The sequence below is a fragment of the Molothrus aeneus genome, unplaced genomic scaffold (genome assembly GCF_037042795.1).
Source record: "Molothrus aeneus isolate 106 unplaced genomic scaffold, BPBGC_Maene_1.0 scaffold_35, whole genome shotgun sequence".
Classification (NCBI taxonomy): Eukaryota; Metazoa; Chordata; class Aves; order Passeriformes; family Icteridae; genus Molothrus; species Molothrus aeneus.
The window spans coordinates 122,088-191,906 of record NW_027099016.1 but is presented as its reverse complement, the minus strand read 5'-3'; the positions used below and the strand labels follow the sequence as shown (position 1 = coordinate 191,906).

Genomic DNA, 69,819 nt, shown 5'->3' with positions numbered 1-69,819 from the left:
ACCTTGGATGGAATAAACTGCATTTTGAAGAGCTGCCTGGAGTCCCACATCTCTCATTTAGGCTCTTACAGAAAGAGACTTAACATCACCTACTACCTGATCTGCCACTAGAAGATCCATACTGGGGAACAGCCTTACAAGTGTCCCTAGTGTGGGAAGAGGTTTCAGAATGGCTCAAATCTCATCAGGCATGATGCACAGGGGATGCACACAGAGTAGAGGCCCTTCTGCTGTACCAGCTGTAGGAAGAGCTTCAACTATAGCTCCAATCTCATCACCCACCAAGACAGTCACGGCTGGGTGAAACCCTATGAGTGTTGGGAGTATGGGAGGAGCTTCTGCAGCTCTGCCTTGGCCTCACACTGCACCCATCAATAAAGGAAGCCCTTGTGAGTGCCCCAGCGGGGAGGAGGGGGGAAGAGCAGGGAAGAGCTTTGGTTATTGGTCCAACTTCTTCACCCGCTGGAGGACACACACTGGATGATCCACAGTGACCCACACTGTGCAGAGACCTGATGATCCATCCATATGCAGAGCTGGGATGCATTCAAGAAGCAGCTGTTTTTTGAGGCCTGTGATGAACAGGGATAATTTGAGGAATGGGATGTTCCCCAAGTGACCACCAGAGACCCCCAACTCTAATGTAAATGAGTTCCAAGTGATTTAAATATGTAAATGAATTTGAGGGAAATGTTTAGCATATATGTATGAGTTTGGGAAATGTATTAATATATATTAGCTATATCAATACAAACAAATGTTAGAGGTAGCTGAGTGTGTGTGATAGGGGAGTCATACCTGCACACACCTAGCACCGAAATAAATCTGCTTTCTAATAGTGAAATTACAGAGTTAAAGACTTTAGTTCCTGTTTCCATGACATTTTCTTGTTATCCAGCCCCACGCCCGCACACAATTTCCAGCTCCAAACAGGTGCTGGCACTCCCTGCCTCACACAGCACTGGGAGCTCCAGTCCTTGAGGGGGTATCCTTATTCCACGGAAGAATCTCAACATCCCTCTCCCCCTGTGAACTGGATACGTCAGGAGACTCTGCAGTTAAAATGTGGGATGGGGCTGTTACAGTCTGAAGGCCTGCACTGTCACTCTGTGCCAGCTCAGCAGCTTTGGATAAGTTATCACTTGGTTGTTCCTTTATCCCGGTATTTTAACAGATCTCCTGTATCTTATCTCACTGTCATTTAATGCCAAAAACAGTGGAAACCTACTTCTTCATTTACTGCTGGCATGTTTGCAAACAGGGCATTGTTCGAGTTGTTTGACCCCATTCAGGCAGAGCATTCGGGTACAGGACTCCCATGGGATGTCCCTGCCCACTGTCCCACCCCCAATTTTCCTCATTCTCCCATTCATTTCCCATCTTCAATCCCCATCTCCCCCTACAGCTTAGGTTCAGGGTGGTCCCAACCCCACCCCGCCCCCCCCCCCCCCCACCCCCGCTTGGTTTGGGGCTGCCACCTACCTCCACTAAATTTGGGGGTTTGATGTGGCCCTTTCACTGACTTCTGTGGATTCCATATCCCTCCCACTCTGTTTATGGGTCCCAGACCAAACTTTCCACCTCTTTCCCATTGCCCTCAGATCCCCAGCCCACCATCCCCTGCTCTGGGTGTGGGGAGGTCCTACCCACCCTTTTCCCGTCCTGTCCTCATTGCTTCCCATCGTCACCCTCCCTGCTTCCCCCCCTTCTGTCACAGACATCTTTTATGAAAAATCCTTTCCTTAGGATTTTTCCTCCTGAGAAGCTGAGAGGCCTCAAGAACAAAATGTAACCAATGGTTATCTGCTGCTGTGGAATGCAACAGGTGGATCTTTGATTGGCCTATGTTAGTTGTTTCTAATTAATGGCCAATCACAGTGAGCTGGCTCGGACAGAGAGTCCGAGCCACAAGCCTTTGTCATCATTCTTTCTTTTTCTATTCTTAGCTAGCCTTCTGATGAAATCTTTTCTTCTATTCTTTTAATATAGTTTTAATGTAATATATATCATAAAATAATAAATCAAGCCTTCTGAAACACGGAGTCAGATCTTCATCTCTTCCCTCATCCTAAGATCCCTGTGAACACCGTCACACCCTTCCACCCCCATCCCCTTTCCCTGAGCGCTCCACGCCTGCAGCCGGGGGTTCTCCCAGCGCCACCAGTGTCCCCAGCAGGGCCCCAGCTGTCCCCAGTAGGGCCCCAGCTGTCCCCAGCTGTCCAATCCCCAGTGCTGGGCGGTGCCGCCAGCCTCAAGCACAGCCGCCTGTGCAGCGGGGGAGGTCCCAAAGCAGCCCCGGGAGCACCAGACCGGACCCGCGCGGAGCATTGGCCATGCCCGGGCCTGCAGGGACAGCGCGGATGGGCCCGGCCTGGGTGCCCTCACCTCCCCCCTCCCCAAATTCCCCTGGCAGGGGGCGCTGGGGCCGAGGGGGGCTGCAGGTGGGCAGCACTGGGCGCTGCGGGTCTGCCCGACACGGGGCAGTTATCGTGGGCTGAGCGCTGCCGCAGGGCCGGGGCTGCAGCAAGGGGACACACTCTGCTCCAGGGGCGTGCCCTGCAATCGGGGGACCCCCACAAGCCGGTTATAACCCCTCGGCCACCGGAGGAATCATGGGGTCACACCAACCTCCCAAAATGAAGGCAAGGGGCCTCCACAAGCCATTTATAACCCTGAAAATTGGCAGAAAACAGCAAGATCCTCTCCGAAATGGCATCACCTCATCCTCCCATAATGAGGGCATCATTGCAGCCTCCAAGAATAGCGGGGAGTCACCTCAACCCCTGAAAATAAGCAGTATATTCCCAAAAGCCGTCCATAATACTTCAAAACTAGCAGAAAGCAACATAGTCCTCCCCAAAATGGACTCCCTTTTCCAAGTGGAGGAGCTGTGGACCCCCTTTTCCAAGTGCCAGAGCCACATCTCCCCCCCCCCCCCCCCGCCTCCCACCACCCCCCAGGATTCTGGGTACCCCAAAAACTTGCTCAGGAAGGGGGGTGCCCAAAAAATCCTCTCAGGAATGGGGAATATCTCAAAATCTCTTCACGAATGGCAGATACTCCAAAACCTCCACAGATTTGGGGGATACCCTGAAACACCCTTGGCGACATGGTCCCCCCATCCTTAACATCCCCTATCTTTTGCTATCTTATTCCAGATCCCTTCTCACCCCTCCCCAAATTCATTCCAGCCCCTAACCTGCATCCCACCACTCCCAATCCCAATCCCAATCCCACTCCTCCTGGACATGAAGATCCCCTTTCCAAACCCTATTTCCTCTATCCCATCCCACCCCTCCCAAACCCCATTCCTCTCTTCCAAACTCCATCCCACTTCTCCCAGTCTACATCCCACTCCACCCCAAACCTCATCCCAACCCTCCCAATTCACATCCCACCTCTCCCAATCCCCATCACACCCCTCCTGGGGGTACTGGGGGTGCTGTGGGATCACATGATTTTTGGGGTGGAATTGAGCCATTTTGAGGTGGAATCATGCCCTTAGGGGGTGAGACTGAGCTATTTAAGGTTGGGATTTAGCCATTATCAGCAGGATTGAGTAATTTTTATGTAACAGATTGATCCCTCTTGGATTTGGACGGCAAAACAATGGAGAAAACTCTCCCACATTTCTCCAAATATCCCCTAGAACCCCAAAATTTCAGTAAAATGTTGGCAGTTCAGAGGTTTTATTCAATTTTTTTACCCCAGCCTTGGGTGTTTTTAAGGGATAAACATGAATCAAAAGAAAATCAAGGCCAAAATAAAAAGATTTACATGTCAGCATCGTGTGAGTGTCCATGGAGTTGGCTTGGGTGGGTGGAAGAGCCTTTTTAAAAGGGGTCTCTACCCCATTGTGTTCAAAATTTTGGTCTTTGCCCCAGTCCACCACCATTTGACTGTGCAAGACACCCATGGGCCAGAGAGAATTAGAATCATGGAATTATTTAGGTTGGAAATGGCCCTAAAGATCATCCAGTGTTGCTTGATAACAGAGGAAGAAATTATCGGATGGAGCAGATGAGATTTTTGGGGTCTAAAGTCAACAAATCCACTCTTCCCAATGAATTTCCAACATCAGTCTGTGTCCCAATGGATGTTCTTGCCCCTCTGTTCATCCAGGTGCCTATGGGGAACCAGAAGGATGTGGAGACCACAAGCCAGATGTCTTCCAATGTGGATCACCAGGAACATGGGTCACTCCCATGCTCTGCCCAGCATGGATCCTCCAATGCTCTTCCCGCAGTTGGAGCGCTTGTAGAGCTTCTCTTACCAGTGGGTCCGTTGGTGTGAGGTCAAAGCAGAACTCTGGGTGAAGCTCTTCCCACACTTCAAGCACCTGTAGGGCCTCTCCCCAGTGTGGATGCGCCAGTGCTTGACCAGGTCAGAGCTACGGATGAAACCCTTCCTACAATCAGAGCAGCGGAAGGGCCTCTTCCCTGCGTGCATCCGCTGATGCATGAGGAGATCGGAGCTGGTCTGAAACCTCTTCCCACACTCATGGCACTCGTAGGGCCGTTCCCCAGTGTGGACACGCTGGTGGATGACAAGGCTGAAGCTGCGGTTGAAGCTCTTCCCACACTCCAAGCAGTTATATGGCCGTTCCCCAGTGTGCAGCCGGCGGTGGCTGATGAGGTGGGAGCTCTGGATAAAGCCCTTCCCACATTCCAAGCAAATGTGTGGCCGTTCCCCAGTGTGGAAGCGCTGGTGGTATGTGAGGCTGGACCTCTTGCTGAAGTTCTTTCCACATTCCAAGCACTTGTAGGGGCGTTCCCCTGTGTGAAGGCGCTGGTGGACCACCAGGTCAGAGCTCTGGCTGAAGTTCTTCCCACATTCCCCACATGTGTAGGGACGTTCCCCAGTGTGGACCTTCTGGTGGCGGATCAGGTGGGAGCTCCAGCTGAAGCTCTTCCCACAGTCCAAGCACTTGTAGGGCTTCTCCCTGTCAGGAAGCTGCTCATGGATCACCAGCTCTGAGCTCTGGCTGAAGCTCTGGCTGCCTTCCCGGCACAGGATGGGTCTTTCCTCCTCAGAGCTCCCTGGGCTGGGTTTGAAGCTGCGCCTCATGGAGGATCTCGGGGGCTTTTCCTCCTTGGTGACTTCCTGTGCTGTGGAGCTGCTTAAAACAGCCTCTTCCCCAAGGTTCTGACATGGGGATTTGTCTTCCCTGGTCTCTGTGTGCAGGTCATTCCCTGGGGGAGGAGGGAAGAAGGAGAGGAAGGGAAAGGAGAGGAAGGAAGAAGGAATGAGCAAGCCAAAGGAACAAGGAGAGGAGGGATCGGGGAGAGATAGGAAGGAAGAAAGAGCAGGAACAGGGAGAGGAAGGAAGTTGGGAAGGAAGAAGAAGGAAGAAGGGGAGGAATGAAAAAGAAGGAGGAAGGAGAAGAAGGAACAAAGAAGGGGAAGAAGGAGAAAGGAGAGGAAGAAATGAGGAAAAGGAAGTAAGAGGAAGGAGCATGAAGAAAAAGGAGGAAGAAGAGACAGGAAAGAGAAGGAACAAGGAAAAGAAGGAAGAAGAAGGAACAAGAAGAGGAAAGAAAAACCAGAAGAAAAGGGAGGGAGAAACAAAGAGAAGGGAGAAGGAAGACGGAGAGGAAGGAGATCTGCCTCTGTGCTAGAAGGAAGGGGAAAGACATCCCCCCAAATTCCTACCCAGCAGGACAGCTGGGGTTGTCCTGCAGCCAGGGGCAATGCTGGGCTGGGAGATGAGGCAAAAGAGAGAGGGAAAGGGGCAATGATTTCCTCCTCACCTGCCTGGGTGTCCCAGAGCATCTTCCTCTTCCTCGCAGTCTCCTCCTCCATCTGGCCAAAGTTAGGGAATGATAAATCCTGGTTTTGGCAGAAAAAACAAGATGTGAGTGTGCTGGATTGGAGATTCCTCCTGCCCAAGTCCATCTCTAGAAGTCACTGGGCATCTTGTCTCTATAAAAGTCCCAAAATACTAAGACACAGCCCCCCAAACCCCAAGATTCAGCCAAAACCCACTCCGGAATAGAAAATTCAGCCCGAAAAACTACAAATGGCCAAGATTTAGCCCAAAAAACAATAAAACCACCAAGATCCACTCCCAAAAACTTCAAAATATCAAGATTCTGCCAGAGAAAAATCTCCCAGGAGGTCCCCCTCTCTGGTCTCTCCACTTTGGTGTTTCAATGGTCCCCCTTCTCCAGGCTGCTGGGGTTCCTCCGTGTATTGGGGTCCTTATTCTAGGATGCCAAGGGTCCCGAGAATCCCAGAGGTCTCCCCACTTTGAGGCTCTGGTGCTCGCTCTTCTCTGGGCTGCTGGGGGTCCAGTGGGTCGTGTCCCCGTTCCCCCTCCCCCTCCGCCGTGGTCCCCCTGCTTAGGGATACCAAGGATTTTGGAAGTCCTGTGCGTGTTTTCTCCTCTCGCTATCTGCTTCAAAATGCTGGGCGTTCCAGAATTCCCTCCCACCCTGGGTTTCCCACTTTGGCGTTCCTTGGGGGAGCCCTCTCCAACCTATCCCCCTCCCCTGGCTGCCGGCAGTCCCCCGCTCCGAGTCCTCCGTTTCCGGCTCCCGAGGGTATTCCCTCTCCAGGCTTCTCCCTCTCCGTGCTCGACCCCTCTTCAGGCGGCTGAGGATCCCCCAGCTCCAGTACGGCCTCTCTCCGGGGCTCACCCCCACCCCTCGGCTCTTTCGAAGGGTCCCCAAAACCGGAGTCCCATCCCCCAGCCAGCACCGGGCGATGGCCACGAGGGCGGGCTGACAATGGAGGCGGCGGGCCCCGAGCAGAAACCCGCCCCGCGGCTCTGGGAACCCGGCATCCCCCGGCCCCGCCACCGGGACCGCTCCAAAAAAACCCCACCTTCCGGACACCCTCCACGATCCTCTCCGGGAGCATTTCCGGCTCAGCTTTGGATTCCCGGAAGATCCCAAGATCACCCTCCCAGAAAAACTCTACCAGGAACCCCGCGAGCTCCCCTTCCCCGTCACCTGTGGGATGCGGAGGGGAGAACAGAGGCTGGATGCTCCCCGGGCGGGGGTGCTGCAGTTACAACGGGCTGCGAGCTTGTGGCTCCTCCTTTTCCTGCCCCTCTTCCCTTCCTCTTTCCCGCCTCCTCCTCCTCCTCCGTCTCCTTCTCCGGCTACTTCTTTTTCTGCTGAATCCTTGCTGTTCCTCGTCGTCCTTTACGCGTCCTCCCCCTGCTTCTCCTTGTTCATCCCTTCTTCTCCTCTTCTTCCTCCTCTTCCAGGCACCCTACCTGTGTGTATAGACTGGGAAAACAGAGTCTGGAGAGCAGCTGCGGCAAGGGGCCTGGCGATCCTGGTCGATGCCCATGCAGATCCGAGTCAGCAGTGGCCTGGAATCCAGGAGGGGCAATCCGTGTGCTGGGTGCATCAGGCCCAGCATCGCCGGCCGGACCAGGGACTGCACTCACAGACAAAACATACTGGTGGGGATAGGAATTGAATTAATTACCTGTCAAAATAACAGCAGGATAATGAAAAGTAAAATGGATTATATAAACACCTTCCCTGACCCCCTCCTCCCTCCTTCCCGGGCTCTCCTCCCTCCACCAGCACAGGGAGATGGGAATGGGTGTCACAGTCAGTTCATCGTATCTTGTTCCTCCTCCTGCTGCTCTGGGACAGAAGTTGGGAGTCCTTCCCCAACCCCAGTGTGTGTCCCCATAGGTCCTTCCAGCAAAGCTGTTCCAGCGTGGGCTCCTCTGCCCAGGGATCCATGGGGCCCTGCATGGAGGCTGCTCCAGCACGGGCTTCCCACGGGCTCACATCCTTCTTTTCGGGCATCCCCCTGTTCCAGCATAGGCTCCTCCAGGGGCTGCAGGCAGCTCCGGCACCTGGAGCAGCTCCCGCCCCACCTTCTGCACTGCCCTGGGTGTCTGCAGAGCTGTTCCTTTCACATGTTCCCACTCTGCTCTTCTCTGCACCTGAGGGAGTGCGCAAGAACTTTTTCCTTCTTGAATCCATTATCCCTGGGGTGTCACTGCCATCTCTGTTTGACCCAATCTTGGCAGTGGTGTGTCTGTCCTGGAACCAGCTGGTGTTGGTTCTCTTGGACACAGGGAAGCTTCTGGCAGCTTCTCACAAAAGCCACCCCTGTAGCCCCCCTGCCACCAAAACTTGGCCGCACAAGCCCAATACAGGCACTAATGAAAGAACCCTGGAAGGCCCTTGCTATCTCTTTGGGAACTATTGGTCAGGTCACCCCTCAAGTCATAGGTCCCACCTGGCCTGCCCCATTTGTCCTGCAGGACAGAAAGAAAAGAGAGAAGAGAAAAGCAGGAGGTAGGCAAGAAGGAGGTAGAGAAAAAAACAGAAAATGGGATCCTGGGAACAAAAGAGGGATGGGGAGATGCACCAGCATGGCAAGAGAGAAAGAGACATGGAGAGGGGTATCTGTGGTTACTGCAGGCTCTGCTTTTTGCACTGATGGGTGGCACCAAGTTCTGCTGGTGGGCTCCTGAAGTGAATGTCAGTGCCTTTCCTTGGGAAGTACAACACTGGGCCCATTGTTGCTGTGCAGATGACAGCTGCCCAGGGGAGGGAAAGACCAGCAACAGCTTTCTGTCCCATCTTTTGTGTGAGAGCAATTCCCAGGCTTACTCAATTGTGGGAGGTGGGCTCAGGAGGAGATAAGAGCAATCTCAATAACCCACCATCAAAATTAGGAGCCCAGCTCCGTTGTCACCTCAGAGCTGGGGCAGTTCTCGTGCACAGGAGACACTCCAGGAATGCCCCTCATTCCCCCCGCTGCCTCCTGCTCACCTTGTGCAGGTAGAGGAGGGATGATGAACCCAAGCATTAATCCCCCCACCTCTGTTGCCATCTGACTGCAGCTGCACCCTGAGCACCCCAGGGAACTGTTGGTAGAGGTAAGAGAGGATGTCATGAGACCCCCCTTCACATCATCTCATTTCCTCTTTTCCACCCTTCTCCTATGCCTTTTCCATAGTACCTCCAAGCCCCCTGAACTCCATTTGAGGTCTCAGCCCCCTCCCATTCCCCACACCATGGATCTGAGCTCCCGTAAGAGCTCCTTACCCACACCTGGACGTGCTCCCAGTACCACCAGTACCATGTACAGCCCCAGCTCCCAGGAAATGGAAAGCAAAGAGGTGATTGGTGACAGTCAACATAGTTTGCAAAGGGGAAATCATGCCTGACAAATTTGGTGACCTTCTATGGCCAATCTATAGCATTGGTGGATGGGGCAGAAAAGCTGATATTTTCTGTCTAAACTTATGCAAAGCATTTGACACTGTCCCGCACAACAGCGTCTCCAAAGTGGAGGGACATGTATTTGATGAATGGAGCACTTAATTGATAAAGAACTGTCTGGATGGCTGCATGCAAAGTGTTGTAGTCAATGGCTCATTGACCATGTGGAGAGTAGTGACAAGTGGAGTCCATACTGGGGCCAATACTATTCATCATCTATGTTGGTGATGTGGACAGAGAGATTGAGGCACCTGCAATTTGTTTGCTGTGTGGTGCAGCACACACTGGAGGGAAGGGATGGGCCATTCAGAGGGCCCTTGACAGACTTGAGAGGTGGGGCCGATGAAAACCTCATGAAGTTCAACAAAGTGAAGTGCGAGGCCCTACACCAGAGTCAGGGCAATCCCAAACACACCAACAGGCTGCATGGAGAAATGATCAAGAGTGGCCCTGTGGAGAAAGACTTTGTGATGATGGTAGATGCAAAAGTCAGCAGGTCCTGGCAGTGAGCACTCCCAGCCCAGAAACCAATGGAGTCTTGGGCTGCATCCAAAGGACAGTGGCCAGCAGATCGAGAGAGGTGACTTTGCCCCTCTACTCTGCCCTTGTGAGACCCCACCTGGAATCCTGAGCACAGGTCTGGTGTCCCCAACATGAGAAGGACTTAGAACTGTCAGAGAAAGTGAAGAGGACATCATGAAGTTGGTGGTAAGAGGACTGGAACATCTTCTCTATGGAGACAGGGTGAGAGAGCTGGGGCTGTTGAGCTTAGAGAAGGCGAGGTTGTGTGGAGACCTCAGAGCGCCTTTGCTGGTTCTGGCTGGGGTGGCTCAGTTTCCTTTGCATGGGTGGTGGTGGAGCTGTGTTTGGGGTTGTGCTGAATACAAGGCTGAGAACACAGACATGGGTTTGTCCTTGCTGAGCTTGGCCAGAGCCAAGGCCTTTTCTGCCTCTCGTATGGTCACAGTGGAGGTGGAGTGGGAGTACAGGGGAAGTTGGGAGAGGTCACAGCCAAGACAGGTGACCCCATCTGACCCAAGGGATATTCCAGAGCTTATGGCATCATGCTCAGGATAGAAAGTTGGGGGAAGGGGGAGGAAGGGGTGGATGTTTGCAGCGGTGGCATTTATCTTCCCAAGTCACCATTCCATGGGATGGGGCTGTGCTATCCTGGAGGTGCTGAGCACCTGCCTGCCCTTGGGAAGCAGTGAATTCATTATTTGTTTTGATTTGCTTGTGTGATGGTTTTTGCTTTCTGTATTAAACTGTCTTAATCTCACCTGACAAGTTTTCCAGCTTTTAGCCTTCCAATTCTCTCCCCAGTCCTGTTGGGGAAAGCGTGAGCAAGCAACTGTGAGGGGTTTGGAAGCTGGACGGGGTTAAATCACAACAATGTCCAAGGTGTTTTTTTACTGAGAAATACTACAAATGTTAAGCAATAGATGGCAAATATCTGTTTGGGATGGACTTCAGAGATCATTCCTTCAGAATAAGAAAGAAATGGGAAGTGAAGAGCAGTATCAGCCATCACCTTCCAGGCATGTGGAGAACCCAGTCTACATATTTTGGCAAGTAACACCCTTATAAAGGCCCATGATTTGCAGAACTCTAAGCAGTACAATGCTTTAGTGCATTTGCATAAATGTATCATTTCTCCTTCCTGAGATCAAACTCCTATAGCTGGAGATGAGAAGGAATTTTCCTTCATAATCTGCATCTCACTCACTCCCACGGGTGAGCACCATGATATAGCCGGAAGCTTGTAATCAGAAAATATTTAAAAATAACAGGGTGACATGGATAGCTGAAACACAGTGGCCTGTGAAATTCATGAATCCCTCCTGTTCATGAATCAGTAGAAACAGTGATCCTGTATTCCTTTGTTTCCCTCCATCCTATGGACTAATTGGGATATAGAACTGTTAAATAGGGCTTTAATCCAGACAGGAGAATTTATAAGATATTTATTATTGTATACAATGGATCAGATAAACTGATAATGCAGCCAGCATGTCAGGGTGGAGAAGAAAAAGATGAGTACTCAGAAGTTAAGTGCTCCAGCAATGCTCAGGTGATAACCAGTATTTTAATGATCATCTGAGAAGATTTTGAGTAGCCCAAGGGAGATGAAACCTCCCACTGTACTGTGATCAGGATCAAAAAAACCCTTCTCAATAAACAGCTCCATCATTTCCAGTTGAAAAAAACAAGGGGTGAGATTTGTACAGTGTGACATCTAATGAAGGCACATTTACAACACATGCCAAAGATTAAGTTTCTCTAGAAGTGACTGTCTTGTAAGAGAGAACCCAGTTACAACAACTGGCAGGAGATGTCATTATGTCTTAATGGGGGGAAGCTCACTCAATAGTGGAGTGAGCTCAGCTTCAGTTCTGTATTTAGAGGGCTTTTCTTTTTCTTTTTAAAATTTATATTAAACTGCCTTGGCTATTCTCCAGCCAGGCCATTCATCAGACAGCTTGAATGTAAGGATGGGGCTCAGGTTTCTGTGGTACCACATCAACCAGAAATTGCTTTTATGTGATTTTGGTATCAATGAATAAACAGGTCATTTAAAGTGTTACTAATTTTAAAAACAAACCCTTTTGTCTTCACAAAAGATACATGAGAAAGGACACTGTTGGTGTCAAGCAGTGTAGGGCTTAACACTGGAAAACTACAACTTCCTCTGCATTGTCCATGTATTAAGGAAACTTCAAGGTCTGAGAAATGGGTCTTCCTCATTCTAAGACTCTCTGGCCATCATACGCCCACTTCCAGAGACTTTCACTGCTGGGACCAGAGCCCCTTCACAGTGGTGGCTGAAGTGCCCTGACAGGACCTGCAGGACCCTCCCATAACCCCCACTCTCTCAGTCAGACCAGGTTTCCTCACTGGTTCCACCCCAGGTTTCCCATGGCAGTCTCAGATGTTTCATTCCATAAAGCAGTTGGTTCACAGTGCAGTAACCCAGAAACAGCCCCAGCTGGTGCCTCCCAGGAGGGACTCCCAACAAAGGAACACCTTGGCTTTATCCTCTCACAGTCCAAGTGTGCCCCAGTCTCAAGTCTCAGCTCTTGCTCCTGCAGTATCTCTCAATGTCCCTCCCTGGGTTGCATCACAGGCCCCTGAGCCCTTTCTTGTGCCAAGTCAACAGTTCACGGCCTCTTGTCTCTCTGGACTCCCCCCAGAGTTCAACCTGCAGCTCCACTGCAGCTGCCCCTGAGCCACCTGCACCAGGTGTGTTCACAACCCTGTAGGGTTTCCTGGTGCCCAGGGACATTGTGACACTGCAGGGCATCACGGAAACAAGGGAACTGTATTGGGTTTTCATGGCCAGCTTTTGGTAGTGGGGGCAGGGGGCTACAGGAGTGGCTAATGTGAGAAGCTGCCAGAATCTTCTCCCACATCTAGTAGAGACAATGCCAGCCAGCTCCAGGATGGATCTACTGCTGGCCAAGGATGACCCCATCAGAGATGGTAATGATAATATATTTAAGAAGGAAAAAAAACCCAAACCTTCTTGTACAAATGGAATTGGGTGCAGAGAAGAGCAGAATGAGAGTATGTGAGAGGAACAGCTCTACAGACACCAAGGTCAGCGGAGAAGGAGGGTCAGGAGCTGCTCCAGGTGCTAGAACAGAGATTCCTTTGAGACTGGATGCCCAAAAGAGGGCTGTGAACCTGTGGGAGATCCATACTGGAGCAGGTGGATGCTTTAAAAAGAATGTGATGACTTGGGAAGACTGTGCTGGAGCAGACACCCTGCAAGGACCTGCAAATCTTCAGAGAGAAGAGCCCACAGTGGGACAGCTTTGCTGGAAGGACTTGCGGCTCTAGGGGGGACCCATGCTGGGGCAGAGGAAGGACTCAGACTTCTTTCCCTAAACAGCAGTAGGAACAAGGTGTGATGAACTGACCATGACCCCCATTCCCATCTCCCTGCACTGCTGGAGGAAGGAGGGAGAGCCCAGGAAGGAGGGTGGGATAGGGAGGTGGTGTTTTTAGGATTTATGTTATTTCTCATTATCCTGCTCTGATTTGGTTTGTAATAAAATCAGTTTGAAGTTCCAGGCTGTTTTGACCATAACTGTGGTCGGTGAGGGATCTCTTCTGGTCCTTATCTCAACTCCTGGGCCTTTCTTTTTATTTTCTCTCCTGTGTCCAGACGTGGAGAGCAAGGACAGAGTAGTTTTGGTGGCACCCAGCATCCAGCCAGGGTCAATCCACCACCAAATCCTACATGGTCCAGGACTGCAGGAAAAGCTTTGGAAGAAGCTTCAAACTTCCCATACTGGGGAGACCCTCTGGATGCCAAAACTATGGGAAGGGCTTCACTGTGAGCCCAAAATTCCTGGAACACCTCTAGGACCCATCTGGAGGAGGTCTCTGCAAGTCCTCTGGCTCCAGGAAGAGGCACAAGGAGTCAAGGTCCTGCCAGAACTACCATCTGAAGAAGAAGGTGGTGACAAGCTTTAAGCCCAGGGCCCCAGGAGCACCTGAGGCTTTCGAGCTAGACTCTGCTGAGCCCCAGGAAGGGGCTTACACAGCCTCTCATCCTGCCTCCAAAATCCCTTGGGATCCCCCAGCCATCTCTGCATTCCCCCCTCCAAGATCTCGACTCCTGAGATGAGCACAGAGGAGTGGAAGTCTCCGACTAGGGAGGCCATAAACCCCAAAATTTTATCTCCATTCACCAATTTTCTGTTTTCCTCTGCTTTTCCTATTTCCGTGTTCTGCCACGGCGGGTGGGAGCAGCCAAGAGCCCAGCACTGCCTATCCAGACCTGCCCCAGCTCCATCCCTGCTCCTCCTGCGGAACAGAAGGGGTTTTACGGGGAAGGGTAGGCGCTGGTTGTGGGAGGAGGAGGAGAAGGAATGGAGGAGGAAGGATGAAGAAGGATCAGGATAAGGAAGGGAGGTAAGAGGAGAAGGAGGTGGGAGTATAGAGGACGAGGAGGAGGAGAAGAAGCGGAGGTAGGAGGAGCAGGAAGCGGAAAAGAATGAAGTTCACGGGGCCACTGCTCAGCGTATGCTCCCCTCGGGAGCATTACCTCCACACTTACATCCCGCAGGTGACTGGGGACGCGGAGCTCGCCCCAAATATCTTGGGGGGAGGGGGATGTGTGTTCCTGGGACCATTTTTTTTTTGGAGGGGGGGAGATATTTCAAGTTCATCCCAAATATCTTGGGGTGGGTCTCTTGTTTTTTTCGTGGGATGAGGGACTATTTCGTCCTTGCAGAATTCCAAAGCTGAACCGCAAAAGCCCCCTGGGGGGATTCTGCGGAGTCTCCAGGAAGTTTTATTTTAGGAGGACGGTCCCCGTGGCGCCTGCCGGCGGTGGGAGGGGATCACCCCGCCTGCTGCGGCTGCGCCTTTCCGGCTCCGGCCCCGCCGCCTTCGCTGCCAGCCTAGACCCGGGTGGCGCGGCCGATGGCGGGCGGCGGGGGAGGTGTGACAGACACTGGTTCTGGGGACTCTCCCGGGAGAGCCGGGTGGGGTGTGGGAGCACTGGGGCCCCCAGGATGGGGACAGTGGAGACGGGCCATACCGAAGCTTGAGGACCCGTAGCAGCCTGGAAGTGGAGGAAGAATAGAGAGGAGGGGGCCCGGTGAGGAGGGATCTTGGAAAGGGGGGAGTCTCGGGGCCCGCCGGGACCCTGAAGTAGGGAGCCTGGAGAGGGGAAACCCCTGGAAGTCTAGAGGGGAGGGAGGAGCCTGAAAGGGGAGATCGCCTTGTAGCCCTGAGAGAGAAGGAAGGAGCCTGGAGAGATGGGGAGCCCTTGGATCCCCGGGAATGCTGAAAAGGGAACCCTGGAGATAGGGGACCCCCAGGGGCTTAGAGAGTGGGGACCCTGGAGAGGGGTGGTTATGACCAGCCTCTGAAGATTTATAGTGGTGTCTGTCTGTCTGTCTGTCTATCTATCTATCTATCTATCTATCTATCTATCTATCTATCTATCTATCTATCATCTATCTATCTATATCTTTTATGCACATTTTTTTGAGAACTCCCCAATTTGGATGCAATGGAAAGGAGGTGGGCAACCATTTTGGTTATTATTATCTACAGAAATGCAGCAATAAAAAAGCATAAAAATAACATGAAAGAAAACATATAAGGAAAAGAAAGAAAGAGAAAAAAAGGATAAGAGTAGAAAGGTGTAACCATCTGTAGATCCAGACATGGGACTTGATTGTTGCAATTTTGATGTCAGTTGGTTGAAATGATGGTCACTGTCTTGATTTGTTGAGGCTGGGTGACACCCATGAAACACAGACTTAACTGGATTAATATACGCTTGGGGTTATGCAGGAAGGTCCATGTCCTTCCCCTGCCCTGGAAGGGGGAGTTTGCATGGTCTCTTACAACACTGTGGATTTATTGCAACACTGGATCATATGCAGTCCTCTGGTGGAAGGCTCCAGAAATGAGTCTGGGGCACTTCAGAGATCTTTGATGGTTTATGACATCTGTTAAGACATGACAGCTGACTCTCAGTAATTGTAGTTGAGCTAATTATGCCCCATCAGAAGGGATGAAAACCTTCAGCTCTCTGTCTGAATGTCCCAGTACATCTGAATGTCCCAGTATATCCCTCAGGGAGGTGGGGAGTTTTTACAACTGAGCCAGTTATGCTAAGGATGAAATTGCCCTGCTCAAAAGCACTGTCCCACCTTGTTGGATCAGCTGCCTATAGGATTTTTCCCTTATTTGGCTCAAAGCCCAGCTTCTTGCTAAACCAAGGTTGATTTGTTGTGGTCATCCTCTGGTGCTCACACCCTCTGCACCTGGGCTGTTCCCTTGCACATAATCAGCAAAGCCCCCGTGCTTTTATAAATGGCCAATTGTTCGAGCCATTAATCCAGAACATTCCAGTCTCTCACAGTGAGACCTTCAGAACCACTAACAGAGGAGGAACCCCTGGGACCCCCAGCAGCCCAGAGAGCAGGGAGCCCTGGGATTCTGAAATGGTGAGCCTTTAGAGGGGGGGACCCCCAGCAGCCTGGAGAGGCAGGGGGAGCATGGAAAGAGGGGGAGCCCCAGGACCCCTGTCATCATCCACTGGTAGGAGAGTGATGTTTGTTATAAATTCCCATCAAGCTAAAGAAAGACCCAGACACATCTTATGTTTTGTTGTTCCCAACACTTCCATGAATTCTCTGCTCCCACCACAAACTCGTCCAAGGCACTGGCTTCCAAGTGTGTGGAGCAGCACAGCTCCACAATGTCCCCAATCCCACCACAGTTTATGTGGAGAATGGGAGAGGTGTGCTTTGCCCAGGCACAGCCAGGGAAGGAAGCAAAGAATATTTCCAGTGCTTCAGTCCTGTGTTGGTGCTGCCATGTGGATGGGCCGGAGCTGGGCAGAGAAAAAACAGAAAGAGAGGTGAGAGAGGAGAATAAAGAGAGGCAGGGAAAACAGAGAAAAAAGAGTGAGGGGGCCTGATCTGCTCCCTTTTCCAGTTCACCTAGTGCAGCCTCTTGTGTAAACCAGACTTTTGATGGGTTTTGTTCCTGTGGGCACAGCTGTTCTTCTCCAGTGGGTGAGACAGGGAGGCTGAGCACAAGTCTTGGGGCAGAGCAAGAAGTTCCTAGAATCACAGTGTAGGCTGAGTTGGAAGGGACCCATCAGGATCACCAAGTCTAACTCCAGGACTTGCACAGAACACTCCAACAATCCCATCATAGGCTGACAGCATTGTCCAAATGCTCCTTGAGCTGAGACAGGTTTGGCGCTGTGACCACTTCCCTGGCCAGCTTGTTCCAGTGCCTGACCAACTGAGGTAAAAACCTTTTCCTGATACCTCACCTAAACCTCCCTGACTCAGCTCCAGCTGTTTCCTTGAGACCTGCCACTGATCACAAGAGTGGAGAGGCTGGTACCTGCTCCTGTGCTGCCCCTTGGGAGGATGTTGAAGAGCTCAATGAGGTCTCCCCTCAGTCTCCTCCAGGTGGACAGATAAAGTGACCTCAGTTGCTCCTCATAAAGCTTCCTCTCCAGACCTTTCCCATCCTTGTGGCTCCTTTGGATGCTCTCCAGTGGCTAAATGTCTTTTTTGTGTTTTCATGCCCAAAACTGCCCCCAGGACTGAAGGTGAGGCTGCCCCAATGCAAAGCAGAGGACAATCCCCTCCTTAGCCAGGCTGGCGATGCTGGGCCTGATGACCCCAGGACATGGATGGCCCTTCTGGCTGCCAGGCACTGCTGATTTAGATCCAACTGGACATTGACCAGGACCCCCAGGTCCCTTCTCACAGCTGCTCTCCAGCATCTCATTCCCCAGTCCATACACACAACCAGGGGCACCCCATCTCAGGTGCAGAATCCTGCACTCGCCCTTGTTAAACTTCACATGGTTGGTGATTGCCTACATCTCTGATTTGTCAAGGCTTTTTGCAGGGCCTCTCTGCTCTTGCAGAAGCTGATAGCTCCTCCCAATTTAGTGTTGTTGGCAAACTTTCTTAGTATTCATTGAGTCCTGCCTCCAAGTCATTTATGAAGATGTTGAAGAGAACTGGGCTGATGATGGATCCCTGTGGAACCCCACTAGTGACTGGTGCCAGCCTGATTTCATCTGTCACTGTCGCCCTTTGTGCTCAACACAGTTATTCAGCTGTTTCAGTAACACAACAGTAACACAGTTATTCAGCTGTTTCACAGTTACTCACAGTTTGTTCAGAATGGTCCTGGGAGGGACAGTATCAAAACCTTTGCTGAAGTCCAAAAAACATTCCATCTCCTGGCTTTCCTGGATCAACCACATGGGTTGCCCTGTCTTAGAAGAAAATCAGGTTCAACAAGCAGGACTTTCCCCTGTGCTGGCTGTGACCAATAACTGGTGTCTTCCAGGTATTTTTTAATACCTTCCAGAGTAATCTTTTCTGTTGCATCATTGGATACTGAAGTGACTCTGACAGGCCTGTAGTTTCCAGAGTCCTCCTCCTCGCCCTTCTTGAAAACTGGGACAGCATTTGCCAGTTTCCAGTCAGTTGGGACCTCTCGGGTATCCCAGGAATACTCAAAAATCATCAAGAGAGGCTTTGCAATGACATCAGCAGCTCTGAATACTCTTGTATGAATCCCATCAGACCCCATAGATTTGCAGGGATCCAGCTGGATCAGCAGATCTCATGCAAGTTCAGGGTCAACTTGGAGTTGATCATTCTTATCTCCTGCACTGAGATTCCCTTGGTCTGTCATCTGTGTTGAAGACAGTGGCAGAGTGTATTAAAACACATCTGCCTTGTGCATGTCCCTGTTTGTGAGGTGACCATCCTAATGCTGGAATGGGACAATGTTATTTCTACCCTTTGTTTTCCCATTAATATATTTGAAAGAACTTTTTATTGTTCCCCACATTTCTGGCAGCTTCAATTCCAGCTGAGCTTTGGCCACACAGATTTTCTCCCTACAGTGTTGAGCAGCATCTCTGTATTCTTCCTATGTTACCTGACCTTTCTTCCACTGGGTACACACCTTCCTTTTTTCCTTATATCCAAGGGGAAATCCCTGTTCAGCCATGCCAGTCTTCTACCCTGCCTGCTTGACTGCCAGCATTTAGGAATTGCTGCTTCTGTGCCCTTAGAAGATGATGCAGTGATGGGCTCCAGCACCTGCAGAAACATTTTTCCAGGGTACTTATTTGTTTCCTGAACAGCCTGAGGTCTGCTCTCATGGCCAGAGTTGAAGTTTTGCTGGCACTTTACCTCCTGTCAAGAGAGATTTAAACTTGATTGCTTGGTGGTCTCTGTGGCTAAGATGGCTACCAATCTCCATTTTGCTCATGAGATCTCTCTGTTGAGAAGCAGCAGATCTCGGAGAGCATCTTTCCTTGGAAGTGTCCCTTAGTTCCTCAAAGAATAACTCTTCACTATCCTGGGCCTGGCTGGGTGGTCTATAGTAGACTCCCACAGTGGCATCTGCATTATTTGTTTGCCCCTTTATTCTCACCCACTCTCAACTGTGCCGTTGCCAGCTGTGAGCTCCAGACATTCCAGCCCTTCCATTACATCTAATGCCACCCCACACCTCTCCTGCCCTGGATACCCTTCTGAAAGAGCCTTTAATCATCCCATGGGGCACTCCTATAAACAGAGTTGTCTCATCCCACCAGGTTTCACTTATGCCAGTGATGTCAAATCTCTGGCAGTGGGCCAGAGCTTCCAGCACTTCTTGTTTGTTAGTCATGCTGTGTATGCATTAGTGTAGAAACATTTCAGGTGTGGTACATTGTAGCAGGATTGAGGGATTCTATCAGTGCTCCTTTCCTCAAGCTTTGGCACTCCATCCCATTGCTCGTCACTGGTGAGCCTGATTTTGTCCCTTTCCCTCTTAAAGGTAAATCCCATCAGGTGTCAGTAGGCCAGGTGTTGAATAGATCATCCCATAGTCAAATAACCCAATTTTTTCCAATTGCATCAGCCTTGGACACATGTGATTATGTGATGGATCTTTTTATTCCTGTCAATATTATTCCCTGTTACCAGAAGGACCAAGGAAATCACTACCTGTGCTCCTGATCCTGTGCCCAATTGTCTCAAGGGTTTGAAATATCTTTCGATTTCCCTCGGACTTCTCTTTATTACTTTGTTACTGCCAGCCTGAAAAACCAATAGCAGATAGTAATCAGAGGGCCTTAATAGGCTGGAGAGTTTTCCAGTAATGTCCCTTACCCAAGCCCCTGGGAGACTGCAGACTTCCCTGTGAGTTGGGTCCTGTCTGCAAATCAGGCCCTCCATTCTCTTCAGAAGGGAGAATAGTCTCCTATTAAACTTCCTTCTTTTTCTCCTGACAGAGGAGATTGTGATGCCGGGTACAGGTGGTGTTGCTTTAGGAGGCTCCTCTATCCCAGAAGCACCTTCACCCATCTTATCAGTTGTCTGGCCGCTGAGTTCCCGGGCCTCTTACTTGTTGTAGAAGGTACCTGTCCTATTTGTCAGGTTTTCAGAAGGAACCTCCCTCCTGGTAGCTGAAATTACTCTCTTCCAGCCTTCATCTTCAACAGAGCCTTAACCTTACAGGGTTCGGAGTCTCCACAACAACAAAGGTTCAAGTTTCTGAGAATCTGGAAACTGGAATGTCTCTGAAAATAACTGGTCAAAGTTGGGATTCTTGTGTTTAGTGTCTGTTTAGGATTTGAGTGTTTTGTACTCATTTTTTCTATGCTGTGTGGATCTTCAGGGCCATGCTGAGGATCCTGTCTGAGCAGGGACAGCACAAAGCCATGTGCTTCCCTTGCCTGTCTGGTCTCCCTGCTATCAGCACTTTCATGTTTGTTTACCTGAAGCCCCCCTTCACCTCCTCCCCACTGTTACATGTGGTGGTGTTGGTTCTGTACTCAATGATGCCTCCAGCACTGAACCCCCTCATCTACAGCCTGAGGAACCAAGAGCTGACGAAACTTAGGAGTGGATGCATTTGAGCAGCCACAGCCTGCCTGTTGTCCTCTGTCAGTGACTCCCAGTGCACGTCATGACAGATAAGTCTGTCTTTCCTTATTTACATATTACATATTTTTCTTCTCCACTTGTGATGTTGTTGTCTTTTAAAAAAGTGTCATTACTCATCCTTTCCTCCTTCAGCATCCACTAAGCTTGTGTGACCCAGAGACTTTGTGTAAATAGGGAGACTCACATTGTATTTAAATGAAATAAATTAACCTACAGCATTTTTTTTTAGTCTTGAGATCCATCCTCAGCAGAGCAGGAATGAATGGGAAGTGCGAACAATTTTCTGGCTGCACCAGCCTTGGAACGCGCCCTGGGCCTGGAGCAGGAGCAGCTCTTGAGGGCCTCAAGGCCGCGGCTCTTGTGCTGCCCTGTGCAGATGGGATGGCAGCAGGGGCTGCAGAGCTCTCAGCACCTCAGGCCGAGGGGAGCAGGGCAGCCAGGCAGCCTCCTTTGGCCTTGGCCAGGCACCTTCCCCCATGGCTGGGGCTGAGTCCTGTGGCAGCTGCAGCTGCTGCTGTGCCCTTGGCAGGGGCTGAGGCCGTGGGGCCGGTGCCCAGAGCAGCCTGGCCTGAGCAGAGCTGTGGGGCCAGAGCCGGCTGGGCTGGGCTGGGCTCAGAGAGGCCCTTGGTGCTGCCCAGAGCTCAGGGCAGCTGGCAGAGCTTGCAGGGAGCTGGGCCGGGCTCAGAGAGCCTGGCCCAGAAACCATCAGTGTCCATCTCAGCCTGGCTGAGCGTGCAGGGGCAGGACTCAGGCCAGGCCTTGTGGGGCAGGGCCAGCGCCTGTGCAAGGCATTGCAAACAGGCAAGTGGCCCAGAGAGGAGGCTTCTCTGTGCCCTTGGTGGCATGGACAGAGCAGGGAGGGGGCCCAGGACATTTGTCAGTGCCAGCCTCTGTGCCCAGCCCTTGGCAGCCCTGGCTGCTGAGCCCAGCTTTGGCCTGGGCTGAGTTTGGCTGTGGCCCAGCTCCATCCTCCTGCGGGGCTCAGGGCCTGTTCCCGGCCATGGCCAGCCCTGGCTGCCTCTCTGCTGGCCCAGAGGCCGGCAGAGCCCGGGGCAGGGCTGTCTGTGCAGCCCCACAGGTGCCACGTGCTCTGCAGGAGCTGGCAGAGGCTGCCCAGCAGGGAGGCCATGGGGCACAGAGCCTCAAGGCTGCTGTGGGCACCACGGCACAGGGACCATTCCCAGCCGCAATGCTCCTGGCCTGGGCTGGGCCTGCACAAGGGCTCTGGGGACAGGGGAAGGCAGCAGGGCTGCGATGTCACAGGACAGGTTACAAATGGGAACCATGAAGACACTAGATAACAGCAAGGCCAGCAACAGACAGGGAATTTCTCTGCATTGTTTGTGCTGTGCAGGACTGCTTCAGAACAGGGAGGGGAATTTAATACCAGCAAACACTGATACTGATGTTGAGGAATAAAATGGCTTCTTTGCCTGAGTCTTTGCTGGAAAGGTCTCTCAGATCTCTGCATTCAGTGAAGGGCTTCAAAGAGGAGGAAAGCAACTATTGTCAGGAACCTTACTGAGGGGGGGAAGGAGTTAAAAGCAGATGTGGCAAGGAAGAAAAAAATAAGAAAAAGTAGTATTTTCGCTCAAAGATGACTTTGCAGCTGAAAGATGCTAATATTCGGTGGGAGAAATTTCACATACTGTGATTGCTTTGAGTTGTTTTCTGTCTGCTTTGAGAAGTGGAATTTCTGCAGAAGATAACAAGATGTTGTAAAAAAGTCCTAAAATGCATTTTTCACAGGCCTTAGGCCTCCTAGTGAGAGGGAAGACAGATAAGAAGCTCAAAGATTGCAAAAGCACAGCCTTGTCAAGGAATGTGCCTTTGATGGGCCCTGTGGTATGTTATGGCAGGGGAACAGGCTTGGCATGTGTTCTTTTTGCCCCTGTTAAGATGGAATAAGCTTAGGACTGTATGTGTTCCCTTTTCTTAGCGTGGCAATAGAATAAATCTACTCTTTACACTTCAGCTGTGGATTTTGGCTGTCTTAGTTACCTGCATACATTCAGTTCACACACTCATGAAATTCATGAAAGAAGGACAAATGCCAGTATCAGCCCCTGCAGTGGCACTGGCTGGAGCTGCCTGGCTGGGAGTATCCCTGTGGGAAAGGACTTGGTGGACTGGGAGGCAGCCATATGCCCTGGCAGCAAGGAAGGCCAGGAGCACCCTGGACTGTGTGACCAGATTAAAGATTGTTGTGCCTTAGTTTTGGTTCCTCAACACAGGAAAGATGTCTGTAAACCTGAGCAGGTTTAGTGAAGGGCCTCCAAGGTGGGGCTGGAGCACCTTGCCTGTTAGGAGGCTGTGGAAGCTGGACTTGGATTAGATCCAGCCACACCTACATTCCCTTCTGCGAAGTTTGGAAAGCCAGGGGGTCCTGGGTAGGTTTTGGGGGTGTTGGGGGTCCTTTCTGTACTTTATATCTCAAAAGAAGCTTCTCTAATAAACTTGTTTCAAGCTCCCACTCTGCTCCCAATGAGGGGAGCACTGCAGGGTGGCACTGGGTCACTGGGGAGCAGTGATGAACACTGTGAGCACGGGGAGGAAGCACTGGGAGCACTTGGAACTCTGTCATGTCCCCTGGTTGCCTCAGTTCAGCTTCCTACTTTGTGTGGGGGCTGTGCAGATCCCTGTGGTTTTAGGGTGTGCCTTCAAGCAGCAAGGGTTTGATTGACAGCTGGCATTTACTGGGGAGAGGAAAATGGAGTGGGGGGTGCTGAGGGAGCTGGGGGGTAGATGCTGGAGATCTCCAGGTGTGGGCTTGCTGGGGTTGTCCAAGTGTGGGATGCTGGGTGGCAAGGGTGTTTGGGATGGCCATGTAAGGGATGCTGGGTGTACTGGATGTCCAGATGCTGGTGGTTCTGTCTATTGAGGGTGCCCAGGTGCAGGGTGCTGGGAGTGCTGGTGATGCTGAGCGGGTGCAGCTCCTGTGCTCAGATGGAAATGCTGTTCTCCGTCTCCAGTGGGTTCAGGTAGTTGTATCTCAGCGCAGCCAGGTGGTTCCTCTCCTCAATCCGGTCCCGGATCTCCTCCAGCCGCCCTTGGAAGGCCCGGATGAGCCGCCGGGGTTCCGCCTCTGTGAACCACTCCTCTGGGTACTGTCCCAGGAGCCTCTGGAGGGAGACAGCAACATGGACCCTTCAGCTTCAACCCCTTGGTGGTATTCAGGGGTTCTCCAGCACCCTGGTAGGTGTGGAGCAATGGTGGCTGTCCCCCAAGCTTAGTGACACCAAAGGTGGTGACATCCACCTTGTGGGCACCTCTTACAGTTCCTCAGGCCCACAGAGCTGTTTGGGGGGGCACATGGGGACTGTGGGGCCAGACTCACCCTGTCCTTGAGTTGGGAGCTGAGGAGAATGAGGGCAACCAGGATGTTAGCAGTGGTGGCCACCTCAGGAATGGTGTCGAGGAAGTGCTGGAGGAAGGCCCGGCCCTTCTCGCTGGGTGGTGGGTGGCGCATGGAGGATGGGGCATTGGGGACGAAGGCCCCCAGATCATACTGCAGGGGGAAAGATTACTGCAGAGAACATCCCCCCAAAACAGCAATGGGATGGGTGGGGACATCCTCCCAAAGCAGCGAGGGGACAGGTGGGAACATTCTTTGGCACAGAGAGGGGGCAGATGGGAACATCTCAGCATGGCAAGGGAGATGGATGGGGACATCTCCAGTATGAAGAGGGGATGGATGGGGACATCCTTCTGGCATGGGGACCCATTGGATGGGGACATAGGGTGAGGACATCCTTCCAACATGGAGATAGGATGGATGGGGACATCTTCTGGCATGTAGAGAGGTGTGACATAGACGTTGGTTCAGGATGGGGACATCCTTCCTGCACACAGAGGAGTGGGAGGGAGACACGTCCCCAGCATGGCTCGAGGACACCTTGAGGATATCCTTTGGGTCCCTGCCCATGTCCCACCTGCCCATTGTTGACAGCTGCGTGCTGCGCTGAGCAGGTGAACATCACCATGGTGAGGAACTTGATGAGCTCCACCACTGTCTGCAGCGACGAGGGAATACCTGGGTGGGGATGGGACAGCCAAGAGCCTCAGGGACCTGCCTGTTCCCTGCCTCCCCTGGGGACATCCTGTGGCAGCCACAGGTGTGCTACCTGAGGAGGTCCTGCCCAAGAAACCATTGGTGAAGATGTCCATCACCCAGGCCTGCAGCTCGGTGTCCCCGCTCACCGCTGCATCCCCATCATAGTAGAATGTCACGATGCCGGTGACAAAGCTGCCGTAGGGATGAGGTGATTGTGAGATCCTGGGGCATGACAGGACCACCCTCCACCCCCTGAAACCAGTCTCACCTCTCAATGGCTTCCCAGAGGCTCAGCCCATCGTCTCGGTAGTGGTAGTTGGGGACATGGGACATACCACGGTGGCGGATGTCATCGGGGAGGCACAGGGACGTGTAGGTCACCTGCTCCAGGCCTCGTTGTACCACCAGCAGCAGCCCCTCATAGGTCACCCCGGAACCCTGGGAGGAAGGCCACCCATGGTTGGGGAGGGCAGGAGGTGCCAGGCTTCAGTGTCGCCCAGTACTCCCCATATACCCCACTACCCCATACTGGTCCCAGGTTACAAGTACTCCAAGTACACACCCAGTGCCCCCAGTACTCCCATATACCCCAGTGCTCTCAAGTGTCCTCCACACCATGTTCTCTAATGTCTCCCAGGTCTCTCATGCTTCCCAGTGCCCCCTAGTGCCCCCAGTACACTACAGTGTTCCCCAGCAATTTCAGTACACCCAGTGTTCCCAGTACACACCAGTACTCTACATTGGTTCCAGTAGCACCCCAGTACTACCCAGTGTTTCCAGTAGACCCCAAGGTTCCCAGGAGACCCCAGTGCCCCCCAGTAGAATCCAGTACCTCCAGGAGACCCCAGCACCGCCAAGACTCCAGTACCTTCCAGTGTCCCAGTGGACTTCAGTAGACCCTCAGTGTCCCCAGTACACCCCTGTGCCTCCCAATACCCCAGAGCATTCAGTATCCCAGCAGAGCCCAGTGGCCTCAGTCCCCAGGGCTCACCTTGTCAATGAGGCCACCCTGGTTTATGAGGACACTGCGGGCCAAGGTGTTGATGTGCAGTGTGAAGTGGAAGTGGGGCATGAGGAGCTGAGGGAGGAATAAACACCTGGCAGGTGACCACGGACCCCTTCATGGAGCTGGGGGGCTGTCAGGTGGGGCATAACTGCCCTCAGATCTGGGGATGGGGAGCAGCAGGTGGCCCTAAGGGGGGACTTTACCTTGAAGAGGGGGTGACAGGTGGGCAGGTGGCGCAGCGTGGCGATGGCAAAGACCTCCCCAAACAGGTGGGTCCTCAGCAGGTGGGTGAGGAGCTGGTGGCTGTAGAAGTCGGCGTTGCGCACCCAGGTCTTGGCCAACAGCCAGTCCCACTCATCATCACTCGGCAGGAAGATGGGGCTGCGGGGTCCTGGTGTTTGGCTGAGCTGTGGGAGACCACATGGTGCTATAGAACCATTGCCACCCTCCTGATAGCAGGATTTAGAGTGGGACACCCCTACCTGGATGGCGATGGGGCGCAGGAGCCCATCAGTGCCTTGGTGAAGCAGGCAGAGCGGGGCTGCTATGTACTGCTGGCGCCCGTAAATGGTGTCAGTTGGGATGTCCTCCAGCACCTTGTAGTCCACAATGAAAATCCGACCTTCTTGCAGCTCCTTGCCCAGGTCAGTGCCACCTCCCAGTGAGCCGGCAACCATCTCTGGTGTCACTGGGAATTTGAGTGGCAGTGTGGTGCAGCGATGGATGATGATGGGGTTGTTGCCATTGAGGAACTGGGAACCGAAGAAGTCATCTTCTTGCCAGTGCTTGGCCACATACTCAGGGACTAAGGCAATGGTCAGACATCAGCACCCACTTACCCACCCTCCAGGCATCTTGAGTGATACAGGAGGAAGGGCAGGGGACATCACAAAGGGCACCCACCAATGTCCCTGCCCTGTGTCCGGGAGAAGATGGTACGCATCTCATCCAGGCTGTTCCAGGAGCTACGTCTCAGTAGGAACCCTGAGAGAAAGTGGGAGGCCCCTCTACAGGGCAGAGGGAGGACCTCAGCACACTTCTTGCCTTCTCTGGCCCCTTTCCCTGCCATTACCCAAGTCCTCCATGGCCTCAGGGCACTGCTTACTGGAAGATGAGGAAACCAGTGAAGTTGTTGGCCCTGATGCGGGAGAACTGGATGTTGGAGTCCAGCTCGAAGATGGAGTCCACATTGAGGCAACGGGGCCAGCCCTGGGCGAAGTTCTTCCACCTGAGTGGGGGGAGAAAATGGGAGCAGACATCAGCATCACTGCTGACCAGCCCACCTGGCCTTGCCCCCATGTCCCTGCTGTCACCGGTAAGCCTCCTGCCGTGCTGCCAGCTCCTGATGACGATGTTCCTTGAGGATCTGTAGCTTGTCATCCACCAGCTTCTTCCCTAGAAAGAAAGGGGGTGTCAAAAGTCGGACCTCTGGCCATCAGAGGAGGATGGGGCCAGGGTGGGTCCTACCTGAGCCCTCTCGCACCTCCACCGTGGTGACTCCCTCCAGCCACTGGTAGCAGGGAAAACGATACAGGGTGCCATTGGGGGCTGTCACCCGGACATCCTTGCAGAACCAGGCATCCTCCAGGAAGAGCCGCCACTTATGCAGGCGGATGAGGACAATGGGGCCCAAGTCCTGCCCACAGTGCACAGACAGGCTCTTCTCCTGGAGAGGAGGAAATGGCTTCTGGGGGAATGGGCAGATGCCCTGTAGTGGCACCAGGGACACCAGCTGAGAAGGGGCTCAAAGCATCCCCACTTGCTTCCATTGCCTCCAGGATCCTTATCCTCCATCATCCCCTCAAAGTCCTTTTCCTCCATCCTCCCAGAACACCATTCCTCCAATCCCCCCAGGACCACTACCCACCATCCTCCCCAGATTTTTTTCCTCCAGACCCTGGAACCTCTTTCCTCCATCTCCCTCAAATCCCTTCTCACCATCCCCTTGTATCCCCAGGACAGTCCATGCAGCCCCTCATGTCCCCAGGACAGCTCTACCACCCCTTGTGCCTTTTGTCCCTATCCCCATACCCACCTTCCCTGGCAGGAACAAGAAGGAGACGGTGGTCTGGCGGCTCTCGCCATAGCTGCCCACCAGGGTGATGGAGATGGAGTTGTTGGTCCCAGCTTCCACCATGTCACCTGTTGCCACTGTCACCTTGTAGGTGGCCATGACAAGCTGCAGTGATGTCCTGGAGATGCCGTCAGAGAAAAGTGAGGGGCTGTGGGGTGCAAGCCTGCTGTTTTGGGTGATTTGGGTGTCGCAACACCCATGGCCGTTGTGTGAGCGGGTGACAGGTCCTTCCTCCTCAGGGAGGTGTTATCAGACCACTGCTACTGTCCAGCATTGAGTACATCTGATCTCAACTGATGTGGCCATGGGAACATTACTCAAATGATAGCCCCGGGGGTGGCTGTGGGGGCATTACCCAAGAAATGGCCCTGAGGATGGCCGCAGGGACATTACCCAAGCGATGGCCCTGTGGGTATATTACCTAAACGATGGCCCTGTGGGTGGCTGTGGGGACATTACCCAAGTGATGGCCCCAGGGGTGACCATGGGCACATTACTCAAGAAACCGTCCCATGTTCCTGGCTATGGCAATGGCCCAAGGGTGTCAGGACCCAGGACATCCCTCTGGCTGTCCTGAGCAGCCAAGACCCCTGCCAGGGGTCTCAGAGACCCTGGCACAGAGCCCAAGATGCCGGTGGTTTTGATTATGACCTGTGGAGCAAGTTACCAACCTTAGATGAAGATCTGCAAGTCATGACAAATTAAGTAGAATGATAGTGAATTTATCACAAGGTGAAAAAGTAGATTTTGGGGTTTTTAGAATGGGGATTCAGGGGGGCAAGATGGAGGGATCTGGGCGTGTCCAGCCTTTCTCCTTCTTTTTCTTGGCCTCCATCTTCTGCTGTGATGTTGCCACTTACAGATTGGTTTAGAGTAGAAGCTCACTGTCTTACATAGGTGATAGGTATTGGAAAGTAATTGTAAACATTGTCTACGTAGTTTTTAGTATAAAGACATAACACCGCCCTGGGGGCAGGCAGAATGCCTGGAACTGTCCTGCTGGACAAACCTCAGCAGGGCAGGACAAAATTTTTTACAGATAAGATAAAATAAACAACCTTGAGACTGAGAAATTAAGAGCCCTGACTCCTTCTTCAAGCGCCAGGCTGGGAAAAGAGACTTTCAAACTTTTCTCGGGGTCACTCTGACCAGCTAGAGATCCCAATGCAAGGGGGTGGTTTGAGCCAAAGGAGGGGCATTCACTGCGGGCCAGGAGCTTTATGTGCCCCCACCCAGGGTCTCCTCTGTCAAGAACATCCCCAGCTGCCATTGGCAGGCAGGAAACAGCGGTGCCAATCGCGGGCCCAGAGGTGGCTCTGGGGGCCAGGCTGCAGTGGAGCAGCTCCATCGGTGGTTCCAGCACTGGGTCTGGGGGCACTCCTGGGAGGTGGTGAGAGGTGAGTGGGACCCCTGGCATCGGAACACCCCTGAACCGGCATTCCTGGGAATCAGAACTGCTATTGCCTGAAAGCGTGACCCCCATGAGCCCCACATTCCTGTGCGTTGAGACCCCCCTGCACCCCATTTCCTGGCCCTCGCACCACTCTCTATCCTCTTTCCCAGCCATCCCACCTCTCCCAGCCCCCAGCCTCTTCCTTTCCCTTGAACCTGGCACCCTGTGCCCATTCCTGCCTTTCCCAGTCCCCAAACCCTGCTTTCCTCAACATCGATGATGCCCTGAACCCTTCTTCCTGGAGATCTTGCCTCTCCCCACCCTTATCCCTGCCTTTCCTTACCCCCAAAGTGCAATTCCCAGCACTGGGAACCTTGAACTGCAATTCAAGAGCACCAAGATGGCCTGATCCACCGTTCCAGAACGACCCTGCACAGAACGACCCTGAGCCCCCCTTCCCAGCCACCCCCTCTCTCCAACCTCCAGACCCTCCTTTTCCTTTGTCCTGGGACCCCCTGCACCCCCATTCCTGCCTTTCTCCTTTCCTAAACACTGGGGACTGCCACGATCTGCTAGTACAAGTGGGGGTTGTGATGGTTCCTTAACTGATCTCAGAGTGCAAAAAACAACACAGAGGGGATTTTCATAACTGTGTATAGGTTCGATGAGGGGTTCAGCAATTAACTTACATGTTATTGTAGCATTATCACCTCATGTTACCATACAGGGAGGGAAAACATTATTTTTGTCATCCAACACTATTGTTATCATGGTTTATCAGGTCTTCGTGTCCCTCAGAGTTCTTCTGTGAAAAAGTAAACACAACAGAATCTGCCACCAAGAGGCACAAAATTAAAATGATGGAGTTATCCAGTGTGTATTTATCCAGTGCTCTTTCCCCAGAGCATCAGGGGCTACCCACGCATATTTATTCAGAGAGGTTTTTAGCACAAGTGGTACTTGCTCTATAGTAAAGGAGGTCCACCAGAACAGGTTGTCCAGGGTAATGTGCTGGATTATTAGGATCATTTGGTACACAGCATAGGAGTCAGTGTAGATACAGACAAGAGAGGTATTCTGGACCTCAAGTTGGAAAACATTCCAAACAACTATCAGCTCCCCAACCTGAGCACTGCCTTCTCCCTCAGTAATAATTTGTTCACCAGAGGAAAGTGGAGGGCTGCTGCCCTGTATCTCCACACCTTCCCCTCTCATTTAGCAGAGGCATCAGGGAACCAAGAATTTGCTGATTGTTCAGGGGAGAAAGGTGGGGCTGTTTTAATTGCAGAGGCAGGTTTATTTTGGCTGCAACCCAAGCTCTCAGTTTCTTGGATCGCTAAATTTTTTACAGCACCTTCTGTTATTGAGAAAATGTTACAGTCATGTTCAATCTGAGCATACCAGTTTGTAACTGAGGCCCTCTGGGCCACCCCATCAGGTGGGGGGGCCCCAGTAGTGACTGTCTTAATAACTTTGAAAGGGCCTCTCAAGACAATTGGCTGTTGTCATGCAATTTTTTCCACTTCTATGAGAGTTAAACTAACCACAAACAATCCTTTTTCCCAGGTAGTGTATCTTTTCTCAGCATCTTTGAAACCACGGGAATAAAAACCAACAGGCCTCACTGGATCCTCAGGACCCCACTGCCAAATGTATACTGATAGCACTGAGGAGGCAAATCCCCATTCCACCTGACAGGGTCCAGTGCTAGGTGAGCTGTTGCTTCAAAAATCAGCAATAACAATGCTTCCTCCTGAGAAGGAGTCCAATCTCATTTCACCCCTTATCTTTGCCTGAGAGCCCCCCTTAATTTCAAATTTATAGCAATTCAGAGAGAGGGGGTTTACATTTCCCATTTCAGGGGAGGCTTCTGCCTTCCTTAGCAGACACCTGTCTTTTCAAACCAAGACAGGAACTTATAATTAAATTTATAATTTGCTGTATAGTCAAGTATGTTAAAAACAGACTGTTCTTGCTTCACCACAAGAGGACTTTGCTTCTTTGCTACCATAAACAAGACTTTGTGTATTCGTTTAAAACTGATAAGCAAGAAAAAACTGGATCTGTAGTTTGGACTATGGCCAGAAGCCTTGGAAAACAACCAGCTACCCAGAGAGCATGTGCAAAGACCAGGTTCATCCAAAGTGCACCCCGAGGAAGACTGCTTTTACCCCATTGACTTCATCTGACGACCCCTGCCCAAGACCAGCAGAAGATAGTACTTAAGCACGGAGCGATAAGAAGCTGATTACCATACAAAGAGGCTATGAATATGTTTAGGCGACCTTGAAATCTTTGCAAAGATGTATGAGCTTATGGATATATAAACAGAGTCTGCTCTGTTTGGATAGGCATGCTTGGTGAAAATATTCCGTGAAAATATTCCCCTTGTGTCCAGCCCTGTAAAATACATCCCTGCTTCACAACTATTTATTAGTTGTGGAGCTCTTATTCTGAATGTCAATAGGCTGGGAGTGGGGGGGAAAGGCTTTGGGTGTGTGCTGGAAAAACCTCTGGCCAGAGGCACAGTGACTGTCCACCCCACACTGTGCAGAGAAGCCCAGCTGAGGTTCACAGGGTGGAGAGACCTGTAATCACTGGGAAGGGGAGTGCAGGGGGTCCCTGGTGTGAAGAAAATGAAAATGTGAAGAAAATGTGAAGGAAAGGTAGGATCTGGTGGATCTTTGCATGTTGCAAAGCAAAGAGGATTGCCCCTTGAATGTGGTGCAAATACAAGTTTCAGTGGCAAGCTCCAGGCAAGCTCTTTGTCCCGGCACAAATCTTTGCGCAAGATGTAGCTGAGAAGCTTTCTGTTTGGATTCAGACGATGAGAGAGGCTGAACATAGTGCTTAGAAGGAAGGTGCATGTGGTGGTACGTAGTGCTTAGAAGGAAGGTGCATGGCCCAGGTCAGAGAATAGATGAGGATTTGCCTTGGTGAGAATGAAAACGCCACAGTTCCAAAAGGCAAAGAACGAGGCCACAGAGCACCAGGCTGGTGTGTGCAGTGTACTGGCTGCCAGAGGAGTGTGGCTGCCACTTGCTTGCCTGCCAAATTCACATTGGCAGTCGTAAGGAGGAAGTTCAAAGATAAAGCTTGTTCAAAGACAAGCGCTCTCCTGGCTTGGCTCCATTTGTTTTGGGAGCAGTTCAAGGAAGAGCTCCACTGTGGATCCTGGCTCTTGGAGACTGACAGAAGGCAATCCTGAATGTAGCAGGGAAGGAAGAGGAATTGTATCGTTGGTTATGCAGTTTATAGGCTGAAAAAGAAAAGGCAATTGCAGCACAGTCTCTTTCTTTTCTGTGCAATCAGCCACTCAACATGTGACTCACACCCACTGAACTGCATCCACCTCCCTGGAGATATGCACTTTCCCTTAAGCTCTATGTACCATCTATGTACCTCTCATTGTCACAGATTTGAAACCCCTTCAAAATGTACAGCAGCTGCTTGCAAAGTAAAAGTCCCAGAACGAAAAGCCAGTGCTGGCTTTCATAGTCCCTCTGCAATCTGTAAACTACACAAAATGTACTAGTGATTTCGCACTTTCCTTTTCAACTATATGTATAGCATCAGGACATTCTCTCAAAGTGGCAGAGTCCATTGTTACAGTGAAGCATTTACAGCTGCAGTTACTACTGAGAGATGTCCCAGGACAGAAAGCATTTTCTGCGCTTCCCTCTTCCCTGGGAAACCTGATATTCAAGCACAATCACTTTCATACACCTTTCAGTGTTCTTGAGTGCAAGCAACTAGAGGTCACACAGAAGGAAGGAAATGTCAGGGCAGACTAAAGAAGCCATTTTTCCTAGCAGCATTTAAATTGTGCACAACACACCTGGGACCATGTACCTCCTTTTAACATATATATGGACATTTTTCACTCTTGCAGTTTTGTTGCCAACTTTCAGCATCAAATAGACTGTAGAAGACAAAGCCATTGCTGGGCTGCCCCTTCCCCTAGCCTCACGTAAGCCACATCAAACTCACTGGTGCACTCTGTATATCCATTCTCTGCTGTGTCTACGGTCGTTATCTCTGGATCTCAGGACCTAAAGATAAGGGCAGTAGTTTTCTGATAGGGCTGGAAGAGGAAGAGGTAGCAGCACAAGCTGCTCTTGTTGAACTTCCCACTTGACAACTGCTATTGTGAATTTGGCAGACATGCCCCTCTGGCAGCCAGTACGCTGTGCACACCATCCCAGCGCTCTGTGGCCTTGTTCTTCACCCTTTGGAACCTGTCCTGCTTTCATTCTCACCAAGGCAAATCGTCATCTATTCTTGCACAGAACACTCTGCCAGCAGGAAAGCACTCCTAAGCATTGCTTTCTGCCAAAACTGACCTGGGCCATGCACTTTCCTTCTAAGTACTATGTACCACCACATTCAGCCTCTCTCATCATCTGAATCCAAACAGAAAGCCTCTCGGCTTCATCTTGTGCAGAGATTTGTGCCAGGACAATGTGCTTGCCTGGAGCTTGCTCCTGAAACTTGTGGAAACCTGTATTTGCACCACATTCAAGGGGCAATCCTCTTTCTTTTACAATGTGCAAAGTGCTGTCAGATCTCCGTGCTCTCTGCACGGTCCTTCTTAGCTTGAAGTACTACCGCACACATTACAGCCTCACAAGGACTAAAGCTCCAGAGAGATATCTTGCACAGAAAAATGTGCTGGGACAAAATCATGTTCTTCCTGTCCCCTTCTCGTTGCTCAGATTATGGTGCTGTGTCAAATGTCTTGGACATAGAACAACTAATCCAGCAAGTCCTTCTCTCCCAGCACATTTCATTGAACAAAAGCTCCATGGACAGTTTGGACTTGGTGAAACAAATGAGATATGAGTGTACCTAAAACTGAGGAGAAACCGTGCGTAGCACACTGTGGGTGCATGCAGTACACATAGGGAGAAGTGGCAGACCTGAGTGCCATCACTGGGCTTCAGTCCTGTTCTGGATCACATAAGGTGAAGAATGAAGTGGTAGAGCACTGGGCTTGTTTGCACAGTGAACAGAATTACAAAAGTCCAGCAACAGCTCGTTCTCAATTTGAATCCACTGAGAATGCTCTTGTTGCTTGAAAAGTAACATGAAGCTGTTAGACTTTATCACAAAATGTCGAGATCAGTCAGCTCTTTTTACACTCTCAGTGTTGCAGAGTCTGTGATAACCAAGTCCATAGATCACATGTTAAAACAGAAGGCATTCTTTACATACCCCTTCTCCAAGCAGCCCTGAAACTGCGCACAACACACTGCATCTCTGTACTTTATTTCTCAGATAGCTATGCCATCACATTTTCCACTCTTGCAGCTCCGTTGCCAGCTGTCAGCAGATGCTGTTATAGAAAAAAGCTCAGTAAGTCAAAACAAGTGCAGGGCTGCACCATCTGCTTGCCACACATAAGTCACATCAAACTCACCAGTGCAGTGGGTCCTTTTCTTCTCCACTGCAACTACCATTGTGTTGTCTGGATCTTGGAGCCTACTTGAAAGCACAGTTGTTTCCACAGAGGGCTGAAAGAAAAATTGATAGCAGCAAGAAGAGCTGTCCTTAAGATTCTTGCTTAAGACTGTAATGTGAATTCAGCAGGCAAGAAAGTAGCAGCCACCAGCTTTTTGCAAGTCTTTGCGCTACAAGGGGGGAGCTGGACTCGAGCAACTGGGACATGTAATGGGGTGTCCCCTGCTTCCAGTGCCCCTTCCTGGTGCTCCCAGTGCCTCACCTTAGCGCTCCCAGTTCTCTTCAGAGCTCCCTGTAGGACTCCCTGGTTCCCTTTCCTGCCCCCAGTTCCAACCAGTGCTCCCAGCTGACTCTCAGTTCACTCCTGGTGGACTCAGTGTTGCTCCCTTCAGCACCGTCCCCGTCTCACCCCAATGCTTCCAGTGCCATCCCTGTGTCACTCCCAAACTGTCCCAGTGCTCCCAGGGTCACGCCCTAGCTCCCTCCACATCTTTTCAATCTCTCTTGTGTCTTTGGCTCACCCCAAACTGACTCCAGCTCTTTTGGATTCATCAAGGCCAGAGCAAAGGGGAATGTCTGTGGAAGATGCAGAACCCCTGTCAGCACCGAAATTCCCAATGTTCCACCCACTGTCCCAAGGAAACACCTAAACCCAGCTTTTCCCACCACCAACTCTGGGAAATCATGTGTGCCAAGGAACTGAAATCCTGGACACGGCACCAAAGTGGAGACAAAAAACTTCCTGCAGAGCCTAACCTCCAAATCCTGCAGCTGCTTTGCCTGTTCCTAACCTGGAGACAACCCAAGATCACCTAGAGCACAGAGATGGGGCACGAGGACACCCCAAGACCCTCAGACCCCCTGGGGGGAGGTGGGGAGTACAGACACTAAGGTCCTCCAGGCCTGGAGGTATGAAGAGGTGCCTGCAGTGGCCCCTCAACCCTGATGGAATCCCCCCAAGTTCAAGCTCCACATGGCTCCCCCTGAATTTTCTTGACCAGTGTTTATTGATTGGGCTTTTCCTAGTTTTCCTTTGTTTCCAGGAAAGGTTTCTCCAGGGTGATTAATAACCCATCTTGTGTTATGACTTAAGAATACATCCAGATGTGTCCACAAATTACCTCCACTTCTTTCAAATAGGAAAAAGATGCCACCTTTTCCCTGCTCTGGTCTGTACCCACAGAGAGGACTTCAGTACCTGCGCCAAGGGCTGTGCAGCCACTTTGGGGTGGAGCAGGGGCTGAGGTGGGTGGGTGTGGAGCAGAGATCCTCCCACCTTCGCAGAACTTGCTCTGCCCATCCTAAACACACACTTCAGTCGTTTTGACCCATTTAACTCTTTCTCCAGTCTCCTACACCATTCAATATCAGCCACTGTCAGAAAATCTTGCTGTTTTCAATGGCTGCAGCTTTAAAAGAGAAAGTTCAACATGGCAAAAGTTTGGAGGGCTGAAAACAGCAGGTATTTCCAGCCTGTGTGTTCCATACTTTGTCTAAAAGGCTGTTGGTATCTGGATGTTTAGACACTTTTTTAGACACTGAGTTACGTTTATCATCTGAAGATGTAAAAATCTTCATCTCCGCAGCACACCCATAGGCCACATTCATCCCACTCAGCTAATCCCAGACCAATTCCTGCCCTCTGCCTGATGCCCCCAGTGCCAGCCCAGTTTAGGCTGCTCTAATTCAGCTCTGCCAGTCCCACCCTGATGGACTGAAGTGCCTGCAGTTCATTTCATGAGGCTCAAAACTAACAGGAAGTTCTCAGCTTTAATTTTCAGCTGGCTTAGCCCTGAAGCAGGTCACCAGAGTCAGCTAAATCTCCAGAAATGTCCTAAGGAAGGACAAATTGTCCAGCCAAAGCTGTGCCAGTGGTGCTGAAGTGGTGACTTCCACTGTCTCAAGAGCAGCCTTGGGACTGCAGCCTGAGATCCCTGAGGAGCCACATTTCCTCAGGAGCAGGAGCAGCAGCCTGATGGATGTTTAAAACTTTAGCAATTCACATGCACAGTTCTTTCCTGTGCCTCCATGATAGCCTTCAAAAAGGAGCAAACCCACTGATTTCAGGACATGAAAGATCCCTGCAGGAGGAACTCAACACAAGCTTCCAGATGTGTCCCCAGTAATTCCCTGACTGTTGTCAACAGAGCTTTAGGACGGCACCCAGCGCCCCTGTGTTCATGGCAGGTGAGCTCAGCTCAGCTGGCAGTGAGACTGTATGGGGGGGTCCCAGACTCCCATTCTGGCAGCCCAGTGCTGTGGTGGCTTGTGGTGGGTCACAGTGGCCACAGACTCGGCTGCTTGCCCACAGGTCTCTGTTGTCCTAGGATTCACAACAAAATCTCTTTTTCCCACCCTGTCAGAGAGAGCAAAGTCCCAGCACCTGCTGCAAGGTTCAAGTCTCCATGCCCAGGATTTGTGCCAGGGACAAGGGGACACTCAGCCTCCCCCAGGTAGCACCTCCTGCTCTATTAAACATCACAGCCAATGTCATTCTGGGGCTGGAGCAGCAGCAAGTTCAGGCTGAGGAGAAAGTTCTTATTGGAATCCTTGGACTTCACACTGGTGTTCCCAGTAACACCGAGAAGGTCATGGTTTGGTTACCAGATGAAGAATCATTAGCACCTGGTGGGTTTGATGCCTTAGGATTTTAGCTTTTATATTTTTTCATGTATTTGTGAACCTGCAATTCTTTAGAGTACAACTCTGAATTCCACACACAGTGTTAGCTGCTGCTTACCCATTTTGGTCAGACACAATAATTCCTCTCTAAGCCTGGGAATCAAGGACACCTCACTGTCTCAGGCCCTGACAGATGTAAACAAAAGTGAGCTGGGGGGGGAGCAAACTTGGGGTAAATGACTTCATTACCTGAAGCTGTAATTGGAAGATTAACCTCCAATATGCAAATAGAACAAACTTATAAAAGTGTGAAAACCCGTGACCCGCTGTCCATTTTTGACTGTAGCCCCTTGGGGGGCTTAATCTGCCTGAAATGTACTAGAAGGCCCTTCAATAAATCCAACTGCTCTTTATTCCCTTAATTTTGTCTGGCCTATGTTTTTAGGTAGCCCTGGAAAAGGCATCAGGTTAATACAATGCAAATTTTTAAAAACCCGTTTGTCTATGCAATCACATTATACTTATTCTGTAGGAAAAAGAACTGGAAAGCAACCAGCCCAGTTGTGGCAACTTTTACTAGTTCAGGTATAATTTTGGGGTTATCAACCACCAGAGACCACCAAAGAGATCCCCAGGACAAAAGAATGTGTGCATAAAAGGAAGAAAAAATATCTTAATGATTTTGGGGAAAATTATTATCATATGTATGTTTACTCCAGGAAAATCAATGAATATGTATATAAAATAGAGTATAGAAACAGAAGCAGTTTCTATAATCAGTGTGGACTTGGGGGAGTTACACCCCACACGTCCAGCCAAATAAAGAATGCCTGCTTTCTGCAGGAAAACACATGAGATAGTTCCTCAAACAGAAAACTAAAATGCACAAGAAAGAAAATGCTCACAAAATGAGACTAAACTGTTTCCAAGCTACCAGAATCCATTAAATGGAATCGGACAATTTAATTTAAACAGCAGAATGTGACAGGCTCCTTATCTTTTTTTTGCAAAGAACAACAAGTACAGTATGTCCACTGTCCTGGTTTGAAAAGACAGGTGTCTGCTAAGGAAGGCAGGAGCCTCCCTTGAAATAGAGAGCTTAAACCCCCTCCCTCTGAACTATTATAATTTTGAAATTAAGAGGCTCTCAGGCAAAGATATGGAATAGGAATAACAGTTCTTTACTAGGAAAATTAAAAATACAAATGCAATAGTACAAACAAGCAAACAAACAAAAAAAACCCCCCACTGACAGAGTGAGAATACAACCTGACACCCAGTGGGTCAGGGTGGTGGTACCAGTCCTATTAAATGATGGCTGCAGTGCTCCTGGAGTGACAGGTGTGGTTCTGTTGAAGCAGTGATCCTGTAGAAGGGTGGAGTTTTCCTCTGAAGGTCCAGTGGTGGTGTAGATGGGCCTGGACTGCCTTGGGAATCCAGTGTAGAAGAAAGCTGCTCCTCTGGGAATCCAGTCGGAAAAGGCTGATCTGGTGTTCCAAAATCTCAGATTATATCCAGGTAGGAATGCTTGGCTCCTCCCTATGGGTAGAGCATCTCACAATGGGATGGTGTAATTTTTATCAGTCATGCAGTGACATTCACTGGCCCATTAACAGAAGATATCTCCTGGAGGGAGGATTGGTTGTAGAAGAGATAAAGAAAACTGCCCAATTGACAGACGATAACTGCCCCTCCTCTAACAGACAGGAATAGAATACACACCCCCAGCTACATCTTTCAACCTAAGACATCCACTGAAGACAATTCCTTTTGGAAGAACACATTCCTCAACTTCCCTTGAAGCTGGGAATTTGTGCTCAATACAGACAGGTTAGGGAGCCCTGACAAGCAGGCTCTGATGTTAGAAAATGTCTTGATGTGTGGACAGGAGCTGCACCACTAACTGTAAAGTGAAATGAGTGTTGAAGGAGCATGGTGGGTCCCAGGGAACTCTGATCCCTGCAGAACCTCATCTAACATGGATGGGCCAACCCAGCTGCACTGGGATCACAGATGACTGCACTTCCAACTGCCAGGTCAAACATCACCTCATCACCTTCCTATTAAATGCTTATCACTGCTTGCTGTGAATGACAGGAGAATTGGGTGGGGAGTAGCAGCAAATTGACATTTATTGATTTTCTGAATTATCGAAAGGAAATATAATCAACTGTCACATTAACATTAATTGCTAATTCTACACAATTAGGGGAATTTCATTAAATGTACCACTTGCCATGCCCACAAAGACATTTCCTTCAGAGGGAAAGGAGAGTGTTTCAAACTGTGCCATAGATGAGCCCTCATTTAAGCAAGGCTTTTACAGTTTCCTTTCTGTAAACCATGACAAATTCACGATTGACTTTTTTTTTCCAAAAAAAAAGTCATGGCAGTTCACTTGTGCACTGTGAGTCCCACTTTAAAAAGCTTTTAAAGAGATTGTTTTATCTGCAATGATTTTGTGCCTGTAATCAGAAAGTATATTTAATTGTTCTTTTAACCATTACTGCCCTCAAAGTGGGTTTGCCTGAGAAGAATAGAAGCTCATACATGCAGATGTAAGCAGGCTGCTTCCCCTGAAGAAATCAGAGCAAACACAGAGTTCAGATCTAGGATTTGAGGAGTCCCAACTCACTGGAAGCTGGAGAATGTTGTCCTGTGTTGCAGTGCAGTTTCCTGTTTGACCTGTCCCAGCCCCCTCAGGTGCGCCAACCTTTCCCCCTCCCCCTTTTGCCCTCCTGCCCAAGAGCTGCCCATCAATCTTAACATTCCAGCAAGGCGTCGTGTGATTGGCAGATGCCCCCCAGGCCTGGGCTCATTGGTTTGTCCTAGCGTCCACATCCCTTGACCCCTTCCCTTGCTCACACCTGGTTGGTCCTCACCTGTCCCTCCCCTCCCCCTGTCCCCGGGGCTTAAAAGGACACGAGACCATGCGGCTGGGTGTCTGTCTGGAGCTGTTACCACGTTCAGAGGCCTACCATGCTGCAATAAAACTCTGGATTTAAGCTCTACGGCAGAACCCGCTCCTTTTCTCTTCACTGCTGGTTGAACCTTTTCCACCAAAGGTAAACTGAGTTCCTACTTTGTCTGGATTTGTTCCGAGCGCCCAGCTGCAGCACCCAGCCGGCCAAAGGCATCTCTGCGGTGAAAACACCACAGCTGCCGCCTTTGGTCCAGCAGCGAGGCCAGACGAAGCCAGGCAGGACACACCTGGAAACATTCGGGGTCTAATGTTTAATAGTCCTGATTTTCAAGGGCAAGGAGGAACCCAGACACTACAGGCCTGTCAGTCTCACTCTGATACTTGATAGAATCATGGAAAAGTTTGTTCTGCGAAGTACTGAAAAACACCTGGAGGACAATGCAGGCATCAGTCAGAGTCAGCACAGCTTCATGAGGGGAAAGTCCTGTTTGTGAAATCTGATTTCCTTCTATGACAGGGGAACCCACTTGGTTGATCCAGGAAAGCCAGCAGATGGAATCTTTCTGGATTTCAGCAAAGCTTTTGTGCCTCCCAGAATGCCTCCCAGAATGCTTCTAGACAAAGTGCCCATCACATAGCTGGATGAACACATTGTGGAATGGGTGAGCAACTGGCTCACAGGTCAGGCACTGAGGCTGGCAGTGACTGGGGTGACACCACGCTGGCAGTGGTCACCAGAGGGTTCTGCAGGGCTTCATTGGCAGTCCTGGCTCTCCAATGTCTTTATTAACGATGTGAACACAGGACTTGAAGGGATAATCAGTAAATTTACCGATGACACCAAACTGGGAGGAACTGTCACCTGCCCGGAGGGCAGAGAGGTTCTGCAGAGAGGCCTCCCAAATAGAGATGGGCAATCACCAACGGTGTGGAGTTTAACAAGGGAGGGGTCAGATTCTGGCCCTGGGATGGGCAGCCCTGGCTTGGCGTATGGACAGGGGAAGGAGGGGCTGCAGGGCAGCTGTAGGGAGGGACCTGGGGGTCCTGGCCAAGGGCAAGCTGAACATGAGTCAACAGTGCCTTGGCGGTCCAAAGTGTCACTGTGTCCTGGGGGGCAGCAGCCCAGCATCCTGGCCTCTGGGCTGGGGAGGCAATTGTCACGCTCTGCTCTGCACTGGGGTGGCCTCACCTTGAGCGAGAACACAATATAAAAAAGACATAAAGCCATTGCAAAGTGTCCAGAGGAGGTCACAAGGATGGGGAAGGGTCTCAAGGGGCTCTGTGAGGAACAGCTGAGGACACTTGGTTTGTTCATTTGGAGAAGAGGAGACTCAGGTGAGACCTCAGTGAGCTCTTCAACATCTTCCCGAGGGGCAGTGCAGGGGCCAGCACCAAGCTCTTCACTCTCATGAGCAGGGACAGGACTCAATGAAATGGCTGGAGCTGAGTCAGGGGAGGACAGGTTGGATATCAGGAGAAAGTTTTTCACCTAGAGGGGGGTTGAGCACTGGGGCAGGGTCCTCAAGGAAGTGGTACCAGCCCCAAGTCTGTTATGGGACAGGAAGCATTTGGACGATGCTCTCAGGCCCACGGTGGAATTGTTGTGGTGTTCTGTGCAGGGCAGGAGTTGGACTCAATGATCCTGATGAGTCCCTTTCAACTCAGCATGTTCTGTGTTGCTCTGAAATTACTTCAGCATCCAGCATTCAGCTTTCACTCTAGAATAAAGCTGTTCCAGCCTGGTGAACACAGACATTTCACCCCTCCGAAGTACAGCACCTACAATATTCCTTAATTTCTTTGGATTAAAGAAAGAAAGAAACTGCTTTTAAATGTCACTGTAACAATTCCGTGCCCTTCTTCCCTGGCTGCCTGTAAGGGGGGCCATTTACAGAGCAGCTTGACAGGGGCCATGGCTTGCCCTGGCCATAGGAGGGGACAGAACAGGCTGTGGGTGCCCCCCATGCCCCTGTCACTCATGGGGGATGTGACAGTGATGGGGGACAGGTGACCTGGTCATGCCACCAGGAGTGCCAGGATGGGGCACAGGTGGACATGGAAGCGCCACCATGGATGTTGTGACACCAGGGCACGCATTGCCATGGAGATGCCACCGTGGGTATGGTGACACCAAGGGATGTGTGGCCTTGGAGGTGCCACCGCAGGTCCCGAGATGCTCATGGAGATGCCACCAGGGGACAGGTGGCCATGGGGTGGCAATGCCAGTGGGTGTGGCAGTGTGACAATGACAGGCCATGTGTGGGGCCAGGCTGGGGTGGCTCTGTGCCTGCCCTGTGGGTGGCCTCACTGGTAACGAGCCGGTTTGGCTGGATCCCAGTGCTGGTGCCACAGGGCCTGGCCCGGTGCCACTGTCAGTGCCAGCCCTGGCATGGGCAACGTTGGGACAGGGACACATGGGGCGGGAAGAGACCCTGGGGATAGGGGAGACTGAGCATCCCAGGGGGCTGTGCCAGGCCAACACCTCCCACACCCCAAAATTCATCACCCCCCGCCCATCATCATCATCACCCCAAAAGTCATCACCCCCCCCCCCCAAACCATGACACCCAAACCATCCCCATCACCCTCCACCCATCATAATCACCCCAAAATTCATCACACCCCACCCATCGCCTCAAAATTCCCCCCACCCCTCACCACCACTCTCCCACCCCTGTACCTTCCTCACCTGCCCCATCCTGTGCCCCCAGCGCTGCCCTGGCTCCGCTGCCACCGTGTCGCCTCCTCCTGTCCTCGGAATGCAGGTACTGCTGCAGGGGTGGCCTCGTCCCCTCCTGTCCCCCTCGGGTCCCTGTACCCTTGGGCGCCTTGGAGGGGGCGAAAAACGCCTTTTGGAACAGGGACCCACACGCGCTGGCCTTGGGGACACCACTGTCGCCAGCCCTGTTGCCGTCAGTGCCGGGGTGGCTGTAGGAGCATTTCCAGCCCTGCATCCGCTCCCAGTGGCAGCTCCCCGGGGACCTCCCGCCCCTTTCGGGATCGCCGCCTGTTGACCGCCGAGGACAGGCGCGGCGCGCCACTTGTAGTTCTTCAGTAGGGCGGGGGGCTCGGGGGTGGCCGGGAGGGCTTTCACCTCCATCTGTTGGGGGGAGAGTAGAGTTTGAGGGTTCCACGGGGTAGATGTGGGGGCGCTGGCATGGGGGGAGTCACTTTGGGGGGCCCCAGGGGGTAGGTAAATTTAGGAGTGGTGGGACGGGGGAAGTAATTTTGTGAGCTGGACTTGTGGGTGGTGAGATGGGGGGAATCATTTTGGGGGTTCATGGGCTGGATTTGGGGTTAGTGGGATGGAGGGAGGCATTTTGGGGGTCCCTGGGCAGGCGTGGGTGGGGTTGGGATGGGGAGAGTCACTCAGGGGAGTCCAGGGGCTGAACTTGGGCGTCGTGGGATGGGCAACCCCAACCTGGCATCCCCACCTTGAGGGGTCCCCAGTTTTTGGGGTCCCCCCTCCCTGGGATACCCCTGCCCATCCAGGGGACCCAAATTTTTGGGTTCTTCTGCCCACCCAGGGGGTGCCCACCCAGGTGGGTCCCCACGGCAGCGCCTCGCAGCCCCCACCCCTGCCGGGGACAGGGTGATGGGTGCCCCGCAATCCCCATGGCTCGGGCGCAGGCGGGACTGGAGACGTTTCCGTCCCGCCCCGGCCGCGCTTCCCCTGCGCCCCGCCCCCCCCCCCCCCCCCCCCCGCACCCTGGGGACCCCCTGATCCCCCCTTTGTCATCCGCTCAGCGCGGGGGACCCGGTGGCACCGCAGGACCCCCTCCGTGACATCCCCGAGGTGGCACCCGCGCTTTTGATCATCACCACCCGCCAATTTGTCACCAGCGCCCCAAAGCGGGGAGTGGCCCACATCCTACAAGGGGGGTGACAGAATTTTTGGGGTCCCTCCACGCCACTTCCAGCCCCCGCATCCCCCCGAGGATGCCGCGCGACCCCGTATTCCCCACGCTGTCCCGGCCGCAGCATCCCCCGAGGGTACCCTGGGGACTCTGGGGACTGTCCCCATGTCCCTCCCGCCCCGTCCCCGTGGTATGTCCGCTGCTGCTCTCGCGCTCGGTCCCCCGGTCCCCGGTCCTGTCGCAGCTTCCCCATGTGACCAGGCAGGAATTACAGTCACCCTGTCACCTCCTCCTCCTTTTCCGCCGCTCCCTCGGGAGGTGATGCTGCTGCTCCCGCTGGGTACGCCCCGGTGACACCCGGGGGACACCGCGGGTGACCTCTCAAAGAGACTGCAGGGTCACAGTGGCTCCTAGAGTCCCCCCGAAATGACAGCTGGGAGGGGCTGGGATGCTGCAGGTGCCAGTTTGGAGACTGGGTGCTCGTTTGGGGGGGAGGTTTGGGGTCTCCAGGGTGGCTCCCTAAGTCTCCTCCCATCATCCCAAAGTCACCCCCAGCCCGTGCCTCAGTTTCCCCTTGCTCTGCAGGGACCACCCAGAGCTGATGTCCTGGAATTGGATTTATTTTGGGAGGTTTTGAGGTTGGGGCTACTGGGATGGGCTGGTGGGCCAGTGGGATGGGCCAGGTTGTGGCTGGGCTGGTGGTCATCTCAGCTAGGGGCTGTCCAGGCTGGGGGGCTGCAGATCAGAGTCCAGCTGGGATCCATGGGTCTGGTGTTCATCTGGACCAATGTCCAGCTGGGATCCATCAGACCAACATCTGCTGGACTAATGTCTGTCCAGACTGGGCTGGTTTCCATCTGGACTGCTGTCCAACCTCTCCTGCCTCCATCCAGCCCAGGCTCCCTGGCCGGGGCTGCTCCTCACTGCAGGGTGGACAAAGACCCATGGTCAGTCACAAGATGACCCTAAACCCCTTCCCACCAACCCCACCAGGCCACCCACCCTGAGTCCCCGTGCCACTGGTGTCCTCTGGAAGCCAGGCCAGCTCTGGATCTCCTCGAAGAGGGCGTTGCCGGGGCAGTCGGTGTGGCCGAGCTGGCGGTGGCCGCGCAGGATGAAGTCCGGCCGGATGTGGCCGAAGCGGACGGCGCAGGGCAGGAGCTCGTCCCGCACGAGGGCCAGCGTGTCGGGGTCCGGCAGGGTGGCCGTGAAGTCCCCAACGATGCCAACGCCGAAGCCTTGGGTGTTGTAGCCCTTGGTGTGGGCACCCACCCAGTGCCACCCCCGGCCCTCGTACAGGTACCCATCCGAGCCCACCACAAAGCTGTGAGGACATGATGGCAGTGAGGGGACAGGGATGGGGACTGCAAAGGGACAGGGATGGGGATAGTGGAGAGACAGTGATGGGGACAATGCGGGGACAATGATGTGGGCTGTGGGGGCCTATGGGGACAGAAGGGGAAATGGGAACGGGGACTGTGGGTCAACAGGGATGGGGACTGTGAGGGGACAATGATGGGGACTGGAAAGGGACAGGGATGGGGACTGTGGGGGTTATGAGGATAGTGTGGGGACAGGGATGGGGACTGGGAGGGGACAGTGGTGGGGACCATGGGGGGACAGTGGTGGGGACTGCAAGGGGACAGTGGCGAGGACCATTGAGGGGCAGTTATGGGGACCATGAAGGGACAGTGGTAGAGACTATGGGGGGACAATGGTGGGGGCCATGGGGGGACAGTGATGGGGACTGTGAGAGGACAGTGGTGGGGTCTGTGAGGTGACAATGACATGGACTGCAATGGGACAGTGATGGAGACCACAGGGGATTACAGTTACCATGGGGTAGACAGGGATCATGGGGAGACAAGGATCGGCCCCATGGAGGGTGGCAGGAACCAGTGGAGGTGACAGTGCCCACAGGGGTACAATGACAGGGCCCACGGGAGGTGACAGGGACTGTGGCAGGTGCCATCACCCCAGGGAGGTGACAGTGACCTGTAGCCGATGTCATCCCAGCCACGGGTGTCCTGGTGGAAGCGCTGCATTTCCCTCATGGCGTGGGCGCAGGCGCTGAAGGTCTGGCAGGGCCGGGATGGCTCCAGGGTGTGGTGCAGGAACACCGAGCCCAGCGGGGGCTGCAGCGGGTCCGGGGTGCCCCGGTAGGGACGGGCACCCCACAGGCAGCGTGGCATGATGGCCGGGCACTCTGCGGGGACAACAGCAGAGTGTTCCCTGAGATCCTAGGGACATGGCAGAGGGGACATGGGGGGGACATGGGGTTTGATGGGGACACAGTAGAGTCTGCATTAGGACAAGGGGCTTGACGGACCCTTGGGGACATGGTGATGTCCACATGGGGACAAGGTCATTTGGGGACAAGAGGCCATTTGGGTACAAGGGGCTTGGAATCACAGCAGAGGCTGTGTGGAGACACAGGGGGTGATAATCTTTGTCTGGGAGGTGACAACGCCCATTTAGGTGGTGACAGTCCCTGTTTGAGGGGTGACGCTCCCGTTTAGGGGGTAACAATCCCTGTCTGGGAGATGACAACTACTGTTTAGGGGGTGACAACTCTGTTTGGGGAGGACAATACCCATTTGAGCAGTGACAATCCGTATTTGGGAGATCACAATGCCCATTTGTGCAGTGGCAATCCCTGTTTAGGGGGTGACAACCCCTGTCTGGGAAGTGACAACCCCAGTTTGGGAGGTATCAACCCCATTTATGAGATGCCACCCCACCCGTACCCCACCCGTACCCACGTAGCGCTCGCTGAACTCCCGCGCTGCCCTATGAGCCACGGCCGCCACCCCCTGTGTCCCCACGTCTCTCAGGAGCTCCGAGGTGGGCGACAGCGTCCTCAGCAGCTCCAAAACCGCTGCCACCTCCTTCTCCAGACGTCCCTGTCCCGCCAGTGCCCCAAAATTCCGGCGCCGGTAACTGCTGGGGGGTCTCCCCACTTCCGAGCCATTCCCGGTCCCGTAGTAGCCCCGAAGCAGTTCGGTCACCGGGAGGGGTCCCCGGGCCAGCCGCGCCCCCAGGACCGCCCCATCCATGGCCCCGATGGCCACAGGGTCGGGGACAGGGGACGGGGGACCCCTCAAGGTGTAATTTTGGGGATTCTCCACGTCGTCCCAGCAGCCGCCGGGTCCCAACGCGGTGGCGTTGTGGTCACTCCCCTGCGCCAGCAGGAAGGATGTCCCCAAAGCCTCGGTGATGGTGACAGCCAAGAGGGGGTCGGCGGGCGGGTCGAGGGTGGGGAGGGGTCGCTCAAACCCGCCGGATCTCAGCCCCGCCTCGATGCCGGCCAGGAGGGGACCGAGGGCCACCGTGGAGCCGTCGGGCGCCAGCACCGCCCCCAGCTCCGGTGTCGCCGGGTCGTGGTGGAGGAGCTCCGTCAGGAGCTGCCATTGGCCCGGGGTGAGAGCCGGGGGGCGTTCGGGGGTCCCGAGGGGCCCGCCCAGCACCGCCCGGCACCCCGGGGTGCTGCAGACTCCCAGCCGCCTCACCAAGGCCGCGGCGGCGCCGGGGGAGCCGCCCCGGGCTGGGGACTCGAGGGCATCCAGGATGTCGAGCACCGAGTCCATGTGGCGTGGGGGGACAGTTGGGGACACAGCTGGGGACACGCCTGGGGGGACAGGGGGTGGGGGGTGAGGGGGGTTAAGGGGGTGGGGAGGGGGTTGGAAGAGGGAGAGGCACCCAAAAATGTGCCACAAGCAATGGGAGGGCACCCAAAATGGGGGGAAAGGACCCAAAAAAGGGGGGAAATCACCCCAAATAAGGGGAAAAGACCCAAACCCGGGGGAAAGGACCCATAATAAGGGGAAAGGACCCAAAATAGGGCAAAAGGACCCAAAAGAGGGGGAAGGACCTAAAAGAAGGGGAAAGAACGCAAAATAAGGGGGAAAGGAACCAAAACAGGGCGAAAGGATCCAGGGAAAGGATCCAAAATAAGGGGGAACAGACCCAAAAGAGAGGAGAATGACCCAAAATCAGAGGAAAAAAGGTGTCCTAGGGTGTTGTGGGATGTCGTGGCATGTTCTTACCTGTGCCAGGGTGGGCGCAGATGCTCAGTGCCAGCAGCAGCCACGGGAACATCCTGCAGGACACGGTGACTCCTTGAGGGACACAAGGACACCCTGTGGAACCAGGGGACACCCTGCAGGACATGGCCCCGGGGCCTTGGGGACTTTGACCCCACAGGGACACATGGGGGAGGGACAGGGACACAGGGAAGGGGACAGGGAGACATGGGGAGGAGGGAACACGGGGAAAGGGACAGGGAGACATGGAAAAGGACAGGGACACACGAGGGGAGGGGACGGGGACACATGGGGAGGAGGGGGCACAATGCCACCAGGACACACATCAGGGACAATGTCACCACACCTGTGGGAACACTGCCACCATGACATGTCAGCGCATGAAGCCACCAGGATATATCAGGGGACGCTGTCACCAAGCCATGTGATCCCTCCAGGTGACACTGACCCTTGTCCTGTCCCCAGCCTGTTCCCAGGGGCAGTTGGGGTCCCCTGAGTGCAGTGGCTCTGGGACACCCTGGTGGCTGTCACCTGCTTCTGGGCCACTTGTCACCAGCTGAACAAGTTCCCTGTCCCCCCCTAGTGGGTGGTGAAATTCAGCTGGGACACCGTAGTGGTGACAGTGGGAACATAGTGGCAGGAACTGCATCAGGCAGTGCTTTGCCATGGCCAAGATGAAGATGCTGGTGGCACTGTGGTGGCACTGACACTGTCTCAGTGTGTGACCCCACCCATGTCCATGTCCCTCCATGTCCCCATCCATGTCTGTGTCCCCTCATGTCCTCATCCATGAGGGGGATGTCCACATCCATGTCCATGTCCCCCATGTCCCCATGCATGGCCATGTCGCCATGCATGGCCATGTCGCCATCCATGGCCATGTCCCCCCACGTCATTGTTCCCCACCCATGCCTTTGTTAAACATCTTTATTTTTACCCCAGTTCCAGGGGTTTCAAAGGGATGAACAAAAATGAAAAAAAATCAAGGCTAAACCAAAAGGATTTATGTGTCTGTGCCAGTTGAGCATCCACGTGCTTACATGGGTGGAAGAACCTTTTTAGATGGGATTTCCATCCCACTGTCTCCAAAATTGTGAGTTTTGCCCCAATATATCCCCATTTTGCTGTGGAAGATGCCTGTGGGCCAGAGAGAATTAAAACAATGGATTTATGTTCGAGAAGACCTCTGAGGCCATCCAGTGTTGCTTGATGCCCACCAGAAGATGCAAAAGGTGAGATTTTTCTGGGGACGGAAGTTGACAAATCTGCTCTCCACAATGGATTTCTGATGTTGGTCTGTGGATGTGTCCAGGTGCCCACAGGGAGACAGGAGGATGTAGAGCCCCCCAGCCAGGGGTCTTCCCAATATGGATCACCAGGACCATGGATCACCAGCTCATCCTGAAGTTCTTCCCACCCTCTCCACACTTGTAGGATCTTTCCCCAGTGTGGATTCTCCAGTGGTAGATCAGAGTTGAGCTCTGGTTGAAGCTCTTCCCACATTCTGATCGCTTGTGGGGCTGCTCATGGACACCCAGCTCTGAGCTCTGGCCTGAAGCTGCTCATGGACACCCAGCTCTGAGGTCTGGCCTATCTCCAGCTGCATTTCTGGCCCAGGGTGGGTTTTTCCTCCTCACAGATCCCAGGGCTGGGTTTACAGCCCCTCCTCATAAAGAATCTCTGAGGCTTTTCCTCCCTTTTGGATTCCTGCAACATGGAGCTGCTCAAAATGGCCTCTGCCACGAGGTTCTGCTGCGGGGATTTGTCCTACCTGGTCTCCATCCTCAGCTCCATCCTCTGTCTGGGGGAGGAAGGACAAGGAGAGGATGGGATTTGCCTCCGTGCCAGAGGGAAGGGAAAGGAGATCCCCCCCCTCCATCCCAGGCAGCACCGGGGTTGTCCTGCAGCTGGGGGCAGTACTGGGCTGGGAGATGGAGCAGGAGGGAGGGGGAAAGGGGCACTGACTTCCTCCTCAACTGCCTGGGTGTCCTGGGACATCTTCCTCTTCCTCGTGGTCGTCTCCCCTTCTATCAGGTCAAGGTTTGGGAATGGGAAATCCTGGTTTGCGGGGGAAAAACAAGGGGTGAGCTCATTGATGGTTTGATGGTCCTGCTACACAAGTCCAGTTCGACAAGTGACCACCCCTTTCAGCCTCGGGGGCCCAGACTTGGCTCATCTCCAGCCTCCCCCAACCTTTCCATCTACCGGGCGTCCCCTGGCTCCAGGATCGCCCCTCTGTGCTCTCCCCACTCCGGGGCTCCCGTGTTCTACCCTGGCTCTCTCCGGGGAATCCCTAACACCGATATCGCCCCTGTCCCCAAAGGTACTGCGCGATCGCTACCTGGGATCACTCTAGATCCCTCCAAAGTGGCATTTGCGGCTCAGCTTTGGGCTCCTGTGTTATAAATAAGAAGCTTGACTAGGCCAATATTCAAGCAGCAATCAATTTATTAACTAATATGGTAAAGTAAAAGCAATACAGCGCTGGGTACAGTGTGGGAAGTTTTCCCTTCAACTGCACACTGATAGCTGAGGCTTACAGGTATTAATAGGGGTACTCATAAGCTTTCTCAGCAGTTTCTATTCCAATTTTTACTCATCAGCAGTTTCTCTTCCAAATTTTTACGTCACAATTCTATACACTATTGTGATTTAGTTTTTCTCAGGATGTATCCCAAAAGGAGTATTCCCAGATGGTGATGGTCCGGTTTCCAAAAGAAGAAAGACGAATCCCATCTGGTGGAGTCCAGCTCCCCAGATGTGGGTCCACCTTTTAATTGCAAAGACTATAAATCTCATAACAGTGATGTCCAGCTTCCCTTGGTCGAAACTATAAATCCTTGAGGTGATGTTCATCTTCCTTTCTTGAGCTGCTTTTCTCTGTTTCGTTAAGGCATGAGATAAGCATGTTTCCTTTATATATATTCCAAAGCTATAGTTTCAAGGATATAAGCAATATTCTAAAATTATACTTCAAAAGGTTATTATTGCAAAACTCTTTAAGGTTATTATTGCAAAACTCTTTAAGGCTTAACTACAAGCAAAGAGCAACATCCTTAACACTTTAATTCAAATGCTCCTAAATCAACTAAGGTTAATTGCGAACAAAAGATAAGTTCAAAGGCCTTCTTCCATGCTTTACTTTTCTCAGTTATTAGAATTCGTCTTTATAACTGTCCCATGGTCAGTTTCCACACATATCACAATCACAAATACACACATTGCCTGTATGTACCTGACACGAAACACAGCTTTGTATTTCACACCTGCAAGATCCAAACATTCCCTGCCCCGCAAAAAAACCCTCCTGGAGACCCTGCGATGGACCTCCCCCTCTCCGGTCCCCTGCGGGTTCTGGGGGGGAAGCGATGCTGCCGGAGCCGGGGAAGCCTCAGCGGGCGGGCCGGGGAACATCGCGGTTTTCTGCTGCTGCTGCTCGTCTTCCTCTTCCTCTTCCTCCTTCTCTTCCTCCTCTTTTTCCTCTTTCTACCGCTCCTCCTCCACTCTCAGCCCGGCCCGGGCAGGTGCCGACACCCAAAAGCAGCCGCGCTCTGCCCTGGGGGTATCTCCAAAACGGCCCCGCCCCACCCGGCACTGGGAGCGATACTGGGAACATTGGGAACGATGGTGAGAGCACCGGGCAGGAACTGGGAGCGCTCTCCCTGCCAGTCCCGCCCTTACTGGGAGCATTGGGAAGGAACTGGGAGCAAACAGCGCCCGGACACGGCTGCAACCGGCGGGGGCGGAGCTATGGAAATATCAGGGGGATCGCGTGCTGTGATTGGTGGGTGGGAGCAGTGCGGGGTTTCTCCGGTCACGTGAGGGGTGAGGCGGGCTGGAGCGATGGCGGCGGCGTCCGGTGCGAGGGGACCGGGATCGGGAATACGGGACAGAGACCGGGAATGGGACCGGGAATACAGGACAGGGGTCGGGAATAGGACTGGAAATACGGAAGTGGGAACGGGAACGGAATATGGGAAGGGGAGTAGGAATACGGAAACGGCAACCGGACTGAGAATATGGGATGAGGAGTAGGAAGAAAGGACCGGGATTGAGGACCGGAATAAGGGAGCGCGACTGGAAATGCGGGAACTTGAATATGGGAACGGGACCGGGAATGGGAATGTGGAAACGGAAGAGGGAATATAGAAATAGAAGTATGCCAACAGGAATGTGAGAACGGGAACAGGAAAGTTAGGGTATACGAGACTGAGAATATGGGAACGGCAACCAGACAGAGAATATGGGACAGGAACAGGGAATGAGACCGGGAATGGGATCCGGACTGAGATGGGAGCAGGACGGGACACGGGAAGGGGGTGGGGGGCACGGGAGTGACAGCAAGGAGAGGGACATCCGGGACAGGGGACATTAGGAACCTGGAGAGGGGGACGTGGGCATAGGTCCAGGGCAGTGGGTCCTTGAGCAGCTGCCCCAGAACCTCCACCAGGGTCTCTCAGTGCAGCCAAAGCTGCTTGGCCCTGGTTTCCCAAAGCCCTGAGCAACTCCCAAGTCCCTTCTAGGAGCACTTCCTCCAGCCCACACAGCTCCTGCAAGTTCCTCCCATGGCACCGACCATGTCTTAGTTCAAGGTCTTTATTTTTACCCCATTTTTGGGTGTTTGGAAAGGACAAAGAGAAATTAAAAGAAAATCAAGGTCACAGGAGCCTGGAAGAGGTGGAGCCCCCCAGCCAGGTGTCTTCTCAATATGGATCACCAGGACCACGGATCACCAGGGCTCTGCCCAACGGGGGTCACTGGAGACCACCCAACGCTGATCCTCCCATGGGGGATGGAGCTGGAGCAGCGCACGAAGCTCTTCCTGCACTCAGGGCACTCACAGAGCTTCCCTTAGTGGTGCCTCCGTTGGTGTTGGGTCAAGACTGAGCTGTGCCTGAAGCTCTCGACACTCAAGACTCTAGTATGGCCTCTCCACAGTGTGAACTCACTGATGTAGGAGATCGGAGCTGCTCTGAAACCTCTTCCCATACTCAGGACACTCATAGGGCCTGTGGGACATCATGAGGAGCAGGGCTGGGATGTCCTCTGGTGCCTGGGACATCACAAGGAGAGGAGCTTGGATGTGCTCTGGTGCCTGTAAATGTAGTAATCACATATCCTCTGAACAAAGAGAGACATAGCTCTCCCAGGATTTTCCTGGGAAGCTGTGAGAAGCTGCGAGAAAGCTTAGAAAAAAGAATTAAAACAATTATTATCTCTCTTTCTGCACATGTTGTTTATAGATATGATTTTCCAGAGTGTGCTATTCTTAGTTCACCAAGAGTGTGAGGTTTTTACTTTAAGACCAATCAGGTCTCAACTTAATGAGTTGGGTTATAAAAGATGCACTATTTTCTACTAAATGCCTTCTTTCCACCTTTTGAAGACTGGTGTCTTTGTTCCTGTCCCTAACTCAATGGCAACGTGTGAAATCCCAAGGGGAGGGTCACAGTGGGGCAGCTCTCAGTGTCCCCAGCAGGTCACGCTGTCCAGTGCAGCCGTGCCAGCGCTCACTGCGCACTTGGGGCAGGCTGGGCTGGACGGGGCTTGGGGCACAAACACCGCCCTGGGACTGGGCTCTGCCCCTGCCTCTGCGGCCCAGCCCCTGGTGGGAGCACCTTGGGCAAGGCATGGGGCTTCTGCTGGCCCAGGGGGACAGGCCTTGCCCCCTGCCAGCTGCCCAGGCCCCTCTGATACCTGTGCCACATCCCTGTGCCTCCTGTCCCCGCTACTCCCTGCCACCCCTCACTCCATCAAAGCCCCACTCAACCTCTTCACAGTGATCTCTGGAAAGAAAGAAAGAATAAGGAAAGGAAGTGTAGCTGGTTGACCCTGGATGCCAGGCACCCACCAAAGCTACTCTCTTGCTCCCCTCCAGAGATGGACAGGAGAGAGAAAACAGAATGAAGACTTCATGGGTTGAGCTAAGGACTGGGACAGATCACTCAGCAGATACCATTGTTAGCGTTAGGAACACATAATCATGGAATGATTATATGCAGGTGCTTTTATTAAAGAGCTCTGGGCATCAGGGGTACACAGACCCAAACCTGACTCTGACATGGTTTCGAGCTGAACATGTTTTATATTCTATCGTTATATACTTACATATTAATTATTAAACTTACATTGTTCTATTGTATACATTGATTTCATCCAAGCATGATTTTCTTGTGATTCCCCCTCAAACACCACTACATAGTTTCTCATGATTCTTTAAACAATAATTATATCTAATCACATCTAACAATTATATTATTCATCATATACTGACTATACAGGTGCAATTTCACATGATCTAGCAAATACAAAGCCTAACATTTCCCAGTGCCTGCCTTTAACATTATCCTAGGGCCTACTACGCCTAACTTTCTTTCTAGCTCCCTGAATTTTCTGTGATTTTAAAATATTTTATTACCACCATCATGGGCAAAACATATTTGAAATTAGAGACATTAATTGAATTTATTTTTATCAAAATCAGAGCAGACTAGTGAGAAGTAAAATAAAGCTTTAAAAACACCTTCTGCCCATCCCTCCCTCCTTCCCAGCACTACCTCCTCCCCCAGTGGGTGCAGGGAGACAGGCAATGGGGGTTCAGGTCAATTCATCATAGATTGTTTCTCCTGCTGCTCATGGAGAGGAGTCGTTCCCCTGCTGTGCCAGGGGTCTCTCCTGGAGACACTTCTCCATAAACTTCTCCAAGGTGAGTTCATCTCAGGGACAGCAGCTCTTCACAAACTGCTGCAGCTGCCTCACTCTCCCAGGGGCTCACAAGTCCTGCCAGGACCCTGCTCCAGCATGGGCTCCTCTCTCCACGGGTTTGCAGGTCCCTGACGGGTCCCTGCTCCAGCACAGGTTTCTCATGGGGTCCCAGCCCCTGCTCAGGCACCCCCTGCTCCAGCACGGGCTCCTCCAGGCGCTGCAGGTGCATCTCTGCTCTCCGGGCCCTCCATGGGCTGCAGGGGCCCAGCTGCCTCCCCAGGGGCTGCCCAGGGAATCTCAGGGCAATCAGCTCCAGTCCCTGGAGCAGCTCCTGCCCCTCCTCCTGCCCCTCTTCCTGCCCTGCCCTGCCCTGGTGTGTGCAGAGTTGTTCCTCTCACATGTTCTCACCCTGGTCACAGTTACAACTACATGATCACCAGTCTTTTTTCTTAAATCTCTTTTCCCAAAGGTGTTACTACCATTTCTAACTGGCCCAGCCTTGGCCGGAGGCCAGTCCATCCTGGAACTGGCTGGAATTGACTCTGTGGGACACAGAGGAGCAGCTGCTTCCAGCAGCCTCTCACAGAAGGTGCTCCTAGAGCTCCCCCTTACCAAAGTCTGGCCATGCAAATCTAGTACAAGTATCGTAGGGTTTTTATAACCATTATTAATTATTTCTATTACCACTATTGTTGCTATTAATGTTACAGTCATTATTATTACTAATTTGATTCTTTTTTACTCTATACTAATAATGGCTATAGTAGAACTTGAAACCAAACTACTTAATTACAAGTAGAAGTTATAATTTTGGCAGCTGCTTGCTCTGTCTTGTTCTGTGTGTGAAGCTGCCAAGGCTTCCTATTTCCCTGGTTTGGGAAACTCAATGGCATTGCTCACGTGTCAGAAAGAGAGGGCTCATACCAATCAAATGGAACAATCCTTGGATATATGGAAATTTGGAAGTAGAATCCCAGTTTTGACCATGGGCACCTGGATGGGAATGATGGTTCTTTTCCACAGTAGGGAAAGGGTGGAGCCCCAGTGTTTTGAAGGCAGATTAGAGGTGGCCCCCAGGAGGTCAAGGCCAGCAACATGTCTATCTTTGAAGCTCTCACTGAGGAGCAATCCTTGGATATACAGAATTTGGAAGGTAGAATCCCAATTTTGACAAGGGCACATGGACAAGAAGGACAGTTCTTTACTATAGGAAGAAAAGCATAGAGCCCCGGTGTTTTGGTGGCAGATCAGAGATAGCCCCTAGGAGTCAGGTCCAGAAAGCCCCCAGGTCAGCCAGACCCATCTGTCCTGACACCTTTAGTGACAGAGCAATCCTTTGATAGAAGAAATTTTGGAGCCAGAATCTCAATTTTGGCCATGAGGCCCTGGAGGAGAAGGACAGCTCTGTTCCATAGGAAAGAAAACACAGAACCCCAGTGCTCCAGAGGCAGATGAGAAGCAGCCCTCAACATGCCAAGGTCAGCAGGACCTGTCAGGTGGCCCTCAGCAGGCCAAGACCTGTTCCATGTTCCCATGGTTCCATGGGATCCCTCAGTGTCACAAAGGTGTCCTTGGTTCCATAGCACCCAGCAGTGTCACAATGGACTCCATGATTCCATGGGGACCTGTAGTTGCACAATGGTCTCCTTGCATCCATGGGGCCTGTCAGAATCACACTGATCCCTTGGTTCCATGGGGCCCAGCATGGCCTGATGACCCCCTTGCATCAAATTCCAAAATTATGGGGCTCCCAAGCAAAAATGTAGGAATAGGAATAACAGTTCTTTGCTATAAAATACATAGAGAACAGAATAGAACAAACACCAACATGCTAACAGAAGTTTTCCACCCGCTAAGCACAAATGATCATGGGATACTCCATTCCTTATCCATCCCCCAGGCAGGTTTGAGGAATAAACCTTGTGTGAGCCCACCAGCTGCAGAGGATTTTCCTTTGACAACACGGGGGATGCTCTGGGGGGCTGTTGAGAGACTGAAATATTGTGGTTCATGGCTTAAATTTTGTCAGGAAGGACTTTTTGCCCATTATGGCAGCGTGTCCAGAGGAGGGCAATGAGGCTGGTGAGGGGCTTGGAACACAAGCCCTGTGAGGAACAACTGAGGGAGCTGCGCTTGTTTAGCCTGGAGAAAAGGAGACTCAGAGGTGACCTTATCACTCTGTACCACTTCCTGAAAGGTGGTTGTAGTCAGGTGGGGTTGGTCTCTTTCTCCAGGCAGCACTGACAGAATCAGAGGACACAGTCTCAAGCTGTGTCAAGAGAAATATAGGTTGGATATTAGGAAAAAGTTTTTCACTGAAAGAGTCATAAAGTTCTGGAATGGCCTGCCCAGGGAGGTGGTGGAGTCACCATCCCTGGATGTGTTTAAAAAAAGACTGGATATGGCACTAAGTGCCAGGATTTAGTTGAGGTGTTGGGGCATGGGTTGAACTCAATGATCTTGAAGATCTCTTCCAACATAGTCATTCTGTGAATTCTGTGAATTCTTGAACTGTGCAAAGAAGCTGCAACCACCCAAGATCACCCCTCCCTGAATGTGCCTCCTGAGGGGAATTTTTGGGCTGTGAGTTGAGCTGAGGGACCTTGAGATAAGGGAAATGTGACTCTTGTCCAGTGATCACAGGTCTAGGGAGAAGTAAACAAGCCTGAGGGAGAAGAATGAATCCACCAGAAAGCCAAGCCCAGAGCTGTCCTGAAAATCATCCCAGGCTGGGGTCGGACTGGGGTCGGCCACAGCCCCCAGACTCATTTGCTAAGACCAGATTTGCATCCCTATTACCCAATTAAGGGGGGAGGAGAAGAGTTTTAGGGGTATGGGGTAATCCCTGCCCAGGGGGAGTGAACACCACCCCCCTCATCCAAACTGGCTCAGGTGTAAACCCCTCAGCCTGGGAAGGCCACACACACCCAGGGAAGGTCTCTGTCCCTGTCACTTTCTTTCTCTCCCCTCTTTTCTCTTTCACAGGCTGGAGGGCTTTGCCAAATGTGACAATCATTCTTCTCTTTGTCCCTGTCACCTTTGTGACAGATACACAGAGTTATTCTTTCCTTTTAATAATCTATATTGGGCCAAATTTCCACTTTTTTTTTTTTTTAATTGCAACCTGCCAGCAGCTGAGCTGGAGCTGTGCAGGAACCAATGAAACTCTGATTTGCCACCATAATTGCTTGTATTGTCAGTTTATTAATGTTTGGGATTTTTTTGTATTTTCATCACAAGTGACTTGTGGGAAGAGAAAATATTCCTGAAAGCATTTTATGTAGAGTTAAGTTTGATTTCTGGCAAGTTTATTTTTTCTGGTGCCCAAGGGGTGCTCAAGGGGTCTCCATGACTCTTACCCTGGGGTATGCTTGAGAGGGAATTGGGAGGGTTGTCCCTATCCCTCTTGTTATAGATGAATAATGTCATAGTTGGCTCACACAATTAAGAGTTAGATATTATGTGGATGTTAAAATGCATAGTGATGTTATTGTAATATGTCTTCCCATAGTCCTCTTTCCTCTCCCCCTTTTAATAGCCTCAGTAGTCAGAACATTTGGAGAAGGCTGGCTGATTACCAGGAGGTGCAGCGTAACAACACCTGATTTCCAACCAAGATGAAAGAAAGTAATCTCCACCAATGGATGGCAGAGAAGGAGTTGACTGACAAAACTTTGAGAGGGGCTAAGAGTATAAAAGGCAGAACATCCATTTTTGTAGAGAAGCACATGGATAATAGTCACAGGGGAGGCTCACAGTGCTGTAATTTTTCCTTATTTAGTCCTATGTTATAATTTTGGTTGAGGTTTAATAAGCCTTTTAAAATTTTATAAGTGAGAGTAGTTTCTCACAAGTTGAGGGATTTGTCCAGGATATTGAGTAGTTAAAACTGAAGGTTTCAGACAGAGACTCTCTACCTAGTTAAAGTTAGAAAGTGGTGTGTTTATTACACTGGTGGGCTAAAGCCATCTTCGTGGAACAGCCTGCGCCTTCTCCTTCTCCTCTCTCTCCGTCTGCTGTAGCCAACGCCGCGGGGCTACCATCTAGCAAGCATGGTGATTATCAGCTCTATAGTGATTAGCAATCTCTTAGGATTTCAAGTTTGCTTGCTAGGTAGTGGTGCCCTGGGCTGGAGGCTACAGCAGAAGGAGAGAGAGAAGGTGCAGGCTGTTCCACGGAGATAGCTTTATTTGGGGAGGTCCATGAAGGGTCTCTGCTTTTCTTCTTTCTCCCCTAATGGGGTACAGTATGCTTCTTTTATAGGGTTGGAAAGGATCCAAGCTTGACCAATGGGTAAGGGGTTAACATGACATTGCCTTATAGGGTTACAGAGATAGGTTAAGGGGTGGAGGGCAGGAAAACAGGAATTTTCTTTTGCTGTTTCAGCATTCCTATTGTTCATATCCTCCATGGTGCTTTTCCTAAATCTGTGGGGTTTACTACAGTGGGCAGCATGGGGCTTGTCCCCGAAAGGTGTGACCACGCTGTACAAAGTTCTTTACCCTCTATTTATTTCCCAAGATCTTACATACAATACATATACATAACCCCAGCACCTCCCATCCTTGCTCTGTATTAAAATGAGGTCATTAGTCCTTCACGCATGTGCAATCCTTGTCTTGAATTGGGTTGGTGGTCTCGAAATGGGTCAGTGTTCCTGAAAGATGAAGTTGGAAACGTCTTCATCAGGTCTCTGTGACCCTCTGGCACAAGCCAAGGCCCCCTGCTTTGTAATTGCTTAATATAAAGCCCAGGTACCAACCATTGTTCCACTGGTTTCAACATGTTCTTATAACAGTTCAGTTATTCCACTCCCTTCTGTAATCAAGCTCATACTGGATCAGTTTTAGTGTAAGCATCTAATAATCATTAACCTACCATTTACCTACCTCCTGATAAATGTAAATTGTTTCTATCCCTCAGCTAAAATCTAATTTTTTGAAATCATGATTCAATATAAAACCTCATCTCCGTGGCCCTGGGAGATTTTGGATGAATGGTGCACCCCTGCTGAATTTGGCAGCTTGAATGATGTCTCTTAGGACCATTGATGATTACAGGTCGACACCACAGATAAACAAAGACTGGATAATGAAAAAGAAAAGGGGGGAAGAAGAGAAAAAGCCCCTGAAAACTACAGATCTAGAAGATTGTGAGTACTAATGTGTGTATGCTTGAAGTATGAGTGGGGTACTTCTGGGAGTGTGCTTGGGGTAGATATGAAACTTAGAAGATCCTCATAATTATTCTGGCCAAATTGTTTGTCTATAATCTAAAATGTCCGCTCCAGGCAAATTGTACACAGGATCTGTTCCAGGAATCCATTAGAGCTTAAGGACAAGCTTTTTTATATTTAGACAAGTTTTGTATATTTAGACATTTAAGGCATTTACACATTTAGGAATTTAGACATTTAGGTGTTTAGACATTTAAGGCGGGACATGTAGAAGAGGAAAGTAGGGACCCCGTAAAAGTGGGGACCCTGTGGCTGGAGGTATGCATGTGATAGAGCTATGGAGTTATGGAGACCCAAGAGCATCTGGAAATGTCAGATTGAGGGTCACCAGATTTAGAGGGTGTTAGAGTAATAGCAAAACTGGCTGTTCAGTGAAGACCGTGCTCATGTAGAGGCGAGGAGTCGCAGCAGCTTTTGCAGCCCGCTAGAATGGAGTGAGGGGGGACCGTGTGGCTGCTCCACGTGGAGCAGCAGTGTGCACAGCGCTCAGCACAGTGAGTTTCTGATGTGCACTTGGCGCAGTATCTTGAAGTTTACCAGCCGAGGTCACAGTTGATAAGCTCAATGGGTCCGCGATCCCGCCGTTGCCACTCCCGGAAGTGGCTCAGAGAAGGAGAAATGTACAGCTTTTTCCACTGGAAGCAGACCTGGAGATGCCACCCACACAAGAGCCGTGGAGGTGAACCCCATGTTCCAGCTTTTGGGTTTGCCATCTAGGGTCCTGGCCCCAGCTGAAGTCTTCTCTGCCTACGGGAGGGGCAACAAAGGTTCTCAGCATCTCTGCAGGCTCTGGACCTTTGACTTAATGTCTAGACACCACTTCGATCTCCTAATTCTGTACTGGCTCATTGTTTTTGGGTTTTTTTCGGTGAGTGTGGTGGGGGTCCTCTCAGGTTGCATTCTGGGTCTGAGGTTATTTGCATGTACGCCCCATGTCTCCTCTTTGCACTGTCCCAGAAGGGCCATCAACCTGGTTTTAGGCAGGGCAGTCCTGATACAAAAAGGGGAATTCTCAACAATAGAGGGTTAATGACCGACACTTAACAGGTGATTACAACATGCAGCTAACAAAGAACTCTCTTCGGCCAGCAATCAGCTCCCAACTCGTAACTCTGCAACTCTTTAAAAAAAAAAATGAGTAACTCTTTTTTTTTTTTACTCATAACACTAAGCTGTGGAGCTCAGTGGGCTGACTCCATGGCAGGGTACCCAGGGGCCGGTGCTGGCGGGACTGCCGCTCAGAGAGAACCGAGTGTGCAGGGTTTTCTGAGTGGGAACCATGGGGAGGAGGCGGGCGGGGTTTCCCTGACCCGCCACAGTGGTTTACACACGGCGCTGCTGGCATCTGGGGACCAGCCAGGTGGCACAACTGTCCTCAGACTGCGGTGCGGAATCCGCAGCAGCTCCCCTATAAAACCTGCCAGCGCGAAGCCTTGAGACTTGGCTGCTGTGTATGTGGCAGCACCTGGAGGCGGCAGAGGGCTGTGCGCAGCAAGAGGGCTGCCAGCAGTGACTGGGACAGCTTTCACTGAGTGCAGGGGCACTGGGTAGAGCAGGGTTTCCAGGCCAGGGGCTGAGCCGGCCTGCATGGGCGGTAGTGGGCCAGGGGCACCCAGTGCAGTGACCTTCCACGGTGCCAACCCGACTGAGGGTGACCGCGGCAGTCAGAAGCAATGGAGCCCAGAGCCGCCAGTCCACCGGTGCAGGCTGCTGGTGGCAGGGGCCGTGCTTGTGGACTGGGGGGTTTGGAGACATGGGGCCACTAGCAGCTGGAGCCATGGACAACAGGGGCCACAGGTAGCAAGGGGCTGCCACTGAATGTGGCAATTTAGGGCACATGGGATGTGGTTTGCGCTCAGCGCTGCTGGGGGTTGAGAGCTGTCTCTGTTATGCGAGGTCTTGGGGGCCCACATGGGTAGTTTTCAGCAGTTGCTTCAAACCGAGAGGCATGAAAGAGCCAAAACACAGCAGCAAAAAGAGCAGCAGAGCCAACCCAGTAGTACAGGAGTCCCCGAATCACAAGTGGGTAATTTTTTTATTTTTGCCTTTTGGAAATAAAGTAACAGGGTTTTTTCCTTTGTTCCTTTTTCTTCTTTCTTCACTTGTTTTTGTTTTTTCTCCTTCTTGCTAATTAGGAAAGTGAGCTTTGCTGAAAAGACCTGTAGTTCTCTAATTAAAAGTCCCCAAAAGGAGAAGGAGGATCCTCTCCCTGTGGAATCCTCGGATTCCTTCCCCCTCAGGGAAAACCTCAGAGCCCTCCGTTGAAGAAGATTTACCATAGAGTCTTTCTCCTTTCTCCACCTGGGCGGACAGAAAGGACTTCCTCATGGACTTTTGCTTAACAATGAACTACTCCTATTCCTTTCTCCATATGTCCCACCTCCCCCTGTTTTCTCCTTTCCCTGTTTCCTCATTTGTTGTGGTATCCCTAGTGTCCAGCCCCATCTTCCCTGAAAGCCAATCTCCTTTGCCCTGCCTATTGTACCACCCCCATACCCTCCCCAACTTAAACCTTGTGCAGGGCACATGGTTTGTCTTTTGGCTCTTGCTCCCCTTACCAGTGGTCAAAAAAACCTCATGGGAACTGACCATATAAAAAGTCCTTCTGCCTCTCTTTGCTGAGCTAGCTGTGGTGAGTGTGGTGTGTATGGACTTGACTGCCTTGCCTGAATGCTCACCCAAGCAGCTTTTCCACAGGAGATGCATATTGGGAAGTAGGTAGCAGCAACCACCATCTATCCCCAGATTGCTACATCTCCCTTGTTCTCTTGCCCTCCTCTGGGCTGCTAAACTTCTAGGCTTTCCTTTTTCCTTAATCTTCAGGCTTTTCATCTAGTAGTTGCCAAGCAAATTAGGAAAGAGTGCACTGGCAGGGGAGTTTTAGAGACTGGAGTATGCCTGTAGTTTCCTGACATGGCTTAGACCCCTGTTACCTCTCAGCCACTGACCACCTTATAGTTGGGGCTGCTGGGGAGCACTACACAAGCTCTTTAAATTGAGCAAACATTGAGAGAGTATAAAACCCTGGTTTCCTCTTTGTGGCTGCCTTCCCATTGTTCCAAGCTTGTGCAGCCCCATTTCTGTGGGGCAGGGGGAATGTGAAATGACCAAACCAGACTGCCTGCCCTGCTTTACTCCCTGTGCTCAGCTCTGTACCCATGTCTGGTGATTTCCTCTCTTGATCAGCTCGTAAGAAATTTTCTTCAGCTGAGGGCTATGTCCTGAAAGCTTCACTCTTCTTCTCCTTCCAGGCTTCCTCCCACAGCCAAGAACAAATACTTGAAGAGTGGCAGAGCTACAGGGGGTCATAACATGAAACTCTGAGATAGGCACAATTTCAGATCTGTACCTGCATCTGGGACCTGTCGTGCCAAGCACTTGCTGTGCAGTCTCCTGCTGCCTCCTGCTCCTGCAGGAAGTGCCTGCAGGAAGGCTTTGCATTGTGTGTAATTAATTAGCACTTGTGGCAGAGTAAGAGGGAAAGTCAAGGAGCTACCAGCACGTCGGGGTGCTTCCTCCTTCTGGCAGAGATGCTTCTGCCAGCAACTACCCTAAAGAGAAGTGCCATGATGAGTCTAAAGAGAAAAGGCTCATTGCAATAAGCTGGGCCCTGGCCTATGCTTATCGCACTCTGTTAGATACTGTAGGGCAGCAGACAGAGGCAGGGGGGCAGGGAGATAAAGCAGCAGCTACCACAGTCACTCAGGCTGCAGCCAACACCCCAGGCTCGAAGCCAGCAGCTAAACTAGACAGTGAGCCTAAGCCACTGGCAGTTGCTGCAGGAAAAAAGCACACGAGCAAAACCAACCGGCCAGTGACCGACAATGATGATCCGGGGGAAGGATCCTCAACACCAACTGATACAAAAGCCAAAGTTAACGCAACTGACACAGCATCAGAAGCCAATACTGAGTCCTATTCCCTGAAGGACCTTCATGGCCTAAGGAAGGATTACACTCAATGACCTGATGAATCCATAATTAGTTGGTTAGTCCATCTTTGGGATGCTGCAGGCGAGGCTACAATTCTGGATGGCATTGAAGCAAGGCATTTGGGATCCTGTCACATGATACTGTCATGGACCAAGGAATGGGGAGGGGGGCTAATCCACACAGCCTCTGGATGCGAGTCCTGGGAAGTGTAGCACAAAGATACCTGTGTGCAGACAATCTCTATATGCAGCAAACCCAGTGGAAGACCATGGAACAAGGGATTCAACACTTGAGGGAAATGGCAGTGGCAGAGATTGTCTTCTTAGATGACGTAAACACTGTAAATCCAGACTTGGTACCATGCACATCTGTAATGTGGAGAAAACTTGTACGACTTGGGCCACAAGAATACACTTCTGCTTTAGCCATAATGAAGTGGGATGATGGTGAGGAGACTGTGCTTGGTACGGCAAAGAAGCTCCGAGCATATGCAGATGCAGTACATGGCCCAACACATGCCAGAATCTCAGCGGTGGAAACACGTCTGCAGAAATTAGAGGACAAGATAGAGGAGAATCACAAGAAACTGAGAGAGGAGATTAAAGAGGGCTTTCTCCAAATCTCAGCAGTACAGACCAGAGGTTCTGGTACCCAACGCAGATGTTCCCCAGATGGCGAGAGAAGGTGCATCCCATGAGCTGAGCTGTGGTTCTTCCTGTGTGATTGTGGAGAAAACATGAGGAGATGGCATAGAAAACCTACTGCTGCTCTGGCACAATGGGTGTGTGAACTGAAGACTCAGAGAGGAAGTTCCAAAAGGGAAGCAGCTCCAGTGGCCAGTAACCAAACTCTCATATATGATGATAATGACAATATTTTCGATCCCCTTGAAGGAACCTCCAAGACATATGCCCAGGGAAAGAAGGATAACCAGGCTTAGAGGGGCCCTGCCTCCAGCCAGGTGTTTTTTGGACTGTGTGGATTCATTGGCCTGGCACATCGGAACCACAAGAATATAAAGCTTTGGTTGACAGTGGTGCGCAGTGCACATTAATCCCATGGAGACGTGGAGACAGAATCTGTTTCTATTGCTGGTGTGACAGGGGGATCCCAGGATTTCACTTTGGTGGAAGTTGATGTGAGCCTGACTGGAAATGAATGGAAGAAACACCCTATTGTGACTGGCCCAGAGGCCCCATGCATTTTAGGCATAGACTTCCTCTGAAATAGGTATTTCAAAGACCCAAAGGGACTCAGATGGGCATTTGGAATAGCTGCTGTAGAGACAGAGGGCGTCAAGCAATTGAACACCTTGCCTGGACTGTCAGGAAACCCATCTGCAGTAGGATTTCTGAAGATGGAAGAGCAACAAGTGTCAATTGCCACCTCGACAGTGCACCGCCGACAGTATAGAACAAATCAAGATGCCGTGATCCCCATGCACAAAATGATCTGCGAGCTGAGACCCAAGGGGTGGTCAGCAAGACTCACTCACCCTTCAATAGCCCCATTTGGCCTGTGCGTAAATCTGAAGGAGAATGGAGATTGACTGTGGACTATCATGCCTTGAATGAAGTGACTCCACCACTGAGCGCTGCTGTGCCGGACATGCTGGAACTCCAGTACAAGCTGTAGTCCTAGGCAGCAAAGTGGTATTCCACTATTGACCTTGCCAATGCATTTTTCTCCATTCCTCTGGCAGTAGAATGTGTAGGAATCCATAAAATCAGAGGGTTTTAGGAAGGTGGTAAAAAGACAGGCCATGCTAGTGTTGTCGTTGAAATCCAAAATGCTGAACTTGAAATTTCTGCAACAAAAATTCAAGAAGTTCCACCCTAGAAGTATCTGGGATAGAAGATGACTTAGAAGACAATAACACTGCAGAAGATACAGATCCAGACCAGTATCAACAATCTGCAAGACTTACAACAACTTTTAAGAGAAATCAATTAGGTCAGACCTGTTTTAGGAATCACCAATGATGAACTGAGTCCACTTTTCAATTTACTGAGAAGAAGCTGCAACATCACTTCTCCAAGAACCTTAACACCTGAAGCTCGTGCAGCCCTCGACAAAGTCATGGAAGCTCTCCAAAGAAGACAAGCTCATCGCTGTATTCCAGACAAGCCTTTCTTTTTTGCAATTTTAAGAGAAAAGATGCAACTTTGTGATCTCATTTTTCAGTAAGATCCTTCTAAGCCAGATCCTTTGTTGATAATAGAATAGATTTTTCTTCCCTACAGGTTTCCAAAGACTATTTTCACAGTTTTAGAAATGATTGCACAAATTGTAATTAAGGCAAAAACCAGATTGCTAACTTTAGCAAATCAAGAATTTGCAGTTATCTATTTACCATTGAAAAAAGATTATTTTAATGAGCAATGCAAAACTCTGATGATTTGCAGTATGCATTGTTAGATTTCCCAGGTGTTTGTTCTGTTCATTACCCAGCTCACAAATTACTGCAAGCAAAATTGAATTTTAAGGAAAAGCCTAAATTAAGTGAAAAACCTTTAAATGCAGTAACTTTCTTCACTGATAGCTCTGATAAAAGTCACAAATCAGTCGTAACTTAGTTGAACCAAAAAACTAATGCTTAAGAGTCAGACATTCAAATAGTAGAAAGGTCTCCTCAGATTGTTAAACTTGCTGCTGTGGTTCGAGCTTTTCAGCTCTTTCTGCAACCTTTTAATTAATCACAAATTCTGCTTATGTTGCTAATGTAGTTAAGAGATTAGAAAGGTCAATTTTAAAAGATGTTAATAATGATACTTTATATCGTTGGCTTTCTTTTTACAACTTTGCAATATAGAACTAATCCAATCTCCTGCTCTAGCGGATTCATACAGAGACCCTTCTGCTGCCCTGACTGCGGGAAGGGCTTCAAGCTGAACTGCAACCTCGTCAGACACCTGTGCATCCACACCCAGGAGATGCCCTACAAGTGTCCTGAGTGTGGGAAGAGCTTCTCCAGCAGCTCTCATTTTGACCAGGCACCAATGAAGCCACTGGTAAGGGAAGCCTTGTGAGTGCCCCGGCTCTTGAAAGCTTTATCTGCTCCATCTTCCTCCCCCACTGGAGAACCCACATTGGGAAGAGCCCTGATGACCCACATTCCTGGTGATCCACCTTGGGAAGACACCTGTGCCTTTCCTTGCTCCTGGCAATGATGTGAAGTGTAATAGTAGAACATGAGGACCTGGCCATGCCCACATCATTATATTTGATCCCACCTCAGGTCATTGCCAGGGGCAGGGAAAGGGACTCTCTCTCTCTCATGAGGAGAAGGGTGTCCTTTCCAGGTGGGAGAAAATATGTGGTCAGGAAGAGCCGGTCGGTGCTGTAGTTTTCCCATTTTTAAAAAATAATTTGTCTTATTCCTTCTGTTATCAATATTGTTGCTGTTCCTGTTTGTTCATTAACTCATTGCTGTTCCCAGTAAATTGTTATCCAGCCTGGGATCTTTGTCTTTTGTGCTTTCCATGGGAGGTGGGAGGGCAGCGAAGGGCAGTGCAGTTTTAGCAGGAGCAGGAAATTGGGGAATCCCATTCCTAAATCCTGGTCTTGTGGAAACTGAACATCCATGGTTTCAACCCTGGTTGCCATGGCAACAGCCTTGGGAGTGGGTTCCTGGCTGGGGCTGTGGGAACCTCTTCACTCTGGTGCCCAGGGACAGGAGTGGAGGGAATGGCTAAAGGTGAGTTTGGGCAGGTTTAGGTTGGATCTCAGGAAAAGTTTTTTTCCCCAGAGGCTGCTCGGGCACTGCCCAGGCTCCCCAGGTCACAGCTCCAAGACTGTCTTAGCTTCAGCAGCGTTTGGACGCCACTGCCAGGTCCAGGCTGGGATTGTTGGGGTGTCCTGTGCAGAACCAGCAGCTGGACTCTAGGATCCTGATGGGTTCCTCCCAACTCTGCCAATTGTGTTGTTCTGGGGTTGCATGACCTTGGAACGAGACCAGAAATGGCCTCATGGCAATCATCCCTAGCATTGGGTCCCCATGGAGCTGCCAAGGGACCAACCATAGCAACAGCACCTGATGATGGTTGCCTGCTAAGGACTAGATTTGTCACAGGCCCTCAGAGAGGTTCCATGGGGACACTCCAAGAGTCTCCAGGCTGTTCGAGTCAGAATGTCATAGATAGAGAGAGGGGTTCCATGGAGACCTCCCTGAGGTTTCTGGGGATGGTAAAGAGCCATGTGGTCAGAGGCAGTCACAGCCATTCCATGGTGACATCCCAGGGCACCTTGGGCTGCAAGGGTGCTGATCTGTCTTAGGTTCTCACAAGAGCTTCATGGTGACATCCCAGGAGTCCCCTGGCTGCCAACGAGCCAGGATGTCACAGGCACTCACAGGGGTTCCTGTCATAGGCAGAGTGAGAGCTTCAGGCAATGTTTATTAGAGAAGCTCTTGTTGGGTCATGAGGTGCAGAAAGGACGCCCAACAGACCCAAAGCCCTCCAAGATGCCTAGGATTTCTAAACTCCTGTGGCAGGAGCCTGGGAGCAGCTGGATCAAATCCCAGCCCCAGACTTTGTCAAGTGTTTATATGTATAGGATTATAAAGGTGACCTTGAAGCTTTATAGAATTTGTCCCACAGGAGACTAAGGATGGCAAACCAGATATATTTATATAAATATAGATTTGATTGATTAGAATTATGATTAGGCAGAAAGATCTTAATCAGAATTATTTACTGTACAGCATAGGAGCTGTAACAGCTATTATAATACAGTTCTCGAGGAAGCAATTTTGAAGCAATTGTATTAAAGCAAAACCAGTTATTAAGTACAGATTGATATCACTCCCTCAGAACAACAAAGGTGAGCAAATACCTTTGGCTCAGCCTGGAGCAGTGAACTTGAGAGATGTCCCCACTGCAGGGAGGAATATCCACAGCCCCCCAAAGAAAAGAAATGTTAGAAAACGCTGCTGTTAAAAGTTGGGGTGGGGCTTTTCTAGTCTAAAATGCTGCCCTGTGAGTCAGATGTGCCCAGGCTGTGCCAGCTCAGCAGCTCTGCAGAAGCTCTCAGTGGTGTCACTTGGTTGTTCCTTGCTCCAGGGATTTTACCAGCTTTGTCACAGCTTCAGCTCCCTCTGAGGATGTTGAACTTCAGAATGGAGGAGTCAGGCTAGTTTCAGCATTATTCACCCCAGGAGAAGTGTGATCCCTCTCCTTCATTTACCATGTGGGGGCTTTGCAAACAGGGCCTTGCTGGAGTTGTTTGAGCCCATTCCAGGTAGAATGGGGCTGAAGAAGGGGGACCCATGAGAGCTTGGAGGATGGAGGGAACCCAGAGATGAGGAAGCATTGGGAGGGGGGACCCTTGGGAACTGGTCTGCTGAAATAGAGAGTTGGGGGAGAAGAGACCCCTAGGACTCTCCAAACCCCAGGCACACATAAGTGGGGGACCCTGAAGAGGGGAATTCGCAGGACCTCCAGCAGCACAGAAAGGACATCGCTAACCCTAACCCTAACCCTAAGCCCTCCATGATGCCTAGGGTTTCTAAACTCCTGTGGCAGGAGCCTCCTGCTCCAGCAGAACTGCCTTTCCTGTGCCATGAACAGGGCAGGTCCCGCTGCAGGAAAAGCGCCAGGCCAGCCCCAGCGCAGGGAAGGCCTTGGGCACAAGGGCAGAGTGCCGTGCTGGGAGCTATGCCAGGGAGAGCCTGAGGCACCAAAGGCACCTTGGCAGTAGCAGCTGCTTGCAGGCCATGGCCAGAAACCTCCCTTGGCAACCTGGCCTGGTGGCAACCACTGAAGAGCTGCTGCTTCAGGGATCATTTCTGGCTGGGCTCTGCCTCAGCCCTCAGAGTGTGACCTCAGCATTGACTCTATCACAGCTGTTGAGCCTGAGCC

General features: G+C 51.5%; 3 protein-coding genes and 1 pseudogene across 3 annotated transcripts in view; 1 reads left to right on the top strand and 3 right to left on the bottom strand.

The window, feature by feature from the left end:
- LOC136570704 (zinc finger protein 70-like) overlaps positions 1-4,261 on the top strand; it is a 5,932-nt pseudogene extending 1,671 nt beyond the window's left edge.
- Positions 1-6,947, bottom strand: part of LOC136570687 (zinc finger protein 420-like) — a 20,074-nt gene extending 13,127 nt beyond the window's left edge. Inside the window, exons 1-3 of the mRNA XM_066571153.1 lie at positions 6,826-6,947; positions 5,751-5,829; positions 4,274-5,192 (exon numbers count right to left, since the gene is read on the bottom strand). Coding sequence (XP_066427250.1) covers positions 4,274-5,192; positions 5,751-5,829; positions 6,826-6,861 — 1,034 coding nt within the window. The 5' untranslated portion in view covers positions 6,862-6,947. The remainder of the gene's footprint in view (positions 1-4,273; positions 5,193-5,750; positions 5,830-6,825) is intronic.
- Positions 6,948-23,598: 16,651 nt separating this feature from the next.
- Positions 23,599-27,889, bottom strand: LOC136570686 (hydroperoxide isomerase ALOXE3-like). Its single transcript, XM_066571151.1, has 13 exons — positions 27,752-27,889; positions 27,184-27,382; positions 27,030-27,111; positions 26,822-26,944; positions 26,620-26,723; positions 26,199-26,521; positions 25,920-26,123; positions 25,702-25,788; positions 24,979-25,148; positions 24,781-24,902; positions 24,589-24,689; positions 23,994-24,164; positions 23,599-23,778 (listed from the first exon to the last, which is right to left on the bottom strand). Exons 1-13 carry the CDS (start codon positions 27,887-27,889, stop codon positions 23,599-23,601), a joined length of 2,004 nt encoding a protein of 667 aa, XP_066427248.1.
- Positions 27,890-40,919: 13,030 nt separating this feature from the next.
- Positions 40,920-48,143, bottom strand: LOC136570581 (N-acetylmuramoyl-L-alanine amidase-like). The gene is made up of 7 exons (XM_066571046.1): positions 48,092-48,143; positions 46,804-47,661; positions 46,041-46,251; positions 45,048-45,369; positions 43,178-43,288; positions 42,878-43,016; positions 40,920-41,050 (listed from the first exon to the last, which is right to left on the bottom strand). Exons 1-7 carry the CDS (start codon positions 48,141-48,143, stop codon positions 40,920-40,922), a joined length of 1,824 nt encoding a protein of 607 aa, XP_066427143.1.
- Between the last annotated feature and the right edge of the window lie 21,676 nt (positions 48,144-69,819).

Excerpts from the sequence above, each read along its gene's own strand:
- LOC136570686 (XM_066571151.1), bottom strand. The coding sequence starts at position 27,889 with ATGGCCACCTACAAGGTGACAGTGGCAACAGGTGACATGGTGGAAGCT. Across the intron at positions 25,789-25,919 it reads CCTGTCACCCCCTCTTCAAG|CTCCTCATGCCCCACTTCCA; the intron begins GTAAAGTCCCCC and ends TTCCTCCCTCAG. Across the intron at positions 25,149-25,701 it reads AGGGTGGCCTCATTGACAAG|GGTTCCGGGGTGACCTATGA; the intron begins GTGAGCCCTGGG and ends CCTTCCTCCCAG.
- LOC136570581 (XM_066571046.1), bottom strand. The coding sequence starts at position 48,143 with ATGTTCCCGTGGCTGCTGCTGGCACTGAGCATCTGCGCCCACCCTGGC. Across the intron at positions 47,662-48,091 it reads CTGCGCCCACCCTGGCACAG|CTGTGTCCCCAACTGTCCCC; the intron begins GTAAGAACATGC and ends GCGTGTCCCCAG. Across the intron at positions 46,252-46,803 it reads GTTCAGCGAGCGCTACGTGG|AGTGCCCGGCCATCATGCCA; the intron begins GTACGGGTGGGG and ends TTGTCCCCGCAG.